Source organism: Equus quagga, chromosome 11 (genome assembly GCF_021613505.1).
Source record: "Equus quagga isolate Etosha38 chromosome 11, UCLA_HA_Equagga_1.0, whole genome shotgun sequence".
Lineage (NCBI taxonomy): Eukaryota > Metazoa > Chordata > Mammalia > Perissodactyla > Equidae > Equus > Equus quagga.
Window position 1 is genome coordinate 4,669,071 of NC_060277.1, and position 72,089 is coordinate 4,741,159.

General features: G+C 38.8%; 1 long non-coding RNA gene across 1 annotated transcript; it reads left to right on the top strand.

Annotated features, from left to right (window-relative positions):
• The first annotated feature begins 5,969 nt into the window (after positions 1-5,969).
• Positions 5,970-11,795, top strand: LOC124247437 (uncharacterized). The gene is made up of 3 exons (XR_006890726.1): positions 5,970-7,182; positions 11,131-11,275; positions 11,561-11,795. It is a non-coding gene; the product is annotated as an uncharacterized LOC124247437 (long non-coding RNA).
• The last annotated feature ends 60,294 nt before the right edge of the window (positions 11,796-72,089 follow it).

Below are 72,089 nucleotides of genomic sequence, written 5' to 3' on the forward strand. Positions count from 1 at the left end.
TCACAAGATTGTAACCTATCATTAACTCACTAAAAAAAAACAAACAAAACTCCTGGGGTCGGCCTGTGGCCGAGCCATTAAGTTCCCGAGCTCTGTTTCAGTGGCCCAGGATTTCCCCAGTTCAGATCCTTGGCATGGACCTAGCACCGCCATGCTGAAGTGGTGTCCCACATAGCACAACCAGAAGGACCCACAACTAAAATATATGACTATGTATTTGGGGACTTTGGGGAGAAGAAGAAGGAAAAAAAAAGGAAGATTGCCAACAGTTGTTAGCTCAGGTGCCAATCTTTAAAAATAAAATTAAAAAGAACTCTCCACTACCCACTCTTGCCAGTTTCTGACAACCACCATTCTACGTTCTGTCTCCGTGAATTTGACTAATCTCAGTATCTCATATGAGTGGAATAAAAAGGTATTTGCTCTTTCGTGACTGGCTTACTTTACTTAGCATAATGTCTTCCAGGTTCATCCACGTTGTAGCATGCGTTAGAATTTCCTTCCTTGGGCTGTACCCCCCGGCCGAGTGGTTGAGTTTGTGCGCTCTGCTTCGGCAGCCCAGGGTTTCACTGGTTCGGATCCTGGGCGCAGACCTAGCACCACTCATCAGGCCATGCTGAGTTGGCGTCCCACACAGCAGAACTAGAAGGACCTACAACTAGAATGTACAACTATGTACTGGGGGCTTTGGGGAGAAGAAGAAAAAGAAAAAGATTGGCAACAGATGTTAGCTCAGGGCCAATCTTTAAAAAAACAAAAAAAAGCTTAAAAAAAAAAAGAATTTCCCTCCTTTTTAAGGCAGAATAATATTTCATTATATGTATAGACCACATTTTGTTTATTCATTCATCCATCAATGGACACTTGGGTTGCTTCCACTTTTTGCCTGTTGGGAATAATACTGCTATGAACATGGGTGTGCAAATATCTGTTCGAGTCCCTGATTTCAATTCTTCTGGGTATATACCCAGAGATGAAATTTCTGGGTTCTTTGCTATATATTTTTAATAAGTTCTCAGATCTACCCATTGGCTTATTTCATATTTTAAAGATGGCTTTTGCCGTTTTGAGGAACACAGTGTCACCATACCCTCCCTTGGAGTTTCCATAGTCAACACATTTCCTCTCCGTGTCCCCCTGCCCTGGAAGGGTTGAAAGATTTCTTACAAAACAATAGAAACAGGCTTCTTAAGAAGGTTTACTGTTTTTGACCTATTTATAAATTCCGAATATTCATTTTGCTTAAAGGGGCTTAAATTTTAGCTTTTGAAGAATCAAAGCTGGAAGAAACTTGGAAAAAAGCCCAAAATGTGCTCATTCCCCAGGCTTCATGTAGAGCCTCAACCTGCTTCAGCGTCACCCTCTTCTACTGCAGATCTCTGGAAGACAAAGTTTCCAAGCCTTCCTCGTCTCTTCCTAGGTTAACAGTCTCTCTCAAGAGCAGCTTCTTCATACCTAAGTGAAATCTAACTTTGCCGTTCTTCCTACTCTGCTCCTTTGCCAGCCCCTCTATCCACTCCTTCTTCCCATCTTGAACTTCATACTGCTCCCCAAATGTATACACTGATTGTTTAAAATTCAGCATTGTGTCATCTCTTGGAAGTCCTTCATGATCTGCCAGGATGACTTCCATTTTCCTTGTCTGAAAAATGGAGAGAAAAATGTCCTTACTCTGTCGGTTTGTTGTGAGAACTCAATGTAAAAAGATATGCTTACATACTATCCGAGGCACACGGTAAGTTCTCAATAAATGTTGGCTGTTGTTACCAATGAAACAAAATTTAACAGGGGATGAAAAATCAGTTGTTTCATATATTTATATTAAAGTTTTCTACATGTAAATATCATTATTATTTTACCATCCAGTTGAACTTTATTTTTGTTTTTTTTCCTAATTAAATCTTACTTTCTTACCTTTCACTCATCCTAATGGCTCTTCCCTAAATCTTCACTAAATTATCATCTACTCAGCTGTATAGCCCTAAGCTGGATATGATTCCCAAGTCCAGGAATGAAAAATGTAAAATACAACTGGACATGGGAAGAGGAGAGATGCTAATTTTATTTTAATTAGCCATCTTCCATCTTTAAGATGCTTATTCCCTGAAAACCTGTTGAAATAGTATCATGTTCTTCTTAGCCTTTTTGAGTCACAGATCCCTTTGCAAATACAATGAAAACTATGGATTGTCTCTCACCTCCCAAAAAATACACACTCACAGTTTTACATTAAAATTCTGGGGGTGTATGGACCCCCCCACAATGTTTCAGAGGAGTCCGTAGATCCCAGATTAACAATGAGTATTGTATAATATAAACATAGTAATTCTCAATTGTTCTATATTTCTATGAAATACACCTCAGATGTTTTATCCCAATATTCATCCCAATCTAGTACTTCCTGTATACACCTCTTTATTGTTTCCTAATGGTTAGACCAAGGCTGACTTAACCAAATGCTCTAGACTCTGCAGAGACCAATGAGAGAACAAGGCAGAGGATTACCTCTGTGTATAGGATAAATTATCTTTTTTTTTCTTACCCTTGTATGACCGGTGTTAGGAAACTCCTCTTTAGGCAAAGATAGCACATTAAAAAAATTTTTAGGAGCTGGCCTGGTGGTATAGTGGTTAAGTTCATGTGCTCTACTTTGGTGGCGTGAGTTCAGATCCCAGGCCAGGATTTACACAATGCTCATTAAGCTATGCTGTGGGGGTGTCCCACATTCAAAATAGAGGAAGATTGGCACAGGTGTTAGCTCAGGGACAGTCTTCCTCCAGCAAAAAGAGGGGAGAGAAATTGGCAACAGATGTTAGCTCAGGGCCAATCTTCTACACCAAATGAAACCAAATCAAAAAAACTTCTAATTCTTTGGAGCATTTGAAAATTCTAAAACATAGAAAGATGAAAGGTTCTGAACTCATGTAATAGCTTAGAAAATATACTTCAATCCAGTCTCCTTCTTAAAAATAGTTTTTACTGGACTATAGAAACCTAACCGGGTAGATTTTGTGAGTTTTTGTGAAATATTAAAATAAATTGGATAACAATCTAACTAAAGTAGATTAAATTTGATTCATCCAAGGGCTTCTACGTCAATGAAGGAGATTTCTTTCTAGTCTATAATATTCATTAACATACAGGTAATCTGCTCCATATGAAAGCAAAAACTAATACTGGTGAGAACAGAGGAAACAGGACCAACTTTCTCTCCATGATGAATAAGGGAATTTAATTCTAAATCAAATACACTGTTTACCAGAAAGTCCTAACAATGTCATCCCAAGATGCTTTAATTTTAACTTTGTTCTATACTACATGCAACTTTAACTTATTTGATTGTAATTGACCTTATCACCTTATACTTGATTGGCTATGCCTGACTCTTCAATACTCAGGAAGTCCTCCAAAGAAGTGCTCACAAATGGTCATCCTTCCCTATTTACCTACTTGTGTAGATCCAGTCATTGTGAGTTCTGCTGTGCTGTGTACCATCAGCAACCAGTCAGAACTCACCAGTACCCCAGAGTAATAAACATTTATAGCTGTTTGGGACTCAAGGTATCATTGAGTAGGAGCTTGACAATGTCAGGAGAATTTAAGGAGATTACTTCCAGTCAAGTTGTGGACTAATTGATGAACAGAAGGGAAGGAAGAAAGAGAGCAATTGAACTGCCAATGCTGAGAGCTTATCTAATTTCAACTGCTTATTCTAGAAATGAAAACATGAAGTAACTGATTACTCTTAGATTAGGACTGGAGACATGGCTTAGGGGGAAAAATTAGTCATTTGAGATTCAAGAAACCTGAATTCTAGACTCAAATTTGCCATTAATGTTGGGTAAGACAGTTTTTCTGCATCTCAGTTGCCACAAATGTTAAATGAGAGGATTGGGTTAGAATTCCATGATGCTAATCTTTAACTAGGCTGTTTTAATTCCCAGGCTATTACTATTTCTTCTGAACATTTACATCTAAATATGAGCATAGTAAATGGTGGTCTTTACCATCAATTTGATATCAGAAAGTTCTGGTTATAGAAATAATTATAATTATTATTCAATTAATATTAACTGTTATGGGACAGATAATAGAATATGTCCTTTAAAATACATTAGCTAAGTTATACTTTTTAAAGTTATTAAGCAAATATTATTCCTTTCATTTTTTTAACCACAGACATAATTATTTATTTTTATAAATATACTAAGCAACACTTCCTGAGTATCACCCACATTTCTTGGTCCTGCAGATACAGCAGTAAATGATGTAAAAAAGGACCCTGTCCTTAAGGATAGAGAATTTAGACTATTTAAACAAAAAAATAAAGATAATCCCAGATGTGATCATTTAAAGAAACGTAACAGTGATTTTTCTAGAGAATATTGGGTGATGTGATTGTGGGGTGGGAAGACGTTGCCTTAGATTGGATGGTGATTTCCAAAAGACAGAACTCTGGGCTAAGGTACACATCAGGAGCGTAAATCAGCTATGCTGAGAGGCACAGAGACAGGAGGTGAAAAAGTCACACAGAAAGGAATGAGCTTGCCCTTCAATGAGGAGAAAGAAGGCCAGGTTGACATGGTGAGTTCTGAGGGACAGGCAAGGGAAGCTTGGAGAAGTTTTGACAGAAACATATGTCTACAACAACTAAGAGCTTTTAAACATTAATACAGACGTATTCAGGGAGAATTTTTGCTTAAAACCCAAACTGACTGTAGATACTTCTGCCTTCTAAGGATGTGAATGTGGGCGGACTTACATGTGTGTGAGTGTGTGGTTTGAGCAGGAATATTTCTTAAGAGTGAGGTGAAGCTTGTTATACTCCTCTCTTCCCCTGGTAGAGATTGGCGAAGGACAAAAATGGGTAATACCTGAAGAAGATGCTTACAGGGACACCTAGGGAGTCCTTGGAAGTATCTTGGAAAGTCAGAGCTGAGTCTGAGGTTGGTTAGGGAAAGAGGAATTATCCTGTAAAGAAGAGGTGTTTAGTCCCTGTGATGTATGGCTGGGGGCCAACATACTTTTAAGTAGAGAAATCGCCAATATTCAAAATAGTGTAATTGCTGTGTAAACTGCTTTAGTCTCATCAAACTTTCAGTAAAGTCAGCTACACGGAAAGATGCTTTTTGTGAGCAGATTTGCTTTTTTTGAGGGAATTAAGGCAAAGGGCTGAGTTAATTCCATGTTCAAATTGATGCAGAGCAGAAAGGATGGAATTGATACAGGAGAAAGACTCAGAAGCTGGTCAAATCTGGAACCGAGGCCAGAAGAGACTATGAAAATATAAGTCCCCCAGGAATGTGCAGAAATCTTAGGAACAACACGGCTTGCACTGGCATGTAAGATATAGATGTATTTATTTATTTGTGCATCCATTTTCAGTATCTCCTCACTAACAGAAAAAAATAATTGGAGGAGAGAGGAAAAGAGAGAGCAAGACCGACTTCCTTCTTAGAAACTACAAGCATTCATGATACCAAAACATCTAATTGGTGAGAAAAAAATGCAAGTTAATGTTTAATATGGAGTAGTCAAAATAACTGGCTGATTGGGTAAGCTTTTCACTTTCCAACCACTTGCTATGGCACAATATAGACACAGCTGTAAACAAACATTTACGAGCAGAACTGAGTTACCTTATTGCAAATTTGGAGAAATTCATAAACATGCTCTCAGTTTTATCAGCAAGAATCCATGTGAATGACTTGTCCCGTTTGCTCAGGGATTCTGGAGTTTTTAAGTGGGCCGGAGTTTTGAAGTGTTGAAAGATATTATAAAGCACTTACAAGCATTCAGCTAGTCAGACTGCTCAATTAGCTGAACATTTATAACCTCGAAATTTTGACAGGGCGTGATTCATGTAGGAACGAGGCCTCGGACAACAGGTGGCTTTGTTGTAGGTATGCTTGAGAGAAAGCACGCAGAGAAAGGCGATGTGAAGGAAATAAAAACTGAACACGGAGAGAAAGCAAAAGTGAATTTAGGAGCACGGATTGTTCTCTTAAAAGAACGAAGTTATTGAAAAATTTAATTGATAAATTTTTAATGATAGCATGTTTTTCAAAATTTTTACTTAAGAATATTCCAGACATTCATTTATGGGACATACCACACACACAAAAAAACAGCCCATAACTAATATCTAATTATTATCTAGGCAACCCATACTAACTCCTATTACAAATCTAAATTGAGTCATATTTACAAAAATAAAAGCAACAGGATTTGAGAAGTAAGAATTGAAATAACTAAAAAACTAAATCTACAGCATTTTAGCTTTTTTTCCCTGTAGCTATAGGCTGCTTATATTCTGGGGAGTATTTTAACTCGCAAGTCATGTTTTAGAATAATACTTTTACCACTAAATATATCAAATTTTAATTGAGGATTTTTTATCAGTTTTCTAAAGGAGAAACAAAAAGTGATTCATCCATCTAAATAAAAATATGCACTTTCAGGTATGTGCAGATTTTTAAAACTTAAGTTAAAGGTACATGGAAATCCACTTGGGAGAAAAAACATCAGATTCTAAAATCTGGTTTATATGAATCCATAGAACAAATGCAAAATTTCCTTCATTTGGAGACTATTATGTACATATTATACTGGTGCAACGCTTTTTCTTCTTTTTTTTTAACTTCCTAGGAGCACAAAGCTACTCATATTACCAGAAAAAAAAACAATTCATGGAACAAGCAGCAAGTAAACAATTTCTCCCAGAGGATCCAGAAAAGAAAAAAACCCACCTCAAATGAAGCAAAAAACGAAAAAAAAAAAAAACCCTTATTATATTATGGCTACTTCTCTCCGAGGAGGAGTTGCAAGCACTCCTAAGGATCATGTCCAACAGCCTCACGCCATCCTGCGAGGTATAAAGAACGGGTACTGGTGCCCTCGCTCCTTGAAATGTTTATATGGGGAGAGTGGCTCTCCCAGGCGGGCTGGAGCACTGCCAGGCAGTAACTTTCCTCTCCTCCTCGAGGAAGTGAATCAGGGCCGCCCTGGCCCGGATCAGTTCGCAGGTGTCCAGCACCCAGTAGGAGACTTGGTCCCTGACCCCCCCAGCGCCCACTCCCTCTGGGCTCCTCGGGGAGGTGTGCCATCAGCGAGGTGAGCTCGCCGCACGACTGAGTCCGGACCGCTTGGAAGAGCGTGCACCTGTGTGGTTCAGGGTCACAGGTGCGTGATTCGGTTCTCCACGGTTCCCGCTCCCATCTTGTAGACCGGCAGCCAGCGTTCCCCCGGAGCAGTCCCAGGGCTACCACCTGCCTCTACCCAGTCAGCAATGGGCGAAAGCAGAACATAGTCCTTTAAGCTCAGCACTCGTTACCTCCTCGTAATGCTGCTTAACATTAAAGGCATAGTAAAGTCATATTGCTGCTTATCAACTTTTCTAAAATAAACATGAAAAAGATTAAGTGAAAAACCAGTAAGGAAGCTTAGACGTTACTCCTCCTTTACTTGCTTAGTCATTTCCCCCCTTAACATTATTAAGCAAGAAGCAATTTTGATAGACTAGAATACTAATCCTTGACTACTTGTTCGTACAAACTCCCAGCGTCCCCTCGACCATTCTTGTGCTTGCTTGGGCCTCAGTACAACCCTGTAGAGTAGATTGTTACTGTGATTATTCCTCATTTTGTGGGTGAACCTGGAGTTCAAAGAAAATAATTTATCAAAAATCAAACTGCTGGGACAAACCACAGTCAATATTTAAATATGGAACTTCCGACTCTAAATTATATTTCATTTTCTTTGCCCCTATAACTCTAACAAATCTAAATAAATAGTTTTCTGAAAAATAATTTATTACAAAACCTGTTATCAACCCAATAGGAACACATACTAAAAGTATAATTTTTGAGTAATTTTCAAAGAGACTTTATAAAAATGTGTCTGTGCTCAGTTCATTGCTTACATGTGCAAAATACTTTTCTCACTGTTCATAAAATCAAAAAAAGATCATACTTCAACATCTTAGGCATTCACTATTAACTCCTTAAAAAACCTTTCCTTTGTGAATTCTTTTTCTTTCACAGTTTGAAGAATGAGAAAATCTATTAGGAAACTTAGCTGTTACAAGTAAAACCGAAAGAAAAGAAGAAAAGAAATCAGGAGCAAGAGAGAGAAATTTAGCAATGATATTTTTTGATTTTTTTTTATCATGGTGATTTAGTCAGGAAAAGAATGAAATACGGTGCTCTGTGGGTGAAAATATCATTTATATGTACAAGAATGAGTTAAATTGGCATTGGCTATAAATGTTGTCCATGAATGAGCTTTTAGATCAAAAACAAAAACAAATGCAACACACATTACTGATAGAAAATATAATTAAAATGCAGAACAATTAATTAGCAAGCATGGAATAGTCCACAAATTACTTACAAGGATAAGTTAAGCCCTGTCAAGGCTCCTGCGGTCTGCTTCTATGTGAGATGTTCATTGTACACGTTGTAAAGATTGTTTTTTCCTTCTGCTAAAAGCTCCATGACTTTCTTGGCAAGACCGAATGTAAGTTGTTCTTACCGAATATCAGAACTGTCATAATTATGATTTTTAGGGTCATCCAAATTAATTACAACTTCAGGCAGTGACATGGACTAAAATAGCAAGAGCTGCCAGTGATCTAAAACTACTCACAGCGTGTCTCAGCGAGTACTTGGCCAGGAGCACATGTCGCTTAAAAAAAGCACATAACCCTTTAGACCCAACGGTCAATTAGCCCTTGGTGGAAATGTCAGCCATAAGTATGAAAAGACCTTTCAATTAGTTACATACTATTTTCCTCTAATTAGTGAGAACTGATTTTAATTTTTCCCCCTTCTTTTCTTAAATGGGACCACATGGGATCAAGTTTAGAGGGCAACTGCTTCATTAAAGAAAGAGAGAGACAAAATGAGAGCAAGATGGAGAGCTAGAGCAAGTGAGAGAGAGAGAGAGGTAGTTTTTCTTGTCAATCAACCCCATGATTCTTCTAGAGATAGGCTAAGTAAATGCCTATCAAAAATGAGAATCTTTAGAGATTTGTGGGGAACTTCGCTGGGGCTGTGCTGCTGAAGTAAAACATTAAGACATTTTCCAAAGTTTCTGGCAAACAAAGTATAAAAATAATCAGAGTCTGTGAGGCCAGTCCAGTGGCATAGTGGTTAGGTTCATACTTTCCACCTTGGCAGCCTGGGGTTCGAGGGTTCAGATCCTGGGCAGGGACCTAGACACTGCTCATCAGCCATGCTGTGGTGGTGTCCCACATACACAATAGAGGAAGATTGGCACAGATGTTAGCTCAGGGCCAATCTTCCTCACCAAAAACAAAACAAAACAAAAACAGTCAATCTTCACCTGACTGTTGTGCTGCTTGCCAAACATATGTAGGACTTTATAAATATAGTGATTTAAATAGACTATAGTTAAAAGAATATCTTAAAATCACTTTTGTGAAGAAGTTTTGAAAGGACTTTTGAAATATTTGAATAGAATCGACTTTGAAATAATTCTAAGTTCTAGCCAATCTCTAATATCTGTCTAAAGTTCAAGTATCATTGGGTTATGGGTTGGAAAACTTTTGCAAAAGTACATGCATTTCATTCTCTATTCCATGGAATGGACAACAACAATATGATAAAATTCCATTTTGCTGAAATTTTAAATTTATTTCTACATTTGAGAATATCAACCTTTGGAGGAAAGAATGTTCTGAGTCTTTACCTCTTTAACCTAACTTTTAAAAGTGCTTTTAGGTCATCAAATTATAAGGAGAGAGTTAGATTCATTTACTCATTTAAAAGTAGAATTAAAAAGCATATTACCTTTCAGCTTGATTTATTTGTCTTTATTCATTTAAAAATGTTAACTTGGAATTTGCACATGGGAATTTCCAAATGAGGTAGCAGGCATATGATATTTCACTAGCAGTTTTTACACTATGCTAATAGTAAGTAAAAAAGATTGACATAAAAAAACATTAAGCATTCACAGTTGTGTTTCCATCTGTCCTGACATTATTTAAGACAAACTACCTAAACTTTTTTAAAATCCAAAATTCGTGGTACAAGAGCTCAACAGTGCCCTCAGTCTTCCATATGCAGCTTTAATTCAAACAAAAAGCAATTTCACAAGCCAGAGATAGGTAACTATCCCAAGAAATCCCTGTGTCATCGTACGAAGAAAGGTCAAGACCGAAAAACAGAAAACCAAAACCAAAACCTCCAGGTAAAGTCAGAACTTAGAAGGAACAGCTTCTGCTCACTAGTAGGATTCCTTCCTGTTCTAATAGGATCGAACAAAGAATTCAGTTTATTCAGTTGTCTGGGCAGGAAGCACGCTCTCAAGAACCTATGAGTGTGTGCAGATTTTGTAGAGAATGTGATGACTTTCTCTTCCTCACTTCTCATGTTTAGATGGAGAGCGTGAAAGCACTGCGGAAGAGCTCAATCCAGAAGTGGGGCAGGGAGGGGCTGGGCTCCCAGAACTTATATCCCAAGGGAGTCCCAATGTTTTTCAATACAACAGGCTCCAATGCCATCCCCCAGCTGGTGTAACCTCAGGAGGGGACACAGTTGCCTGCTGACTTTGTGAAGACCAGGCCTGTTGGCCCAGACATCCTCTTCTCTCAAGCTCCTGGAAGAGTTACCTGCCTCCTCTCCTCTTTCTGCCATGAACCAGTTTTAATTGGGAGATGTTTTCCCCCAGTCCTGAAGCTGTCAACTAACTAATTCTTGACTCCCCATCCCTACCACAGAAGTGACACCAAGGTATCAGAGTGTCATTCAGCACTAAAGATTTGGGTAACTCACGTTTTGTGAAGGGCTGTAAGAATTGCTTTCTTTTAACTAGTCTCCAAGATTTACTCCAGATTCCTTCAATTTAAGTGCATGCTATATGCCAGAAAGACTTTTCTAAAAGGAAACGTTTCCTATTTTTTCAATTTCCTTTCCTATTTTAAATCTTCTGTGGCTCCTCATTACCTGTATTTATAAGACTGCTTCCAAACACAGCAGACGCTCCAAAAACATCATAAAATACCTATCACCTTTGGCATACTAGACAATATTTCAACAGCACCTCCTGAGGAAGGCCCACGGGCAGGGGGAGCTTTCTCTCAAATCACTCCCACCCATTTTGCAGGTAGAGGCGGAGCTAAAACATTGCCAACCAGTATAAAAGGCTGATTCTGGGTGAAGAGCAAAAAAGGTAAAAGAAGGGAAGAACTACGGAAATGAGGAAGAAAGGAGGAGGCAAGATTTCTCGCCAATTCTGAGGAGATGGCCCAGTAGGTGCCCAATGCCAGTGAGGGTAACTGGGGGTGGGGGGGAGGGATAAAGCAGAATGGCCACTTCACAGAGCCGGCTTTCTGGGCATGTCATCTGGGCAGTTGCACGTGGCCCCCCAATCAGATGGGCCACACCCTTGGTTTAATGTTCAGCTGTCACCATCTTGAAATTCTGAATAATTTTATTTTTGAACTTGTGTTTTACAACTGAAATCTAATGAGACAGTTGAGCAGTTGAGAGAGGAGATACGCTCAATATGTGTCCACTGCCCCTTGCCTCCCCAGGAGCACAGAATTCCAGTGGACTCACTGAGTTCATCGAAACTCCGAGTACAAGCTGAGCGTGTTGTGTCTACTGCTGTCAGCCCCAAGAGGCCAGGCTCTTCCCGAGAACCAGAAGATGGTTCCAACGCAGAAGACACACAATGATGTTCTAAAAAACACAGTGACCCAGAGAATCTCTCATATCCTTTCTTTTTTTTTTTTCTTACTTCCCTGAATTAGCCAACCACCTACTCTAAAAATGATGACATAGAGGGAAAGGGAAAAATAGGTCAACCCATTGATTCTTTTCCTGTCAGTCTTTCTCGTCCATCAGGAAGCCAAAGGTAGAGACTGTTGGTAAGAATGTGTGTACCATAAATGAAATAAAAAGAATTGTGTTTTGTGCATGGCTTCTGCTTTTCTTTGTTGTTCGTGCCATGGAGTGGATTCTGACTCCTAGCCACCCTGTGGACAGCATGTCCTTCCCTTGCTAGATCAGACAATATTCCACTGCTATTCACAGGGTTTTCATAGCCAGCTTTTTTGGGAAGTGGATGGCCAGGTCCTTCCTCCTAGTCTGTTCTGCCCTGCAGAAACCTGTCCACCTTGGGTCATCCTGCTGGTATTTGAAACACTGGTGTTACCACTTTCAGCTTTCAGCATCACAGCAACACACAGCCAGCACAGTACGACAATTGATAGACGGGTGGTGTGGTTCCCCGGCCAGGACACAAACTCGGACCACAGCGGTGAGAGTGCCAGACTTAACCACTAGCCCACCAACAGCTACATGTACGAGCTGTGAAATATGAATTGTGTGATTTTGGTGATTTCACATACAACTTAAATGCTCTTATATTTGCGTTTAAAACTGGCACTACACCAGATGAAGCTGAACGGCAAAATTCATGTTAATTAGACATTTTAATTTTTCTTTACTTAGAATGCTAAAAGCAAATTAAAAAACCACCATGTCAAGTTGAGAAAGAGACCACAGAAGAAAGGACAAAGCTTTATATTGTAGAACCTTTAACAACACTTCTTCTTGCCTTTTAAACAATGGGCCCCACATTTTCATTTTGCACTGGGCCCCACAAATTATGTACTTGGCTCTGCTACTTCATTAACTCCAATTCTCATTTTGGGTTCCATAGTTAGATTGAGTTTTTGACTCAAACTCCAAGTAAAAGACTACTTGCTGGATTCTTCTCTACTTTGTGTCTTGACAAATTAGTTCTAGGGCTGGTTGAGATACGGACCAAATGCTCCCTTTCTGCCATGTTTGGACAGTAGTCAGAACTGTGGCGGGGGGGAGCCGAAAGAGTGGTTCAACCCTAAGAAAAATTCTCCTATTTTATCATCTTTTCAACAATTTTTAAAAGTAATACATTTACATGGCAGTTGTTAGGACCATGGGGAGAAGTTGCTTGAGGACCCCCTGTGAAACACTCAATTGAAATATCGCTGTTCAGAATGTGAGATATATGGGTGATGGGCTGGATGCCAGCTCTGCACAGGCAGAGTGCACAGATGCCAGGATCCAACACTGTGGCCAGCATGGAGTAAATTCACTGAGGAACATACGAGACAGAAATCTGAGGCTTCTCTTGGTCCCACAATTTGCTGCAGACATAACTGAAAACACTGCCCCCCACACTTAGCTATCTTCCAATTTTTTTTTTTTTTTGCTGATAGCAAAAATAAAGGAAAAGCAGATGAAACAACAGAGTTATGCAGATATAATAATAAGAGGAAAAGAATTATCCTCTCCTTTTAAATTTGGGACCTTTGCCTTGCTAAGAACCAGGAATGATTGGCAAGCTGGGAGCTTGGGCAGAATTGCCCTGCCTGATTGCAGAGAGGGGAAAAAGGGAGAGAACAGGAGAGGAATGGGGAGGGGAGGAGGCTGCGGGGGGGAGGGAGGGGAGACTGAGCTGCTGCAGAAGGGAAGGGGAAAAGGGGAGAGGAGACTTCCCAGGCAGCTCAGTAGACGGAGATGTTGGAGAAATGTCTGAGGGAATATTTTCAAACAGTGGTTGCTGGTTTTCGGATAAAATTCTCTCCTCACCTCATCTTAAAATGAAATCTGCAGCCTCTTGTTAATGTTTTGATGAAATTGGATTTGCATATGTCAGGAAAGCTGAGGCTAGGGTGAAGACTGAAATGGGGTGGAAGGAAGCTCCAAGAAGAGAATTAGGGAGTAGCTGGCAGGTGTTGGAGTTATACAGATTCTAAAAGATTGTCTTTAGCATTTAAGAGGAGAGGAAAATTAGCCCATTTCCCATTTAATAGTCTCTGTCATCCCGAAAACTTTTGGCTCTTCAAGTTGACTTCTTTCTGGGCACAGAACCAACTTCCCTCATTCCTGGGTCCCTCTCCAGTGGAATGAACTGACGCCAGTGTCTCCAATTTTACCATCTAGCATTTTGTCCAGCAAGTGGACTCATTGGAAAGATGATAAAAGAGGAATGTCAGTAGAGATACGTGGCAAAGGCAGAGAACGTTTTCATTATAAAGGGAAAGCCTGTTTCCTCCAGCTAAGTATAGAACTTGGGGCTCTCACACCTGCCCCTGCCCCTGCCAGCCTGGGAGAGTGAGGTGACTCTAATTAAACTCTACGTGTCAACAACGTGTCTCAGCCATTCTGTCAATAAATTGGCAATTTTTTCTTAAAAAATTTATGCTAATGATACATCATTAATGTAAAATATTTGTGGCTCCTTATAAATTGCTAGGGTTAAGCTGAAATTTCCATCATTTTTAATAAGTGGGGGGAAAAAAGTCTTTCTTGGGCTGCCTCTGTATTTTGAAACTTGGCACAGAGTGTCTCAGTTTCAAGAAACTTATTTTCTGGACTGAACAGCCACTAGTGGTCACTTGCCTCATGGAGATGGATCGCTTTAATTCGAAATGGAAATCAGAGGCAATCACTCATCACGCCTCCCTTCTGTTGATTCATGGTTCAGTGGCCTTCAAGCCCTGGGGCCTCACCTGTCCCTGTGGCCTCAAGAAACCATTTGTGGTTCTGATCATGTGTGATTCTCCTCGCCTCCAGCTTCTCCTTTCTGGTCAATCCATTGCACACAGACGAAGGCAGTTTTCCATAACACAAATTATGCTGTGTTACTCCCTGCCTGGAAACCTTCCCAGACCCCCCACTGATTTCAGGAGAATCCAACCCCCTTAGCAGAGCAGTCAAGGCCCTTCACAATCCGAACTCAATCTTCCTATCTGGTACCTTCTCTCTCTGCCCCTCTCCTCCACTGTCCATCTCTGCCCCTTCTTTAAACATATTTTTATAGACTCCAGGAGTTCTCATGAGCAGTTGCTCGTGAGATCAGCGACCCTCGTTCACTTGTGCATTTGGCATTGGACAGTAAACCTTACTTCTTTAGTCTCATACTGATGTGAGGAGAAGAGGTTGGTTGAAGGATACCCGTTCAGCCAAATTTTGTCTATTCAGTTCTCATTTGGGGCATTTGATAAAAATGCAGATTTTTCAGTACCACCTTAGACCTAAATCAGAGTCTTTGGAAATGGGATGGGAGAATCTGAAGGTTAAGTGAGTTCTTCACGTCTATCTGGTATACCCTAGAGTTTGAGTAGTCCATGTATTTGACATTAAAAGCAACAGCATTTGCCTTATTACTAACACCGTCTCTTTTATCTCAATCATCTCTCTGCCACTCAAACATTAATATCCTGCACAGGGCACACGCTGCCCAGAATAGACATAGTTCTCCAGGTGGAGGCTAATAAAGATACAGGAAACCAATTTCTCTTTACTTTTGGACAAGAAGGAAGAAGAACCATATGATCTCAATTCTGACACAAGGGACCTGTCTTTGGATGGGACCAACACTGTTGTTGGAGGAAAAGAGATGTGGAAAGAACTGGCAGAATCCACCATCCCAATATGCAGCACTATCTCTGGTCTTTTTCTTATATGAACTAATTCTTTTTTTTTTTTTTACTGTTTAAGCTTGAATAGTTTTACTTACAGCAAAATACATCTTAACTGATATCTGTGCAATACAATTTTTACATATCTCGCTTGATCCTCAGCAATGTTGCTCAGGATAAATATTCCTTGCTAATAAAAATAGAGAAGAAAAAACTTAAAAGTGAAGAAAATATCACAAAGTTTTTACCAAAGTCCGAGCACAAGGCTTTGAGGTTTAGAAAAATACAGTATGGAAGCAAGTAACCAGTCAGTGAGCATCTTCTATAGGCTGATTACTCTGTTAAGCATTTCACGGGTTATATAATTCCAATTTTTTTTTTGAGGAAGATTAGCTAACATCTGCTGCCAATCCTCCTCTTTTTGCTGAGGAAGACTGGCACTGAGCTAACATCTGTGCCCGTCTTCCTCTACTTTATATGTGTGATGCCTACCACAGCATGGCTTGCCAAGTGGTGCCATGTCCGCACCCGGGATCTAAACCAGCGAACCCTGTGCCACCAAAGCGGAATGTGCACACTTAACTGCTGCACCACCGGGCCAGCCCCTATAATTCTAATTTTTATAACAGCTCCACGGGTTTATTATTATCCTTATTTTAGAGATGAGTAAACTGAAGCTCAGAGAGTTTAAGGAATTCACCCTGGGTCACAACATGCTCCAAACATGGATTTAAACTCGAATTTTTGGTGAGCATATTCTGTGCTCTTTCCACTTCACCACAAACTACTGCTTGTGAGAAAGTGTTTTCTCTGAGTGAAGTCTCATAGAGGAATAATTGCCAGGGCTTGGCAACGTGAGAATTTAAATAAGAGAACATTAGAAGAAGATGTGTGGGCCTTTGTGACTGGAATGAGAGTGTGGTAATGGGGAAAGCTACGAGACACTGAGAATAAAGTTCTTATAAAGGTAACTAAATGGAAATTTCAAAGACAGAACTCAAGCGAATATTTGGGAGTTCCTAACATATTGCACAGGGATCACAAACTAATCTTTGGGGAAGCCCAGTGAAGGATGTGAGAATAGGAAGAAATAGTAAAACAGGAAATAAGAGGTAAGAGAAATATTAGTTCAACTATAAGCAAAATCATATGCTAGTTGCCTGGAAGAAGAATTTAGGAAGAATATGAAGAAAGCTTGTCAAAATGAAAAATGGACTAATTCATCATTATACTTTAGACTCTCATATTCAAGATGCAGAGTGGTAAAACAGGTTTATCTGCCTGTTTCTTTGAGTAAAGAAGTGCCTGGAAAAATACCCAAAATCTGAGAAGTTAGCAGAAATTAGACCTTCAATTATCTTGCGTTTCCAACACAGTAAGTTTCCTGTTGTTTGGAGGGGAAGAGAATGCGGAAGGGAAGTTATTGGGTGCCTGTGTGGGGGCAGACTCCACTGAGAACTTCACATCCAATTCTTGATCCACCCTGTTGTGGAGATCTCAGAATAAAGCCTCACCATAAAAGCTGCAGAGAAGTGGTGGACATTTAATCCTCACAATGATCGTGTGCTATTATTGTGTTAGTTTCCGTTTTACAATCGACGAAGGGCAGCTCAGAAGGATTATGCCACTTGAGGGGGTGAAATCAGAATTGGAACATAGGTTTGCATGACTCCTAAGCTCTGTATTTGTTCACTTCTTGCAGATCTTTCACCCAAACTTTATTTCAAATAGTCCTTCCATGAGAAAAAAAGATGTAAACTGAAAGATTCAGAGGCAGTAAATAATGCCAGATATTTATACACAAGTGCAAATCCTTTTAGCTCAGTCACTGTGTTTTGTGCAGCACTGTCTAATTGGTGTTCACACGTACAACAGCATAGGTACCTCACAGGCATTTGTAGGGTAACTGAGGTTAAATTTACCCTTCTACCTTAAACAACTAGAAAATTAGACTAAATCTCTAAAACTGTGGTGTTCGGGCATGAGAGACCAGGCAGCGTGGTCAATGATTCCCGAGAGAAGGGAAACAAATGAAGTGAGCTCCAGTCATCCACCAGGAGAGAGGTGCCAGGCCACAGTGTGTGGAGGCTGAGCCCAAACAGAGCTCGTGGTCCTGTTGAGTCGGGGAGACACAGATGGGAGCTTAAGGAAGTTAAGGTGGCTAGAATTTGAGTGGCAGAATCAGAGAAAATGGATCTGGACAGAAAGAGAACTCGAGAGATCTATGGAGAGGCTCCCTTAAATCTCTGGCTGAATACTATGGATACATGAGAAGAAAGTAGCTGAATCCAGAGAAAGAACCACAGGAAAGAAATATCTGGAAGAACCTCCCCAAAGATCATAAAAAACTGGGAATAGATTGTGTTCTCAGCAAGAATGCAAGGACCTAGTACATGGGGCACAGACTCCTTAGAAGCAATTGTATCAGCGGCGAAGATAAATTGGCCATAGACTAAAGACTGCTCTGGATCCATCCTAACAAAGCTTGAGAGCAAATCTTAAAACTGATTCCAAAAAAATTATCTGTATGCTAGAACAAAGACTCAACTTAAATATCAAATTGAATGCAAGAAAAATCTAGCACCCAATCAAAATTTGGCATTCAATCAAAATTTACCAGGCGGGCAAAGAAGCAGGCTAATACAATGCATAGTGAGGAGAAAAGGCAATCAATAGAAATAGACCTGGAAATGACAAAGATGATAGAATTAGTACATAAGGACATTAAAACAGCTGTTCTAAAGTTAAAGGAGCAGAGTATCAACGAATGAGGGACAGCGTCAAGTGGGGTAACATACTTGTAATTGGAGGCCCGCTACAATAATGCAGAACCAAATACATTTTGTGAATCACTAATTGTGTTCAGGATAGTTTCAATGTAAAGAGCAATTCCTATGCAAATATTGATCACTTAGCATACGTCAAATACTACAATAATTCATGTAATAAATGGGGAGTATGTATCTACTGCCCTTGCTCTAAGGATTTCACATCCTCCTCAGGGGCAGAAGGCAAGAAGAAGGTTTGCTATTTGTGTGGTACAAGGCAGAATATACAAATATATGAAGCACCACAAAGAAATATAAAATTTAAGAGCCAGGCTCAGAGAAACGCCTTGTGGAGGAGGGGCCACTTCAGCTGGTATTTGAGAATGAGGAGAAATCTGAGTTAGAATTATGGGGCACAGAAAATGTGTTCTAGATGTAGGGAACGATTGAGAATAAAGGCAAGAATGGCAGAGAATGAGGAGTGCGTTTTAAGAGTAGGGAGTTCTGTAGCGCTGTTCATTAATTTGGGTCGGAGGCTCATCAGTTCAGAATGTCAGCAAGGGAGCAGATGTAGGCGCGATCCTCTTACTCCTTTATTAATTTCCACTGTCTTTACCAATTATTTTAGGGAATTCAGGGAAAAGCATGAGAAATGCAGTCTTTACGTTGTACTGGTGAGTGTGTTAGTTTGCTCTGGCTTCCGTTACAAGGCACCACAAACTAAGTGGCTTAAATAGCAGACGTGTTCCCTCGTGGTTCTGGAGGCTGCAAGTCCAAGATCTGGGTGTTGACAGGGTTGGTTTCTTCTGAATGCTGTGAGGGGGGGTCTGTTCCATGCCAGCTCTGGTGGGTTTCTGGCTTTCCTTGTCTTGTAGATGCATCATCCCCAATCTTTGCCTTCATCTTCACATGATTTTCTCTCTAAGTGGGTCTATGTGTCTAAATTTCCCCTTTTTATAAGGATGTAGTCATATTGGATTAGAGGCCCACACTACTCCAGTATGACCTCATCTTAACTTCACTAATTTTATCTACAATGACCCAATTTCCAAATAAGTTCACATTGAGGTACTGGGGGTTAAGACTTCAACATACAAATTTTGGAGGGTTGCAATTCAACACTTAACAGTGAGGAAATATTGGTGGCTTTGTAATAGGGGAGGGTCTTGACGAGAAATGTCCTTCAGCAAGAGTAACCCAGCAGCTGTGTGTCAATCAGCCTCTGAAGGTCTCTAGCCACATTGTCTCCCCTTTGCCCTATATCCACACACACACAGATACCGTAACCACATGTTCCCAACATCCACCATATACCATTTTCTCCTCTCTGCCCTTGGCTATTCTTTTCCCACTCCTGGGATTTCTCTACCCCACTTACGACTAATTCCTACTCATCCTTCAATGCTTATCGTCTCAAGTGTTTTAATCACATTCATGATATAGGATAATATCTAGCACATTTTAGGAAGTCTTCCCTAAAAATGTTGCTCCTCCTCTGAATGGTGGAGCTCACAGTCCTGCTGTCATGATGCTGCCCTGAAAAAGATTTAACATCCATATGTTATCACACATCACCTGTGTTATCACATGTTATACTTTCTTATAATTTGTGTCCAGACTTCTTTCTCCATGAAACACTAACACACTTCGGGTTGGATACAGTATCTAGTTCATTCCGGATCTCTTGCGACTAGCTCAGGGTGTGGCGTTAAATAAAGAGACCAGAAGTAACAATGCAGTGAATTTCCCTCTATTCCTTAAGGTTTACTATTAGAAAAATTCACGTGGATTATAAAAAGTAGCCTCTGCACTGTGCTTGCTGCATGCCTGGCACTGTTCTGAATGCTTAATACCTATTAACTCATTGAATCTCCACAAAGACCCAGTGAGCTGGGTACTACTGCTATCCCATTTTATAGCTGGTGAGTCAGAGGCAGAGAGGCTCAGGAACTTGCCCGAGATTACATAGCAACTGCGTAGCAGATGCTACAATCTAGCGCTTAACCACTTTGCCAAAATGACTCTCAAAAACATTCGCTCTCTCAGCCAGAGTCCTTTATTTTAGAACCATTTCCAGCCCTGCCACTAACCAGCTACCTGATTTGGGGCAAGTTATTTACCTTCTCCATACTTTTAATTTTTTCAGTTATAAAATGGGAATAAGGATAGTACTATCCGCATGGAATTATTTCATGTACAGTATTTAGAAAAGTGTTCAGCACTGAGTAAGCCCCCTGTACACACAGGCGCACGCACGCACACACACACACACACTCTGAATAACCGAGAATTTATTGTATACTATGTAGCTAATTGAAGCCATACTGCCTCCTGCTGATGATTAATAGTGTCTGGCTGCTGAAGAAGGACAGTATTGGCAGATTTTTTGCTTTTTTATGAAGGATGGGACGGGGCTGTCACTTTCCATGAAAATGAGAAAGAGGAGGTCAGAGGTGTTTTTGATAGCAACACAAAGGACCTTTATATGGCTTTAAAAAGGATTGCAGTGTTAGGAGTCTGAGAAGCTGGGCTTCCATTGGCTTACAGCAGTCATCTTGACTTCCCCTCCCTCCTTGTAAAGGGGCAATGGAAAGGCACCAGGGAAGAAGTAAGAAAATTTTAGAAAACATTTCGGAAAATACGACCTTGAAAGGAAATTAAAAATCAGAATTCTGCACAATAAGAAAATCCTGTTCATTGAGCCTGTTGAACAGTTATCAACAATTCTTTAGAAAATTCTAGCAGTTTACATGTGGAGCCAGTTGCTTTCTAATTGCTACAGCAGGCTACCACTGGGAAGAACAAAGGAAATATTTAGCACATCGTAAATTCTTCTGCAGCCCCGTGGAGTGGCTGGAGTTCAGATTACACATTTATAACTAGCATTTGAGAGCAATTTCTACTTTACTTTGAGAAAGTTGTTGGGGAAGCCGTTCGGTACTGTTTCTCCTACTATTCTTGAGAAATACAGACGAAGGGTTTAAATTCAACAATCCAGCTCGTTTGTGTTGATTCGACCAAGTTTGGAAAGATGTAACAATGAAATGCTTCTTCCTTTCTAGAATTTCCTTTTTAATGGGAAGTATGTTTCTCAGTGGGTAGAAAGCATACCTCAGATATACCGGTGGGGTGCTCTGACATCTCTCCCAACTGGACAGTGGTCTTCTCAAAGGCCAAGACTGAGACAGTCTGAAGAATACGCAGGACCTAAAAATAGATTCAATTCATACCGCCAAGGAGAGAGAGCAAGAGAGAGGCAGTAAACATGTTCCATGTCACGGAGGAAGGGGAGAAACCATCACAGTCCAGTAAGGCCAACAAGAGGCCATTTGGATATGAGAAGTCGAGTCAGCTAAGACGCCTCTTGAAGCTGTTATATTTTAGGTAGTTGGTGAGCGTGTCGGTCTGCAAAGTCTGACTTATCTTTTGCCTTTGGAGAAGATGGTTCAATTCTCGACGAATTTTAATAGGCACATTTTCTTAGTAAACAGAAGAACATTGCGGAATGATTGGCTGATAGTTTATTATTTATGAATGTCTGGCTTTAGGTCTATGTGCTAGGCATAGCCATAAGAACTACCTTGTAATTCTTCACCAGGATGATTGATAAAATATGGGAGGTCATTTCCTCGTACAATAATGTAATGTAAATGAATACAATAATGTAAGTTACAATAACGTAAATGAATGTCTCATATCAGCATATGCTAGAACAGGACAAGGTTCAGGTCTTTCCAATGAAGGAAAAATGAATGCTCTTCTGGACTTGTAGTAGCTAAATTTCCCATGCTTTCCTGAAAGAATTGATAATCTTCTCACTAACTTGCCCAAAAGTTCAGCTGTGTATTGGCTAATATTTGGGGAAATTTCCCAAAGAAAGTAAAAAAAGAAAAAAGTAAAGGCAAATCTAGATGAGCTGCCTACTTACCGAGACTAGTTCCAAGATAAAATTTCTATACATTTGAACTACAGAACAAACCTCGTCTAGCTCTTTCAGAAGAAACATAAACTGTGACCTCACCATCTTCTCTCTGACCAAATCCAGGATTGCAGGGTCTTTGGTTTTAACAGAAAAATATCAGTGAGAAGTGGATGTGGTCTTAATCGCTACTTGAGGTTTTGGTTTTGCTATATAAATAGATAACCATATTAAATTGGATAAAGCAGCCATTTAGTTGTTACATTTGTTAATTTAATATTTACAGTCTCTCTTCCAACATCTTTCATAATTTTCTGCAACCTTGGTTGTTTGACTTGATTGAATTTCGCTGTTATGTCATACGTAATCTGTACCTCAGCAGGGAAGAATTAATCTCTTTGGTTACTCAGCATATATTCTGAACATAATCTGGTTAGGTAGTAAGTTTTGTTGGTTTTTTCTTTTAAATCTGGCATGATAAAAAACTGCTAAAGGCAAATGAGAATTTATTTTAAAGCATTAAAATACTTTATTTGTCTTCAGCATCAATCTGGTGCTCACATGAGCTGCAAGAATTTATACCATGTGCACTCTGTTGCTTGAAAACAAAAACAAGAAAAGCCTAGCCGTTCCTCTGTAAAGAAGTATATGTATTTCAAATACATTTTTAATATTTGAAAAAAACGGCTAGGAAAAGGATGAAATGTATGAAATGAAGAATTAAATGAGAATATTAGCTAAAAGCTTGTCAAGTAATATAATATTTATGAGTGTACACTGTCAATTGATTTTCACAACAAATTAAAATCTTTTTGCAATTGACAGATGTCTAAGCTTCAGCCAGTGACTCACTTATTTCCAGCAACGTTTGATACAAACAAAATCCAATACAACCACTCCCTTGGATTTCATTTTGCCGGGATTTATTCTGTATTCATAGATATGAATATTGGTTTAGAATAATCAATGTCTTTGGAAATTGTATTGCATAATTAACTAATTAATTACTCGCTCTTTTTAACCACAGATTATTACCGACACTTTAGCAACCACGCAAATTCAAGTATTTAAAAAACAAGCATGAAATAGGAAGAAGCCTAATAAGCATAATTCTAGGAAGGAATCTTTTATTCTTGTGAAGCTTATAAAATTGGAGGTGTCATGTTTTAAGAAGATAAAAAAGGAATTCTTTCTCTGCTGCGGAATAAATGGACTATCTCACCCATGAATAATGATTAACGTTCTTTCACGGGGAGCAAAGGCTCGCAGTGGCTCACACCTGCGGCATTCATGAATCACGGGCCCCAGTCCCTTGAAAGAAACTTAATAATCACTATTCACAGGTGAAGTGTGCTTCAGTTGGATAGAAAAAGTCGAGGCGAAACCAGTCAGCTTTGTTTCTAGTGCTGTTATTCTCCCAGCGTTCCGTCCCCCGCAGTCCCTGCAAAAATACTTGAACAGCTTTCAAATTATGCAAAGGTGCTGGTGGAAATACCTTTTCTTCTCAGCTTAGTGCTGTGTTGATCGCAGATTCAGAGGTGGTTTGAAAGGTCAGAAAAACAAGCTGCCTGAAAACTTGGATTCAAACCCAAGTAATAAGGTCGGCATTTTTACAATTCTACTCCTCTCGTGGCCATCCAGGGCTAAACTGACCTTAAGTTTCCTCAGTCTGAGCCCTAACCTGCCAAATCTGACCAGATAAGTAATAAATACAAATATAAACATGTGTGTCCCTTTGAATAAACTAGAAAGGTAAGTATTTTCAGTTTATGTATAAGCTCGCGTATAAGTTTAAATATAACAAAAACATACATATAACTATCTTTTCCCAAATTGGTAGGAAGGTTTTTGATGATTTTCATCACTGTTATAATTCCAGGAGGATGTTCGCGGCATCTTCTTTCTACTCTGAGACCATATTGATGGCCCACATGCCATTTATGGTTCACTCACATATTTTTGTGGCTCACAGGGTGTTTTAGAAAAACATTGAGCCATAATTTAAAAACTAGGATATTTTACGTTAAAAGAAACGATCTAAGTTTCTCAATTACTTGAAGAGTGTCAAGGCCTGGCAACACACTCCAACGCTCCCTGTAGGGAACATGGACAGGAGCAGAGCGCGGGCTGCTGCAGAACTGTTTGCATGTGGCTTAGTTGCGGTTTCCTGTCCGAACCTGGATGGCGCAATCCTAGAATAACCAAGCTGTCATTCCTTCATCAGCCCTCCCTTCTCTTCCTTTGGTTAGCTTTTTCCTAGTCAACCGCCTATAACTGCTTTTGAGCCTGCCCTTGGGAGGATGAGGCCTTGGGGTGGAAAGTGTAGTTTAACTGTGCAGGCTTTAGTCCTTAACTTTTAGGCCAGCATTTTATGCAACATTGGGGATGACAAGATGCTAAGACAGTTCCACCTTCAAGATTACCATTTAGCTGGAAATGAAGAGATACACATTAAATACATTGTGAGTGCAGTAATATGCATATTGGGAGGGGAATCGGGGCATGCAGAGGGGGTGACCTGGCCTAGGCAGGGTGTGGAAGGCCTGGCAGGGTGGAGGGGCGAGGGGGGTGTGTTCAGATCTCAGCAGACAAGGCCTCTCTCCCGGGCCATAGGGATCATAAGGAGTTAGGGCAGTCAAGGGTGGGGGTGGCGACACGGTGGGTGAGCCAGGGTTTAATGTTTCTCTTGCTGTGTCTTGCCTTTATTTATGATAACTTACTCTTTGACTTTCATAGGGTGATACTTTTATTAAAGAAAACAAAAGAGCACTCACCCTACAGTTATATTTCTTTGTTTTAAATTAGCTATTTCACCAAAAGTTTTCTTTCTCCAGCTCTGAATTCAGTGTTACATCTAACATTGCTATGCTTTTGTGAACATTGCTCAAAAACAAACTTCACTACTGTAAGCCATGTATTTTTCAAATCTATTTTCTTCTCCACTTCAGACATAATTCTCAGATTTTCATCTATGAACAAATCTGGGAATGTGTGATAAAACATATGAGAAAAAAACATACTGAGACTGTTTAGTAAGATGAGAAGCTATCTCACACACACACACACAAAGAAACTTTATGTAGCAACATAACCTGTTAGGAGCTAATGTTATTGGCCTCTCTTGAGATTCAGCAAAATTGACCTTAGACACTGAAAAGAAGGGGGACATTTTTTTTCAAGTGTTTGGAAGTTGAGTTTTAATTTTGGTCAGATCCAACATTTTGGTTTCGTAGAGCCAAATGGTTCATTAGCATTTCAAGTCTTTAAAATTCTAATTAATTGCATTTATGATTACAACAAAGAAGAATGCATAACAAATAAAAGTAGTAAAACAGTGTGATTTAACTACAGGGCCTGGAATTGTTTCATAAATAGTTCATTTGTAAAATGCAATTTTGGTTCCTGATTTAAAACCAAAAAAATTTTTTTAAATACGTGGAGTTCTTGTGGCGTTGGCATTGGCATGTAATGAAGGATAGTAATAATTTTCTCAAGCAACAGAAATGTAGTCTGTAAAGAATAAAACATGTTTGGGTATCAGGATTTGTTTTTAGGTAATGCTATCTTTTATTTGAAAAGAATCATAATCAAGTTACGGAGCACAATAAAAGGTCCTTAAGTCTCTTCACACAAATGCTCTTTTTCAGGGCAATCGTGTCAGTCATCGTGAGGCATTTCAAGTGCAATGCATACGATAATAGTTAACCAGATAAGTTCAAGTTGGCAGTTTTCACAGTGTGTTCAGCTTCCAACTGGATTCCAGCTCTCGTTTCTTTGTTGGTGGAAGTAGCAGGCCTGCCAGGTTTTTTCTTTCAAAAGCTTATAAAATTCATAGTTAAGAGGCAGGTCTATGAAAACTTAAAAACAAAGGAGAAGATGAATTCAAAAGCAGCTGCGTATGCAGTTTGATTGCAGTATTTCACTGCGAGCCATGATGTCTTCACAGCAGCTTCAGACTTAAAAGATTCTGAAAGTTGATTGATTGGTCCCAAACTGCTACATAGTTTTATTTGATTAACCACGTATATTTGTGCCAATATGTCTGGCTACCTATTTAAAGCTAGCGCATTGCTGGCAGTATTACAAAAACAGACTTTAAGGATTGGAATCAGATTTGGCAGTCGCGGATTCGGTTCCAAACTCATAGGTGATCTTAAAATTTCGTTTGACATAAAAAGAGAAACCTTTGCTGTCAAAAACAAAAGGCTGGATTTTCATGGAAAAAAGATTCTTGGCTGCCAAATATGTTTATTTTTCCAATGTTTTTGCTCTGTCACTGAGTCCTTTGAAGAAAGATCCTCAAGTGATATTTTAAAATATATAGGCACACACACATTTAATCAAGATCTTTATGTAAATGTGAAGCAAAATCCTACTCCTCTAAAGCAAAAAAAAAAAAGGAAAGACATATTTTCAAAAGTTCATTGCAATAAAAGAATCTTTTGTCCTTCCTCTTGGCATTTTAAGGTTTTAACGAGTTGTTTATATATCTCAATGGCTTGAAAAGACAGATGTATTTTATGTAATCTTCCATGTAAGCTTTTTTCATTTCCCTTATAAATTACTTTTCCATATTTTAAAATGTAGTTATGTTTTCAGGGAAAAATGGCCAAAAAATACGAGCCGTTACTTGTTGGCCACCACGAGCCTTTAGATAAAGTAGGCATAAATCACGGTAAGCAATAAAATCGCATCCTAAAATAAACCACAACTTTACTGAAGAAATATCTATTAAGATTGTGTTTTCTCATTTTCATTTTACCTGAACATTAATGTATGAGTTTCATTTGAAAACTAACAGTTCACAACCCATGTTTCACATTCTAATTAACATAAAAGAGATCTGCTTCAACTAAAGAAAGCAAACTTCCTAAAGATTCAGTGAAGAACTGCTTTTATATTCTGTGAGCGAGGGCAGTAAATTACATGTAACACACTGGGGAAAAAAAACAGTAGAGAATAAAGATGCCAATCCTTGAAATATATAATTGAATAATAATAATTTAAGGACACATGTCAGGTTGTGTGTATCGCAAGTTCAACCCACAGAAGCACAGACCTAACGAAACGCTTTCTTGCTTTTTAATCTCCATAAACCTTTCCTGCTGCCTTTAACTCGTATAGGTTTGAATACAAATCAAACATAGACCTTAACTTCATCTGGAGCTGGAGGCCAGAAGACAAACAGAAGACAAAACAACTTCTGAAATGGCTTAAACAGACTAACAAGCGTGGGCTTTGATGGATGATTAGAAAGCTTTCAAAGCGAAGAGGGCACCGCCGAGTAGACAGCCTGCCTCAATACTGCGGTGGTGGGTAATGAGATTCCTCTGGTTCATAAATACCTGACTAGGTCAAGAATCCACCCAACCTTTGCAATTAACGTGCTGTAAATTCTGTTATTTGTGGGAAACGTAAAAAAAGCAATGTGAGAGCTCCCCCTGTTGACTCTCAGTATTGCACAATGTCCCCTGGAATATCCTTCCAAATATTCATAATCAATATCGAATTTCAGGAGTTTAAGGGATGTTAAAAATAATCTAATTTGAGTTCATAATTTTAGACTTGCAGAAACTGAGGCTTAATGCCATTACCATCATGGATCAAATTAGTGGCAGAGTGGGGACTGGAACCCAAGGCCTTTGTGCCTGAACCCTGTTTTCTCTGCGCTACTGCATGATGTCCCGCAGGTTCCATAATTCAGAAATGGGAAGAACTAGAGAGACCCTTTTGACAGAACCCCAACTTCCTCTGGTCAAGGACACCCCGAGAGGCTAAGGGACCTGCACAGATCACACAGCTTCTTACTAACAGCCGGGAATTATTGGGTTAAATGTGAAATCCAGTTATAGGCTCCTTCTCTCTACCATTTCTACTCTGAAAGTGTGTTCTGTTTTGTTTTGGGCCCAAAATCTTTGTTCTTTTGCAATTTAAAAACATATTTTTCAAAAATATAAGCTTTTGACAGTTTAGAAGACACGAAGACATTCCTGGTCCTTAAATTAACTATTCCTCACTTTTTGGTGATACATATTTTCTGTGAACTAATTAGAACATGTATATTAACAGGGTCTTTATATTTTCTTATATGCCTCCCCTCTTAAAACATGTATAAGATAATGTGTGCAATTGTGCAAAATGGTAAACTACTTTTAAAATAAATCACAAAAAAGCATAAAATATATTTCTCTAATTTGCCTTTTGGTGAAAATATTAATCAATCAGTTAGTATTGATATTATCACCATCGTTCCTGTAATTCATCATGAGCTATTGTTGATTGTTTTTTTGGGATGAGCAGCGTTTTCCCCTCCCCCAACACCTGAAGATATGAGGAGAGAGATTTATAAATTGAACTAGTCTGTGCACTCCTAGAGGGCAAGGGTTGCGTTTCATACATCTATTTTTACATATCTATTTTTTCAGCGAACACAGTTGCAAGAACACAGGGCATTGAGCGAAAGCTTTTGGTTCGCCATTGCTTATTCTGTAGTTTCTATGGAGGTCTGCTCAAAGGTGCTGTTGCTGATGGCTATACTCCCACTGGGCTGCTTTTCAGAATCCCACCCAGTGCCTCGTTCTCCATACGACACTCTCAAAACCTGGAGGTCCTGTAGTTGTTACCCAATTGCCTTCCTTTATCCCGTGTGCTTAGCCTCTGTTATAGTTATGTGTAGCAGTGTGTGGGAAGAGAAATTGAATGAAATATTTCTTGAACAAGATCTTGTGCTTGGTGATGAGAAGAAGATCCATGTTTTCAAATAACCTAGGACGAGAGAACAATCCTGGCTCCTTGAAAAGTTGACCCTAATCCATGTATTCTTCATACTTGTATGATTAAAAACATAAAGGCAACAGAAATGGAGCTATTTGTTATCAAAATGAAATGTGCACATGGCTTTTTTTCTCTGGAGTTGCTCATGTATTTTAAATTGTTCAGCTGTCTGTTACCTTTCTGGACCCTCTCTCCACCCCTCAACCCCTGCCCCCAGCCTCACCCCACAAGACAGAAACAGTCTTCTTAGAAGCTCAATGTAGGCAAAGGAAATGTAGACAAAATATATTATCAAGTTTGAGAATCAGATTATTACATTCCAAGATGATACACTCAAAGCAAAAATCAGATAATTAGGTATCAGTGCCCATGTTTGATTTTGCCTTTCAAGGAAGATTTAACAGTGATGGTTAAAAAGTGTTTTCATTCACTTTCTCATAGATAAACAAATATTTCTTAAAAGGTGCATGGAATGGCTTTCAAACAACGATCACAATAGAGGTAACAAAATATGCCTTTGCCTTCTACAAATCTAACACCGCCTTGATTTTAAGTTCGATATTTAGTTAACTATCTATGCTGTTTCATTTATTTGGAAAAAACTTTTTCAGAATTATTAAGTTTTGTGGACTTTGGGTCAATCAGTTGCTGGCTTCAAGTTCTGGTTTTCCAGAACTCTTCTTGGAATTTCGAATTGGAAGATGAAAATATGTCATCTTAAGGTAACTTTGATGACGGAACTTTTAGAATTGGAAAAAACAACAACTAATGGGTATGAAGACTTGCTGGTGTTAGTACCTCCTCCATTATGACGAGAATGAACAATCTCATACACCATCAGGAGAGGCTGAGTCTGGCAGCAGATAGAGATCAAACAGAAGCAAGGAAAAAAGGCAGGTGGTGTAAAGGATTTAAGACATAAAGAGGGAAATGGGCTCAATCAGGTGTTTACGTAGTTCTCTAGTCTCCACGGGGAAAATCAATTGGCTTCATTTGTGTCTTCCCAGGTGGTGTGGATTTTTGTGTGAGCATCTGTAGGGGAGGGGGCGTTGAGGAAGGGCACTCGGCACAGCCAGGTTGGTAAGAAGGTTGGCCATTGGCAAGGAAGAACTGTGGAGCTCGGAACCACATTAGTTGCCCCGGAAGTCTTTGAAATCAATATTAACATCCGCTGACCTCATTCTATGCTCAGCGGTCAGTGCTGTGAGGTGAGCCCAGATTTGGGCAGCAGACATTTCTGGTCACCAGCTGTTAGACACAAAGCAAATCCTTTACTTTCATTGGACCTCATTTCCTAATTCTCAGACGTTAGGCTAATTGTATTGAACTAGCAGGCTGCCTGTGACAATTAGAGGAGATAAGGCATGTAAAATACCAGGAAAGCAGTCATTGTAACTATCATTTTCAGAAAAATTCAAACTATGAATTAGGAGAAGAGAAGTTAAAGGGAGTGACTATGTAGGGCCCCCAATGAGGTTACTCTGAGAACACGTGATGGTTTAAATTTAGATATCTGTTCCTAAAATACTTCAGAGTCGTGAGTCAAAAGGGTAAGACTACATGATAGTTTTGATAAATGCTGAAAAGATCATCTGATAACATTTTACATTCATTTTGGACTAAAAAGGTACTTTAATGCAATTAAAATGTCTATACTTATTGGTGAAACAAAGTGTTGCCATTAATTCAGGAAGATGGCAAGAAGATTGCTGTCTTTCATGTTTTTTCCAGCTTTATTGAGATATAATTGACGTGTAACAATAGGTAAGTTTAAGGTGTACAATGTGATGATTTGATACATATATATGTTACAAAATGATTACCACTGTAGGGTTAGCTGACGCGTCCATCACCTCACGTAATTACAATTTTTTTCCTGATATTATTTAATATTGGTCTTGAGGAGTTATCAATCCAGTTGGACACGAGGAGGAAATATTAAGAATTAAGAAAAAAAAAATATATGTATATGCACAAAGAGGATATGGTACAAATCTGAAAAATCCAAGATAATCAACTGAAATATTAGTAATGATTTTAAAAAAATACACTGCCTTTAAAAAAATAAAATAATCTTATTTTCAGAATACCTTCTTAATCTAAACATTATATTAGAGACTGAATATATGGCTATCAGAGGAAAAGTGTACTTTTAGCTACCTGAAAAGACTGTGCCTAAGTGGAAAATAGACACCAAAAAGGATACAAATTAACCACAAATGTCAACACATCTGTAATAATTCTTTAAAAAAATAACACATACAGAAGATAAGAAAACACACAGTAAACATTCCCCTCCCAATACTATTCACAGCTAATCCTATGCGGCCCTTTAAGGAACAAATTTCAAAAATCATGTTTTTCTATATTTTCACAGAAGATTAAAAAGTTACAAGGATAATATGTTACTAACTACAAATTTAAAACTTAATTCCTTAAGTAAGTATCCAGATTGTGAGAAGTCTCTACCTAGAAGGTCCAGCCAAAATCATAAAAATCAAATGTCCCAGTACATTTATTTCCTTTCGGGGGAGGTTAAAATGTATTTATAACTAGCATTTAATTAGCTTTTTGATGAAATAACATGATCTAGTAAAGATCATCCTAAGTTAGTAGGTAAAAGTAACTGCAAAGTGTACTTGATTACTTCAGATCAGTTCAACTGGCAGAACGGTTTTGTTATAAACGGGAGGAAAAAAAAAACTCAGATGAAAAAAGGCATTCTCTACTACCTTACCCTTTCAGCTGTTGCCCTATTCTTGGTCCTAAACTTTGGGAAGTATTTAATTTTCGTTTCAGTAATCGTCATCATTTTTGGCTAAAGACAGTTCTTGGTTCTTTCTAAAGGAGCACAGTCAATTCTGATTCGCTGTGTAGTGAATTGGCCCACTGGATAGAGTTGGGCTAATACATGTGTAGTTTCAGGTTGGAAATTCCTCCAAAAGAGAATTATCAGGTAGAGTTGCAATGGAAATTATAATTTATACAGAAAAACAGTGAATGTTTTATTCCTACTCAAAAGTTTGGAGATAATGGGCGCCGGACCGGTGGCACAGCAGTTAAGTGTGCACATTCCGCTTTGGTGGCCCCGAGTTCCCTGCTTCAGATCCTGGGTGTGGACATGGCATCACTTGTCAAGCCATGCTGTGGCAGGCGTCCCACATACGAAGTAAAGGAAGATGGGCATGGATGTTGGCTCAGGGCCAGTCTTCCTCAGCAAAAAGAGGAGGATTGGCAGCAGATGTTGGCTCAGGGCTAATCTTCCTCAAAAAAAAAATAGTTTAGAGATAATGTTCTTAGAATGTTTCAGAACCTATGGCTTTGAACGAGTGTTGGTTAGTAGCTACTGCAGTCACCCCAGCGCCAGCACCCTTCTACCAAAGTGTAGGCTGAGAGGTGAAAATCCTCAGGAATGGATGGAAAACTGAGTTGGTTTTAAGATGGTACATTCTTATAACATAGTTATGTGGGAATCAGAACACGTAATAGGTTTCATTTTGAGTTCTGGATACACTTCTGAAAAAGCAAAATTCATAGTGGAACATAAGCAAAGATATTTACAGTAAAACAAACTTTAGACGTGGAAACAGCGAGTCTCCACATCTATGCCTGAAGCAGTATAGCTCAAGGGAAAACTGGACTTAGCGAACTCTTTCTTGTTTCTTGAAATTACAGTGCAAAAATGCCTTTAGATATTTTTAAGAAGAAATAAAACCTTATGAACTTATTTGCATGGATAGTTTCTGGACTTTTCATTGCTGACAATATGCGGATTAGATATCCTTAAAAGAAAAAAAGCCTCTTGTACAAAAATCCTAAAAATGCTGGATAAACTTTGTAAAAAAAAAAAAACCCATCTTTTTAAATGCTTGACTATTCTGGCAAGAAATAAAGGAGGCAGATTCTTAGAGGCCAAAAAGAACAAGCAAGCATAACCCCAGAGATCTGTTACAGCACTGAATTGGACGGCTGCCCAGGGGGACATCTGCCAGGCCCTGGTGGCCCAGAGTTTTCTTGCAACAGACCAAGTGAGTGGGCTATAGGTGACAGAGCCTGTGGACTAATCAAGATGGGAAGTTTAATTATAAACGTCCTCGTGAAGTTTAATTATAAACGTCCTCGTGATGCCAGAACCTTCAAAAGGCAACATCTTTAGTAAAGAATGAACTAGAAAACGTACCACACCAAAGGGAAAAACTAAAAAATTTGGCTGTGGATGGAAGGAGAAAAAAAGCCTTTCCTGTGAAATTGTAACCACAAGCAAGGCATTACTCAGGTTCTGGGCCAGAACTCATTCTATTTGTGTGGTCTAAAAACCTCAAGATGAAAATTTAGTTAAAATTGATCCTGGGTTGCCAGTGCCTCTAGCCACCTGGCAGAAGCAAACATTTATCTTCTGTGGGGGAAAACATGTTAAATCAGGGCCACAAAAGATACTCCTATAAAATGTTACAAATATGAGGTCTCAATGCAAAAATTAGAAAGTACACTAAGACTACAGATTTACTTCTTATAAAATATGTATGCTCAATGCATTTGGGGAGAAAAAGGTAGAAAGAGTGTGAAAACGAAATAACAGACTTTCCCAAATGTTCAGGAATATTTGGCGGAAAATACTCAACTAATAGCACCTCTATAAATGAAAAATAAAATAATTATTATGAAAATTCAATGGATAGGCTAAATTAAAGATTTGACACAGCTGAAGAGAGATGTATTAGATTGGAAGATTCATAAGAAATTATCCAGTTTGTAAAACAGAGAGACACAGAGATAGGAAAGATTAACAATAGGTTAAGAAACATATACAGTGGGCTTAGAAGGTGAAATATATAACTATTTGGAATTCTAGAATGAGAGAGTAGAGACAATGTGGAAAACACAATATGTAAAGAAGTAATGTCCAAGATCTTTCCATATTTGATGAAAAAAGTTCAGATTAAAAAATTTAATGAGTCCCAAGCAGGATATATAAACAGAAGTCCACACTTGAACTAATTGTAGTAAAAGAATGGAACTTCAAAACAAAACACTGAGAAGAAAGAAAGAGCTCACGAAAGAATGAAAGCTAGGCTGGTCTCTCAGTAGGAAGAAAAATATCTAGAAGACAGCATGAGAGAGCTTTAAAGTCCTGAGTGAATTATCTGCAAACCTAGAATTATGTGAAAGGGTCTAATAAAAACACTTTACACTGAAACTAAAGAAGTTGCAACTTCTATCAACTGACCCTCTTTAAAGGAACATCTAAAGAACAAACTTGAAGAAGAACAAAAATGTTCCCCAAAGGAAAGTCTGAAGTGCAAATAGGAATGGGGAGCAAAGAAAATACTAAGTGTGAAGGTGATTTGTACAGAATTTGGTTATATAAAATGACAATTGTCTAAGCTATTAGGTTAGAAACAGAACTAAAACAATGCATAAGATAACATAAATTGGGGAAAAGGGTGTTTAGAATGCATTCTAAATTTCTAAAATTGCTTGAGAGGAGTAAATAGATTGATTAAATGTGGACTTTATTAAGGTAATTACTAATTTTAAAATTTCTTGAGTAAACACTAATAGAATAGAAATGGAGTGTGGAACTTCTAAACTACTAGACAGAAGATGCGTACATGCATGCGCGAGTGAATGCATAAATATATAAACGGCAGAAGACACAAGCAAAATTGGGAACCATAAAAGGATTTAACTTGCAGCACAGATTTTTATAATGACCATTATGCTAATTAGTTAAAAAACTTGGATGAATTGAAATTACAAGGAAACTATAACTAGCTAAAATAGACTACAAAAAAAGAAAATCTGCAGAGTCCTAGTATACTAGAAAATTAATCAGTCATTTAAAGTTTTCCCACAAAAACAACAGAACTGAGTGATTTTAATCATGAATTCTATAAAATATTCAAGGGAGAGAGAATTCCTATTTCCACCAAATCTCCAGAAACCAAACAAATGAGAGAACACTCCCTAACTTATTTTGTAAGGCATTACCTTGATTCAAAAATTCAGAATAGGAAATATATGAGGAAACTATATGACAGTCTCACTCATGAACCCAGAGGGAAAAATAAAAACAAAATATTAGCGTATGAAATTAGGAATATATAAAAAGATTCTATGTTATGACCAATTGGGTTTATCTCAGGAAAGCAATATTAATATGTTAGAAAACAATTTAACATAATTCACCACTTTAACAGATTAAACAAAAAATGTATGCTTCATTTACATTTAGAAAAAGCATTCAATAAAATTCAATATTCATTCTTAGTTAAAAAAAGACAAAATCTCTTGGCAAATTTTCTCAAACTGATAAATATAATATCTAGAAATTTCCTGTAGTAAGCATCATTAATGGTGAAGTGTCAAACATTCTCCTTAAAGTCAGGAACAAAACAAGAATGCTTGCTATAATCACTTTTATTCAACATTGAATTGTAAGACTTCACCAAAATAATAACGTGAGAAAAATAAATAAGATACAAAAGATTGTAAAATAAATAATAAACTGTCATTATTCTCATAAAATATGATCATCTACATAGAAATCCTAAATAATTTACAGCTGTATTGGCAGAAGTAAATAACTTTTTGGTTTTTTTGAGGAAGATTAGTCCTGAGCTAACTACTGCCAATTCTCCTCTTTTTGCTGAGGAAGGCTGGCCCTGAGCTAACATCCATGCCCATCTTCCTCTACTTTATATGTGGGATGCCTACCACAGCATGGCGTGCCAAGCAGCGTCATCTCTGCACCCAGGATCCGAACTGGCAAACCCCGGGCCACCAAAGTGGAACATGCGCACTTAACCACTGTGCTACCGGGCTGGCCCCAGATGTAATAATTTTTTAAAGTTTTTTGCTGATATAAGATCAGTAATAAAATTCAATTTCATTTCTATACACTAGCAATGAAATACAGAATAAAATTTTAAAGTATTATTTTACAATAATATATAATGTACCTAGAAATAAATCTAACAAAAGACAGATAAGACCATTATGGACAAAATTATAAGCTTTAATATAAGACATTAAAGAAAGATTTAATAGAGAAACATACCTTATTTATGCATAGGAAGTCTCAATGTTTGGAAAACATCGATTCTCCCCCAATAATCAAGAAGTATAACTTAACTCTAATGAAAATCTCAAGCAAATTTTTAAATATATATGGAAGAGCAAAAGGCAAGTACAGTTAAGATTGTCCACAAGAAGAGCTAAAGGTATCATGACTCATGAGAAAGTAACTACAATTTGATTAGTGTGACATGGTGCAAACATAAGTCCACCGCTCAGTGCCATAGAGCAGAGACCTCAGTGGACTCGTGCACTCTTGAGAACTTCATAAATGACAGAGAAGGGTGACATATCACTGGGGAATAGCTTCAACAAAATGAAAGGAGTCCAGTTGGGTATCCACATGTTAACAAAAACTAAATAAAATCCCTAACTTATGCCATAAATAAGAACAAATTCCAGATGGATTATGAACATATGTGAACGACAAAGATTTTAAGACTTTTAGGAGACAATATGAGTGAATATCTTTGTAACCTTGACACAGGTAAGAATTCCTTAAATAAGCCATGAACAAAAATGAAAAGATCTATAAATTCAACAATATCAAAACTGAGAATTCTATTGTCAAAAGAATTCTATTTATCAAAAGACATCATACAGAAAGTGGAAAGACAAACCTCAAACAGGTAGAAAATATTTGCAATTTCTTTAGTTACCCAAGGATTAGCACCCAATATATAAAGCATTCCTACAAATTGATTTTTGCAAAGGCAAATAACCAAGTAGAGAAAAGGGGAAAAGCTTGAATAGACATTTCATAGGAAAAGAAACTCAGAAGACTGATAAACAGGAAGAGACCCCTCACTAGTACTCAGGAAATCCACCTGAGATATAAATTTACACCCAACAGAATGGGAAAAATTTTAAAATGTCTGACGATATCAAGGGTTAGTGAGGCAGTGACAACTCATAAACTGCTGCTGGGAGAATAAATGCAACAGCTTTAGGAACAGCTGGGCATTTTCTAAGAGTTTAAAAGGTGCACACTTTGGGAGCATTTCCACTCCCAGATAAATACTTTAACATGCACACACGAATCCTCTACTCAAAATTCTTATCAATATCATTTATAGTTATAAAATACTGAGAATCACTCAAATTCTAGGAAAAGAAAAATGAGATAAATATATAAAACACTCGGCAAGATTCTTTCGGAGGATACATAATATGTGGTAAAACCGTAAAGGAACACAGTGATAATTTTAAAATTCAGGAGACTAGCACTGAAATCTTTCAGGGGTATGCACGGAACTTCAAAGTCTTGGTAATATTCTCCTTCAGAAGGGTGGCAGATTTTTTTTCCCCCTGAGGAAGACTAGCCCTGAGCTGACATCTATGCCAATCTTCCTCCACTTTATATGTGGGTCACCTCCTCAGCATGGCTGATGAGTGGTGTAGGTCTGTGCCTGGGATCCGAACCCCTGAACCCACAAACTGGGACTGCTGAAGCACAGCGTGCTGAACTTACTCACTATACCACGAGGCAGCCCCAAGGGTGGCAGATTTTAACAAGCACAAAACTTCATGTAATTTTCTTACGTAAGAATTTTATAATTAATATATTTTTTGAAAAAGGTTTCTGAGCATTTGTTGGGTTTCACGAAATACAGCAATAGATTCTTTCCAAAAGCAATTGTGATTTTGGTGCTAACTTAGTGAAGTGTGGGAGGATGGCTAAATAAATACCTCCCTAAAATAGCATATCAGACGTTGTAGAGTCGAGTCAATCCTATTTTATGCATGTATGTAATTCTAAAAGATTTATACTCATCATTTCTTTGTAAAAGTATTAGTGGGTAGAATATATTTCTCTGTTCTTTAAAAAAAGTCAAATAAAACCACAAATTTTATTGTGTATGTACCATAGAGATTTGGAGGAGGTCCCTGCACCATTCTAATGATGCCGAACCACACAGCACGGGTATTGTCTGATCGTTAGTATGGAGTCTTTATCAGGCAGTGCGTCCCGCCTCTGGAGACAGATGTTTGGATTGTCCCATTCATATGCTATTTTAAGCGTTGATTTTGTATTTCTACAGGTATTTCTCTTACTGAGATTCTATACATAGGATGTGGAAACTGCATTTTTATAATGAAATGTTTCTACCACTGTTATTCTGAAATTCTGGAGAAGTTTTTTTCTTCGAACTGAAAGAATAATGTCATGAAGTAATTTGTTTCCATTTACACACAAAGGGATGCAAGTACAACTTTTTTTGTTTAATCAAATAGGTGGAAAGCTGATAGTTCTTATTCAGGCTTAAATGGGGACTCTCAGTCAATACACTGAGCTAGTTTTGCTGTTTACCTGGGAAACAAAGGGTGAGGATCTGGCTGGTGCCTAAGACCTCGAACAAACTAAAACACACCCAGCAAAACACGTCTCCATTCCAGGATTGTAAAACTCTTGGTAGATGTTGAGGTAGGACCAGACTCCTTACACCGGCATTCTGTTAGTGTTTTGAAAAACAAAATACCTGTGATAAGTAATCAGATCCATCATTATACACCTGTTAGAACAAAAAGTACTGTATGCTGACTGTCATACAGAGTAGGAAGTAGGGACTGGATGCTTCAAGAGATTGAGTAATAATGAAGAAAAAGGCATCCTTTCAACTCAGAGGACAGTAGCTGATTTTATTCTAGACAATGCTGGGAGTTGCTGGAACTGGAACTCATTCACAGCTGGCGACTAACAAGGGACTTATGCGGGCCATCAGATCGTATCCGGATCGGTTTAGAATCTGATGGAAAGCTGTCCACACAAAGTTGGTATGAAGTATCATGATACCTTGTAAACAACCTCAGCTCAGAATTTTTTGTTCATCTCCAAAACCAGAAATTAAGACAGATCTTAACTTTGTTCCAACAGAAAGAAAAACACATTACGGATCTTCTCTTTCCCTAGGTAGGGTTGCCAGATCTACCAAATAAAAATATAGGAAGCCCAGTTAAATCTGAGTTTCAGATAAACAACGAATATGTTTTTAGTATAAGTACGTCCCACGAAATATTGGGGACACACTTATACTAAAAAATTATTTGTTTATTTTTATTTTGGCTGGTAACACTTTCTCCACATTCTCCCCAAAGTTCCAAGGTTTTTGCTACAGTTTGTCTTTGGCGAATTTTTAAAAGCAATATAGAGCGATGACTCTGCATTTAGCTTGGACACAAGAGAGTAATTCTAAACATCCAGAAGAGTTAGGTCACATAGGTTATTTGTTATAGATCTGGGCTGTTCATGCCAAGAGAAAATAATGTCTCTAGCCAACATGGTGGCGAGTCTTTGGATCTTTGCCTGGTGGTGCTTCCCTGATTCTTCTTGGCTTGATTTGCACAGGAATAAAGGATTCAGACAGAATGGTGAAAGGCAATAGCCTTTGCGAGATACTTAGATTCTGTTTTACATAGTGTGACTAAAAGCATCTGGTCTTCCTGAAAAAGACACTCTTTTCAGAGAAAGGCAACATCAAGAGGTAAATGCCAATTGTTTAAGCTATAGATTGGAAAACCATGTCCCCTTAGAACTTGTGTGCCATTTCAAATCATCCTCAACAAATAATATAATTTAAATAAACGTTGTTTAAATTGTCCTTGTATCTCAGAAAGGCAATAAACAATACTTGCCACAATCATTCTACCCATAAGGCTTGACACGTGTTAAAAATCTTAAAGCGAGAGAAGTAAATGTGTAACACATTGTGCTGGCCCCTTCTGTGCACATTACAGCAATGTTATAAAAGAGTTACAATAATTTGATAGAAGAGGCATGGTGGAGCTATTCAAAGACACTGGGGATAGTCAGAGGTGGTATAATGCAGTGGAAGGATCGTAAACTTTATAATTAGAACATTACACCACACTGACTTTGAATTCCCTCTGGAGAGGGCCTTGCTCTTTCATACAGCTGTATTTTCCTCTTAACCTCCTAGGCATGCAACAAGAAGCCTTGAAATATTTCTCTCCACTTACATCACTCCGTGTGTGGGATGGAATCCAGGCACTCCACGGAGATTCTTCCATGGTATGAGCTCTCTGCCCACTTTGGGCACTCCCAGAAAGTTTCTCAGACTTTACTCCAGCACACATCAACTCTCCCAATGTCTTCTTCAGCGACTTCTCTTCCAAGCAGCGTTTGGCCAGTAGAACTCATGGCAGCTATGCTAGGAAGTAGAGCTTCACAGCTGAGATGAAGTTGTGTGTCTGCAAGCGTCTTTGCTCCAGAAAAGACAATGCTAACTGGGAGCAAGGAAACCCAACAAGCACACACCCTTTTATCTCCTCTCCAGTCAAGACCAAAGCATGAAACTAAGGACCATTTGGAGATTACAGCTGTAGAACAAGAAGTCACACCAGAACCAGGGCGAAGAGGTCCACCTATAAATGCTTCAACCTTAACAAAATGATTTTCTAGACTTAATTCTAGCTGGTTGCCACTTTCCAATGACTTAACAATTTTGCCTAAGACAGGTCCTTCTCAAAAGGGTACTCTCTGAAGTCCAGCGGTGCTCACAAGAAACTCATAATATAATTCAACCTTATGAATGAAGAAAGCCACGTTACTTCTTTTGGGCAATTTTCTGGGTTCAAAGCAAACTTTCTGTGTCTCATTAACAATACCACGGGTGGACTCCTCCTCCTTTCTCTCTCTCTCTCTTTTTTTTTTTTTTTTTTTTTTTTAGGAAGATTAGTCCTGAGCTAACTGCTGCCAATCCTCCTCTTTTTGCTCAGGAAAACTGGCCCTGAGCTAACATCTGTGCCCACCTTCCTGCACTTTATATATGGGACACCTACCACAGCATGGCTTGCCAAGGGGTGCCGAGTCTGCACCTGGGATCTGAGCTGGCGAACCCGGGGCCACCGAAGCGGACATGCAAACTTAACCGCTGTGCCACCGTGACAGCCCTTTTTAAAAATTTTTTATTTATTTTTATTTACTTATTTTTTTTTTTAGCTTTTGGATGTACATCATAATATATTTTGAATTCTGTGTAGGTTACATCATGTTCACCACCCAAAAACTAATTATAGTGCATCTCCTCACACGTGAGCCCAATCACCCCTTTTGCCCTCACCCCTTCCTCCATGGTAACCACCAATCCATTCTCCGTTGCTGTGTGTTTGTTTGTCGTTGTTTTTATCTTCTACTTATGACTGAGATCATACAGTATTTGACTTCCTCCCTCTGACTAATTTCACTCAGCATAATACCCTCAAGGTCCCTCCATGTTGTCACAAATGGCCAGATTTCATAATTTCTTATGGCTGAGTAGTATTCCATTGTGTATAAATACCACATCTTCTTTATCCATTCGTCCCTTGATGGGCACCTAGGTTGCTTCCCAGTCTTGGCTATTGTGTATAATGCTGCAATGAACATAGGGGTGCAGGTATCTTTATGCTTTTGCGTTATCAAGTTCTTTGGATAAATACCCAGCAGTGGGATAGCTGGATCATATGGTAGATCTATTCTTAATTTTCTGAGGATACTCCATACTGCTTTCCATAATGGCTGCACAAGTTTGCACTCCCACCAGCAGTGTACAAGGGTTCCCTTCTCTCCACACCCTCTCCAACATTTGTTGTTTCCTGTCTTGTTAATTACAGCCATTCTGACGGGAGTGAGGTGATACCTCATTGTAGTTTTGATTTGCATTTCCTTGATAGCTAATATTGTTGAGCATCTTTTCATGTGCCTGTTGGCCATCCGTATATCTTCTTTGGAGAAATCTCTGTTCAGATCTTTTGCCCATTTTTTAATTGGGTTGTTGGTTTTATTTTTGTTGTTGAGCTATGTGAGCTCTTTGTATATTTTGGATATTAACCCCTTATGTCATATATGGTTTGCAAATATCTTCTCCCAATTGTTAGGTTGTCTTTTCATTTTGTTGATGGTTTCCTTTGCTGTGCAGAATCTTTTTAGTTTGATGTAGTCCCATTTGTTCATTTTTTCTTTTGTTTCCCTTGCCCGGTCAGACATGGTACTTGAAAATATGCTGCTAAGACTGATGTCAAAGAGCATACTGCCTATGTTTTCTTCTAGAAGTTTCATGGTTTCGGGTCTTACATTCAAGTCTTTAATCCATTTTGAGTTGATTTTTGTGCATGGTGTAAGGGAATGGTCTACTTTCATTCTTTTGCATGTGGCCGTCCAGTTTTCCCAACACCATTTATTGAAGAGATTCTAGTTTCTCCATCATATGCTCTTTGCTCCCTTGTCGAATATTGGCTGTCCATAAATGTGCCGGCCCTTTTTAATTCATCTTTAGCTGGCAATGTTAAATAGATTCCCTCCCCACCACCAAAAGATAGCTGCTGAATTTTCTTGTAAGAAACTCAATCCGGTCATTGTTTCTTAGCATTTATTTGCTAAAACACATGGCATGCATCCTCATACATTTGATTGTCATGTTGGCACTTCTAGAATAGAGGCTGATTTTTAAGGAAGGAAAAACCAGATTCTTTTTAGGATGAAGGCACACGATAGAACCTGAGTAATTAAATAGCCAGGAATATCAATGCTGTTGATTCATTTTATATGACCTCTTGTAATATTGATGTAAATCTTACCTAACATCAACTCTTTCTTATGAAGTCTTAAACTTAGTTGAAAGGAGACTCTCTTGTGACCTTGTAGCACTTGCCCACTTCCAGAGAACCTCCACATTTTTCTATTCCACTAAGATCCGTTAAGAGTGATGCTCTAAGCATGGCCACTGCCTTCTCTTTACATCTCATCATAGCCTTGACATTGATCTGTGCCACTCTTTACAACTTACTGCTCCTTCAATCTATTATGCCCACTATGGGCTATACCAGTAATCAAAACCTCTAATGTTAGCCCCCAGGAATCTATGAAAAGCCCCCCTTCCCACCCAGGGGATTCTGACGCAGCTACTCCATTGACTAGTATTTGTGGACTTTATAAGATTAACCTGGGCTAGCCCCCTTCTTAAATTCTTCCTCAACTTTATTTTCAGATACTCCAATACTACCAAAATTCTTATCTTGAGTTTTCATGGTTCCGGTACCTAACTTCCTGCTGTCTGCTTTTCCAAATCTAGTTCCAGGCCTCAGGATATTGGGGAAATATGAATGATGAGGAGATATGGTTTTCCACAAATGAATGATGTTCAGCTTCAAAGTGGGCTTTGCTAAATCCCAACAATCATTTCATTCCTCATTGACTGATTTTCCTGCGGTGCTAACGGGAGCCCTTCTAGACCTCATCTCTCCCCATGTTCCAACAGCCTCTTGGCTCTACCACCACGCTGGCAGATGCCCTTGGACCTTCTTCAAATGGGGAGTTTAGAAATGCCAGATTTTAGCTTCTGAATGGCCTGTTACCTAATGTCTTAAGCTTTGCTCCCACTTTGTAAAGCCACATGTGTCCTGGAAACCCTTCCTTCCTGATTCCCAAGCTCCTATTATGATCCCTTTCCCATTAAAATTGTCCATGCCTCCCTTTTCTCTGGCTGTTACCCATTGAAACTCAGTATGCCTGTGACAGGATGTCAAGGTCTTACCAAGGCAAGCCCCATACTATGGACAGGGTAGTACCCCCTCCACTTGTCATTGTGCATCCTCTGCTCTAAGAGCTTGCAGGCTTCTTGAGGGCAGGGGTGGGGTCCCATGCACCTCTGAATCCTCGCACAGTAAGTGTATTCAAGGGACAATTGAATGAATGACTTCATCCGCTCTCCTTATTTGGCATTCCCCACCTCCCATGCTCACTGGTCTACTGGATCCATCCTTTAAGGCACAGCTAATGTCTCATTCCTTATCACTTCAACAGTAACTGACTGTGCTAGTCTTTAAACTCTTTCAAGCTTAAACTACATTAAACAATTTAATATTTATTTATTCACCACCAAGTGTCATCTCTTATTTTATGTAAATCCTATTTATACATCTAGATTTTAAGTCCTTTATGGAAAATAAGTGCATTTAATATTTTGTGGAGGGGCCTGCCCAGTGGCGAATCAGTTAAGTGCGCATGTTCTGATTTGGTGGCCCGGGTTCGCCGGTTCAGATCCCGGGTGCGGACATGGCACTGCTTGGCACGTCATGCTGTGGTAGACGTCCCACATATAAAGTAGAGGAAGATGGGCATGGACGTTAGCTCAGGGCCAGTCTTCCTCAGCAAAAAGAGGAGGATTGGCAGCAGTTAGTTCAGGGCTAATCGTCCTCAAAAAAAAAAAATTTGTGGAATTGTATCACAAATGGAGTGTTCCATACTATCTTGAAGATTAATTATTGAAGATAACTGAAAGAAACTCTGCAGCGTGGAATTTTGTGAGAACTGGGCTAGGAGCTGTCAAATCTGAGTTCTAGTCCTACCTCTGCCATAAAGCAGATGTGGAGTCCTGGAGAAATCGTTGACCTTGCTGTAGCCTTAGTTTCTTTATCAGTGAAAAAAGAGGTTGAGAAAATATGATTTCTAATGGCTCAGCCAACCCTGAAGTCCACCATCTTGGGACATTTCAGCTGCCCCAGGAAACTTCTGGAGCAGAATATTTGTTCCACCTGTCCCTCTGCCTGGCCACTGCTCTTCCAGATGTCCACTTGTTGATTCACTCACTTCCCTTAATTCTTCACTCACTTTTCACCTAGTCAACAAGGCTCACCCGGCCCACCCTACTGAAGACTCCCATCCCTCCTTCTTCACGCTCTCCACGACCACAGCAAACCCAGCACCCTTTACCTTGTTGAGCATTTTTATTTTTTTCATAGCCCTTATCACCTCCTGACATATATGGAATTTAATTTTTAATTTTTTATTGGGATATAATTGACATATTGCATTATAATAGTTCAGGTGTACAACAGAATGGTTTGATGCAATTTTATTATTTATTATGTTGTGTTGTCTGTCTCTGCCCACTAGAATGTAATTCTCAGAGGCCACAGAGCTTAGTCTGCTGGGTTCACGGATGTATCATGAGCACGTAGAAGAGTACCTGGCAGCTGATGCTCAACCAATATTTGCTGAGTGAATGGACCCATTTATAATGGGAACAATCTTTTATAAATTAGATTTTTGGAGTCAAAACTCCCTGTAACCTAAAACCATAAACATCATCATTTTGACTTTGCCTATTAAAATTGACTGAAAAATAAAAGCTCTAAGGCAGGAATAGGGGTGTAATTCTGATAATAATATAGATCACATTGATAAATTATTTCTTAAAAATTGGTCAGAACAGACTCAGAACAGAACATGTCCTAGACAAGATACACAAATAGTAAAACTCTTCATTTGGAAATGAAACATTCTGGTTATAGATTTCAATCTTTGTTCTTGAAATATTCATAAAATATGATACTACATATTTATAAACACTACAATCCTGAATATTAATGATTTTTCTTTGCTGAATACATATTTTATAATAATCAGTATACTGAACAGCAAAATAATTCTCTAGCTATGACTATAAAAGAAGGTAGAGGAAATATAGAAATTTAGAATAAATCTATGTTGTCCAAGTACATACCGTGAAAGTCATATTTGGGAGCATTCTAAAATTCTTGTGATTTGTCTGTTTCCCCTAAAAGAAGCCTAAAGAAAATGAATTAGATTAATTGAGGATTGAAATTTAAATCAAGGTTTAGTCGAGACCTTATTGTGGAATAAATTTTTTTCTATCACTCTTTATATTAAAACTTTGTCTTTCCTTTGATCTCTGTTCAATTTTTTGTTTTTAGCATAATGGCATCTTGACACCCTTCATGCTCGCAAGACTAAGAAAAGCAAAGACAAAACAATGTAGACATTGGTGCTCTTGCATTTCAGAGGAAGATTGAAGAAACAGAGCCAAAAGTGGGCATACACAGGACCAGTGTGCCTGAGGCCACAGTGATGGCAGAAAGAGGGAGCAACAATGGCCTGCCACCTTGGTAAATCAGAACATAAGTCAAGTCCTGTGGAGGTTATAGGGGAGTGGGATCACCTCCCAGTTCTCCTGGAAATATAGTTTATCCTGTGATCCTCCAGAGGAACCCACTCTCCCCCACTGTTGACTAAGAGGGACAAATCCCATTACAATGCAGTTAATAAAGGTTCCACCCCAAGAACCTTCCAGAGCCTTGTGCCCATCTCGGCATCTTGGTGTAGGCCACGTACGTACATGTGTCAGAACTTATCTTACTGTATGTCACTATCTATCTTTCACTTCTATTAGACCTGAGCTCCATAAGGGTACATGATTTAATTATTTTTCTACCCACAATGTGCTTGGACTATGGTAGAAATTTAATATATATTTGTTAAGTGAGTGAGGGTCTTAATAGGCTAACTTTAAACACAGTTTACTTTGGTATAAAATGCCTTGTAACTTAATTTCTAGTTTACTTGTGCTTTAAAATTATACCTGAAAAGCAAGAATCTCTTCACCATTGTCAAGCATAGTGTAGTATTAGAATGCATATAAAATTAATATAAGGTATTTAAAAATGAGAAAAAAACCCAAGGACATTGGAAAACAGCTTTTTGTAGAAAACTTCTTAGTTGTATTCATGATCTAAATTTCTTATAACTCAAACTCAAACTAAGTAAATGCAAATACAACATGCACTTGGAAGTTTGCTGTATATAAAATGCAAAGTGTCATTTGAACCTGGTGTATAACATGTAGTATATAATATACAATTGTTCTAAATCTATGAAAAATTATATTAACCGGGTTAGATATTTAATATAGCTGGCAGTTAAACTGTGTTTGACACACTCACTAAAATCTTACACACTCCGTATGGATGCTAGATATCTTTGCCAGGACAGTTTCCCAAGTGAGACAGTTTCTTATGATTGAAGACAATGGCCATTATAAGGGAAGATTAACTGGCAAGGTTATATATTGTAGTTCTGATTAGTCTTCAATTTCTCAGGCCAATAGTTTAATAAAAGCTTCTACCTTAATGATAACTGAGCCAATGAAACTGTATGAGAGTCTGTATTTCTTAGATTTGTTGGATTTTTTTGCAAGCATACATTTTATTTATTCTCATAAATCACATTCTCAATTTCTTAAACCCTATTCTATATCCTTTCTTATTCATAGAAACTCACATAAATATATAAAACTCCTTCTAAAGCACGGAGCCTGCAACATCAAAGTTTCTTCTTCTTCTTATTATTGCAAGCTAAAGATTTTGAGTCTCTAATGCACCAAAGGGCATGTTTCCAGTTATTGGATATCAGACATTTCCAAAATGCCTCAGTGAGATTCTAAAGTTTAATAATTTGTTCTGGTAGATTTTTTGTCAATATTAACAGAAAAAACTTACCTTCATGTTTCATAATTTTAATATAACATCTATTCTAAACCTATGAAAAAAGTGGCATAGATTATAAATTTGTCCTTTCTATATTCATTTTGGTATCATATACATAGCTTATGAGTTAAAATTTAATTACTACACCAACAGGCTAGAACCACCCAAAAATCCTAGTGTGTGTGTGTGTGTGTGTGAGAGAGAGAGAGTGTGTGTGTATTCTTTAAATTATTATTGTGAAGAATGTTACCAATGAATCTGTCCGAAATATGAATTGAACTCCAAAATTTTTTGGATTGATGTAAATGGACAGAGGCTTACACAGCTTTTTTAGTAATGGTACCAAACTGTCAGTGATGGATGAGGTGCAAAGTCCATGACTGATGCCTTCAGGTGCCCACACAGAGTGTGGTCTGCTCCCTGCCCCCATCGTGGAGACACACAGCATCCTGCACAGAGGCTTATCCAGAAAGAGTATTTCCCATGTCTCTCCTTTGGAAGGCTGTCTAAGGGCCTCCTGAAATACTGATGAGGTTTTTTTTTGCACAAGCTGGTTTATTCTCTAGATTAGTGGGTCCCCAGCTGTGGCCACAAAATCCGGTGGGCCAGAAAGCTATTGCAAGGAGAGTCCACAAAGGCATTTTCCAATAAAGTCGAGTGTTGGCTATTGAATGAATGAGCAATATATTTTGCACATTTATGCGATATCAGTTTCACATATAATGAATTTCTGTTGTAATTAACAGAATACTAACAACTGAAAACACCAGTGAGTTCGTTCATGTCGTTCCCCTTATATAAGTTTCGAATCAAGGGATAGTAAGAGTTTCACAGATTACGTTACTTGGAAATTTATGGAAATTTTGACATATAAGATCTCCTACAACAAAGGTTTGGGACTCTAGGCTTTAAATCATTTTTTTCTTTTAACTTGCACATTTAACACATTAATAAGAACAATGTTTCACATTGTGACGTTAATGTGAAATCTATAACTTTTAACTACAAATCGATTTTTCATTGGGAAGCTTTTTAAATAAGATCTCTTTCAAAAATAATACTTGTTGCTACTTATGCATACCCCTCCGGGAGCAGGTGAATGTCAGCACCACATAATGGATTTCACTTGACAAAATCACAGCTTCATAAAAATCAGCTGCTAATTTAACTCAACATGGGACAGTAAAATCACTTGCCTAGTATTCCCTGCCAAAACTATCTGGATTCTTAGACGTGACACACGGTAAGAGGCTCGCAGACAACTGCGGGGCAAAACTGACTTGCCTGTGTTCCACTGCTGTCCCCCAGGCTCTCTCCCTGGCAGATCCAGCCCTGAACAGAAAATACCATTTAAGAGAACTCGCCGAGCTTCTTGCAGTCACCTGCTGCCCATAGAGCACCTGTGACTTCCTGGTTCTTCTCCCGAGAGCTAATCTCTCAGGTGGTGAAGGCTTAGAACTAAAATCAACAGTATGTGTAAACAAACTGTTTATCAGAAACCCTTGCCCATTTTCTGTAATCAACGTCATTAATCAAAACAAATACTTAGTGGGCACATCCTACCTGACTTATGATTTCTGATGAATTGACAACAGCCGAAAGGGTTGTCACGGGGAACACTTCGTGACAGCTTCTTCCTCTCCTAGCTGTTCCTGTGTGTTTGCTTTGCTGCACCAGGGCATGAAGAGAAAGACCCTTCCTAGGTCATGTGTTTCAGAAAGAGAAGGATCAGATCCATTTGAACCAGCAGGTGAGTAACCTAGCTGCTCTTTGCTGAGTTAACCTGCACATTATTTTGATCTTTTGGAGACTCACTTATTAATTCAGCCTATTTATTAAGAGCTGTAACATTCATGACATATAGATTGAACTGGAGATAAAAAGAACTCAAGATGGGGGATGAATGGGAGGAGCACAGAAGATTTTGAGGACAGTGAACATACTCTCTATGATACTATGGTGATGGATGCATGTCATTGTCCATCTGTCCAAACTCATCGAATGGACCGCGCCAAGAGTGAACCCTAATGTAAACCATGGACTCCGGGTGACGATGATGTGTCAGAGTAGGTTCATAAAATGTTGATAATGAGGGAGATGTTGATAATGGGGGAGGCTATGCATGTGTGGCGGTACGAAGTATATGGGAAATCTCTGTACCCATCTCTCGATTTTGCTGTGAACCTAAAGCTGCTCTAAAAAAAAAAAAAGTCTTTTAAAAATAAAAGACTCAAAAGACAGAGGGAGCATATTGATGAACTCTGATCACTTTCACGCCATGAAAATGCGCTTTGCTATGGCTGGTGTGTAGAAAAACAGAGAATCAGAATGTTAGAGCTGGACCATGAGCACTTCCCCCGAGTACAAATAGACTATTTGTTCTCCTTTTCTGGCATTTGAAAGTAAGACCCGATGTAAGAAGTACCAGGATAGCTTCCGCTATTCTGCAGGGCTGTTTTGCACAGATTCGTCAGCAGTGGGAACAGCCAAGGTCCTCCAGAGAGAAACGGGGAGTCAGGCTCATTGTGCCCTGTTGGGGAAAAGAGGAAAATCCATGTCTGAATCAGCCTGAAGGTTAATAGAGAAGAGAATCACATAAATGCATTCCTTTTACCCAAGGCTAGGATACTGTCAGCAGAAGATGATTGAGGTAGCAAAGGCATTTCCTCTGTTTTTTCCAAAATTTTCAGCATCGTGAATTCCAACCATGCATGCTGCCCGCACTCCTCACCTCCCCATACACATACTTGAAAAAGAGCATCTCTGTCTGTCAACTATGTCAACCTCCCTGGCTAACTGTGCCAGAGTTCTCATCACAAACACATAGCATGATGGCGAAATAGCTGAAATTGGTTTAAATAGTTTAAAATCTCCATTCCATTGTACTGGTGAGGAAGGAAAGTGAGAAATGTAAACAGACCAAGTCATTATGCTCTGTTTGTGTCTATAAAAAACGTGCTGACAACTTAGGCAGACTTTAGTTTTTATTGTTCCACTTTCATATTCTCAAAACAATTGCTCTATATTGCTTACAGCTATGATCAATGCAAAGGGGCCTCAGAAGAAAGCATCCTTCTGAAGGAGTGACGCAGGATATATGTCAAACGTTTGACTCTTGTTCATTGGCCCAAGAATTTATATACAATATAGATACTACAGATTTATTACTTTTCAAGACTGAATGATCATGCCATCATATATTTAAAAACTTTTAGTCTTATTTCTGTAACAGATTTTAGAAAAAAATGACTATTTTTGTGTGGATGACTTTGTAACAAAGATCCAACTATTCTATATTCCTTTCTTTTTTTCTACTGTTCCATTTAAAAACATCCTACTAATTTTCTACCTTCTATCATTGGCCTGAACAGTGTTAGCACTTATATTCACATCCTTAATGTTTTATCTCATTATTACTTTTTGCCTCATTACTAATACTCACAAATAGGATTTTAACACGTGCAAAAACCATCTGGTATGCTCCAGACCATGAGATCCAGGAGACCCGTGCTACCTGAAAAGGACTTGATTCATTTAGCATTGCTCATTTAAAATATTTTCTTTGGTTGGTCTAGTGCTTGTTTTAAATACTTGGGTGCTTCAGTTTAAGATTTATGATGCCCATTAGTATTGCTTTGTTGAAACTGTAGTATGCATTCTAACAAGTATCTACAATTTATGATGGTAAGTTCAAAGTTGTATAATTATTGTAGTAATTTCCAACTCATTCACTTGTCATTTTTTATTTCCAGACCTTCCCACAAAAATTTCTAAAATTAAAGGGACTCTTGTCCAACTTGGTCTTTGTTCAAAAGCTAGTATTTTTAGCTTTTGGTGGAGGAAAAGTCTGCCATTTTTTTCCTGCTTAGCATATCTCACCAAACCTCAGAAAAACTGGAAAAATTACTGAAACACTCAAATGGCTGATTGCTGGAGGTCATTTTTCCAGAACGTAATCTTTTGGACTGATGTTTTAGATTCAATGTATGAAAGTGTAGTAAGCTTTCTTCCAAGATGTTTTTGAAATCCCAGTTAGGAAGACTTTGCCAGATGACACAGAGGAACAAAGCTTAGTCCTTCTGCCTCTCTGATTGACCCTCTCATGTAGAGAAAGCTACTGCAACTGAGAGGTGTCATCTGAGCAGCGCCGCCATCCACGGCATCTGCATTGGAGCCATTGCCCAAGATGCCACTCCAGCCCTTGACCTTTCACAGCCTGTACTGTGACTTCGCAGAGGTGCCCACGTGCTGGTCTTTGGGTCCAGCAGAACACTTTGTCTTAGTGTTTCAAAGATGGGTCTCTTCCCAAGTAATGAAATGATCTCTTGTTGAATAAAACAAAAAAGCTGTAATCAACTGACAATTAGAATATGGAATAGATATTTTCAAGATATTATTTGATTCTTGCCATAGCAAATTCTTTGGTTTCAAAAAAGAAAAACATTTTTTCCTAAAACAGTCGTATTGTCCTTTGAAAACTTTCATGAAGGTGGTTTGCCTTAAGCTACTTCTCATAACTATTTTTCAAACTTTGCTTAGTAGTAGAGACCTTCCTCAAAATAAAATATTGTTATATATCCCAATATATAAAGACAAAGTTTCTGATTAAGGTGGAAGTTTCGAGTCTCATCAGCTCAGCCCATTTTCTGCTGTTCAAGATGGTTTCTGAGACAACGCCAAGGAGTCTGAGACTCTGAAAAGCAAAGCTTGGAAACAAGTTTCAAACTTTTTATTTTAGTCTTTAGCTGTAGATGTTAACAGTTAGTGGGCATGAAGCAGATACTCTTTTATGCTAATCAACATCAAGAAGAGGAGGTAACATCTGCATTTTTCACTCTAGACCTAACCCAGTGGACATATCTAAATCCACATCTCAAACAAGTTGCATCACCTTTTAAAGCTTCGGTTACCTTCTCTGAAAATCAGGATTAATCACCTACCTTGCCCCAATGTCGCTGAGATTAATGTAATAACATACAAAGACCCTCAGCAAATGTTAGTTCCCTTCCCGTGTAGCCACCATTTCTTTCTTTCCTTTGACAATGAGGTTTTTCAAACAACTCTGTTGCAGATCATCTATAAAACTGTTGTTATGTATACTCAACACACTGCTTCCTACCTCACCACGATTTCTCACCAGAATCAGAGAGCTATTGGTCTAGTACAGCTTTTACGGAGGAACACTGGCTTCTTTTCACTCGAATGTCTAGGACAATGTTTAGGGTCAAGTTAAGTGTCTTGTTGACCCATTTTCATCTTCTGCAGGTCTTAGGTATCTGACCTCGCTGTCCTCCTTCACAGCTACCACAATCTCGTTTCCATCTGGTGTTCTTACCCTATGAAGCAGGATAGTCTCTTTGCTATTGTCTCTACAACAACCACTCAGATCCCTTTAACTAATAGAAACAAAAATCATCAGAGATTATCTAAATTCAACAAATAGGAAAGTTAACTTAGATTTTATAAATTTGTTAGAGGGCATTTCCTAAGGATATGTAAAATCACTCATGGCTGCCATCGCGGTCTCCAAAATATTTTGTGAATTCTGTTGTACCTTTATGGAATCTCAGTTATGCAGGCACACGAAAATCAAAAAGTCATCTCCAAGGTGCTGAGAAACCAGCAACAATGCCCCTCTAGTTGAATTCACATTATCGTTCGCTTTGTTTAAGACATTAAAGAGACTAGTATGATGAGAGGCCAACAGAGAAGTACCCTGATACAAAAAGTCTTAAACACCAAACCACAAAATCACTTATACGCTCCCCTGAAGCATCTTACAGAGAGATTTGAAGTGACCAAGTCCCTGTTTGGTGACTTTTAGCAGAAGATAGACCTGGAAGAGAGGCTATCTGGGCTTAGTTATCACACCTGAGAGTAAAACAGCATAGGATTTTAAGACTCATACTCAGTGTTGAGTACTGGTCTTCATGTCCACTCTGTCAGCCCAGCAGAAGTTTTTAGAAGTATTAATAATATTTATTTCAGCTCATTAACCTGCAGAGGACTCCCTTATTTACTTTGGTTCCAATTCGGGAGTAAGATACATTCAGCTTTATTTTGGTTGAATGCTAGACAAAAGTACACAGTCTTTAGCAATAGATAGATTGGGGGAAAACTGGACTTTCAAATTTGGGGGATTTTCAGAAACTCATTTCTAAAACTTTTTTTCGGGTCCTGGCCCTAAGATTGATCCCTCTGGCCGTTCAGCTGGGCTTCCTCAATTGTGTGGTTCTTCTAGTTTTCTCGGGTCCTACCAGCTGTCCTTGCTTTCCTAGATGAGATAAGAACTTCCTTCTATGACCCCCCCCCCCCCAAAGATTCCTTCCCAGGCTCTGGAATGTCTTGATAATCTTTTTCTTCATTCTTTTTGGGTGACTCTAATGTTCTAGCTTCTTCCTCTCATTTTTTTCTGAGTCAATTTTCTTTTCCTGAAGTCATAACTTCTAAATTTAGGGGGTGCAGATCAGTTTATATTCTAAGCTAGTGTCTGGATTCACCCTGGGCACTGTCATCCCAAATCCTGCTGCCGTGTACAACTGTTTCTTTCTCTGACCACACCTCACTGCTACCTACTTTTGTTACTCTTGCTGGACAGTCCAGTATGTTCTTATTTCTACTCCAAAAGTCATCTAGATGACACATCTATATCACATCATGGAATATACCATAATTCAATAAATATTCACCCTTCAAGTTCTCAGATTCATCAACTTACCCCGATCCTTCCTAGGAATCAATTCAACTGCCATCGAGGAGGATGGTCTTCTGAAATCTATAGCAATAATTTTATAGTACTAAAATATCTGAAGCAGACAATGAAGAAATTTCACTATAATTTCTTACAAAGGAAAAGGAGAGCTAGTCCATTAAAGCCTCATTATAGGCTAGCATTTCTGAAAATGTTTGATTCTGGATAAAAAATTTGGATCTTGACATTCTGGAAAGCAATAAAGTCACAACCTGGTTTATTACACTTTTTGTTCAGTTTGGTAATGCTGGACATACAGGCCACACCTATATGAGTTTTGTGTGTGTGTTGTGTATATTCCAGTATAATAATACTGTTTATTGATCCAGAATTTGTTTTTATACGGGCTGCCAAAATATATAAAACACCACACAGGTGTCAAATATTGTTATTACTAAAACAATATGACCAAACACTTCTTTCATGGAGCATAGCAGAAAAGAAAAGTATTCTGAAGTCAAATATAGCTTGCCACAGATTGACTTTCCTACGTTAATTAGTGATTTCATATATCTGAGCTTAATAAACTCAGAGCATACACAGGTACCTAGGTTTACATAGTATATTTATTCAGAGATTAACTCTAATTACAAACAATTTCCTTGAGTGAGTTTTTCATTTGCATTTCCATATCTGTTATTAGTTGTGGTCACTAACCAGAAAAAGAAAACAAAACAATAATTAAACCAATATGGTCATTCTGCCAGGGCTGAGTCTTTTGTGTTATGGGAGGAAGAGGTGAGGAACAGAGGATGGAAGAGAAAAAGTAGAGTTATTTTCTTCAAGGGAGAATTAAATTCAAATTAATGACTTCTGGCACTTTTGGACTCTTCTCTAATCTGTGTCTCTCATCATCTAACTTGAATCTCGTGTGCACCATCACCAAAAATTAGGGCATCCACCTGTAACTTCTGAATAGCGTTCCTCCTGTGGGAGACTGTGTCTTTCCTCCTCGTAAGACTGATTGTAGATATTTGCAGGGAAGTGTTTGTGAAAAGGAAGAGGAGTTATGTGTTGAATGTAAATACAGGAGTTAAAGTATTTTTACTGTAATAGAAATCTATGAGTTATTTGGTTACTTTTACAGGGGATCTGAAAGTTTCAGCTTCATATCTAATAAGATAGAATAAGTAGCAAAGACAGACAAGAGTTGGAATCCTGACTAGAAGCTTGGTGCGCTTGGAAAAAGCTCTGTGGTCAATGGTATGCCGTAAGATGACTTACTATCAGCTCTGTCTCTCCTGGCAGGAAAGCTTTTGGTGGCTGTTGTAGGATTATTTAAACTACACTTTTCATACCACAAAATATTTTAGAGGCAGCTTTTCTTCTTTTTTTTTTTCTGCTTTATCTCCCCAAACCCCCGCGTACATAGTTGTATCTCTTACTTGCAGGTCCTTCTAGTTGTGGGATGTGGGACACTGCCTCAACGTGGCCTGACGAAGGTGCCATGTCCCCGTCCGGGATCCGAACCCTGGGCCGCCGCAGCGGAGTGCGCGAACTTAACCGCTCGGCCACGGAGCCAGCCCCTAGAGGCAGCTTTTCAAATGCATATTGTCCATACCATGGATGCAGAAATATACATCCAACGGATTCAGCAGAGCATTGAAATATGTGCTCCAGAAAGTGCTTAGACACCACCACCCCTTGGCTCTGTTGACAGAAAATCCAGTCAGTGCACTGATTGCTGAGTCACGTCCCGACAGGACAGATTTTACAAGAGGAAGAAGAACCAGCTGTACAGAATAGTGTCCATAAACTCTGAGACTGAAACCCAGGGGCTCTCCAGCAACTCCTAATATCTGGCAACAGGTAGTTATGATTATTCACTTGGCAATAATGTCCAGAAATTTATGATAGTCAGATGTTTCAAGGATATATTGAACTGCTACAATATTTACATAATAAATTTAAATCGGAAATCACCAAACACTTATTAGGCCCTTACTGCTTGTAAAACGCTGAGTGGGTGGTTAGGAATGCAAAATTAAATATATGAGCATCCATTTCCAAAAGATACCATATTTTGATTAAGGAATCAATGGAAAAGATTTCACAAAGTCTTTGATGGTTTCCATAAAACAAGAATTAGAGTGAAAAAAAAAAATTGGGAAAACAGGGACTTCTGGTGTCTTCATTGCATTTCCTTCTCCACGCCGGTGCCTGAGCCATCTCTTTTGATTCTGTCTCTGATTTGTGGTCTTGCCCACAACCCAGTCTCTGCTAAGTTTTGATTCTTTGCCTTTTGTGCCCATCTCCTCTTCAGAAGTGGAGCTTTGGACAGCTGCAGTTTGGGATGCTCCTCAGCCAGTCACCATTCCAGCCCAACCCTCCACCCACCTCTAGATTCTTAATGCAGACAAGACCAGTATTCTCAGCATCCCTGTTCACATGGGAAGTTAATTGGGACAACTGGTTTCATGTCACACACTAACAGTGTCCAATAATCGGTTATTGAATAAGGGGATGAATGTGATAATATCTAAATATTAAGGTATTCCTACTCCAGATTTAACTCTGTGTCTCCCTGAGTTTCCTGAATTTCTAGAACGGGTTATTTTGTCTTTTGCGTTTTATTTTTGTTTAAGAATTCACACACTGTAAAATAACTTCTCACCTCATGGAAAAAGATGATTATCCATATAAGGTGGATGCTAAGAAGTTTTTGACAGTATGGAAGCTTACCTAAGTCTAGAGTACGTGTTGGCCCTGAAGTCCAATAGTTTATAATGGAGACCATTTTCTTCCAGACTTTGACTGAAATACCGCTGCCCTGACCCTTTGCTGTAGCAGACCCCGGGTTTCCTTGTGCCGCTCATAGTCGATGTTCTGTGGGTGCCTACTCTCGAGCTAACATTGTGCTGTGACTTACCACGTTGGATCTCGGCTTAGTTCATGTCGAATGCGGCGTGGAGGGCAGAGGTAGTGATCTGTATGCTTATAACCAGGCATTGTCTGCTGTATGAATGAGACTATATACAGAAAAATTAAAAGAGCTGATTTTTGTTGACTTGTTACGTAACTCTATCCTTTTTTTCATGCCTTTGTATGTTTTAAATTTATCTAAAGCTTATAGCACATGGCAACAACTAACAGTGGTTTTCCTGAAGCCTCACTTACGGTAATCATTTAGCTTCTTCAGTATATCAGCCAGAACAGAGAGCTGCCTCTTTCTTCCCAGAAACTGAACAGCAACAAATCATTCCCCATACATATAAAACTGGATTTTACTCAGTTTTCCCCATATTCCACAGATGTGGAGGACTTTTCATTTTTTATGTTAATTCAGAGTACTCTGGGTAAGATCACACTTTCTTAAATTCATGAGGTTGAAAGTCAACCCATTTCTATGCTTATCTTTTAACAAATTTACTTGAATCCAACCTCGTAATTTCCCCTTAAAATTTCCAGTCTATTTTTTAATGCACAAATAAGGTATATTTCAGGGACTTGTTGCTCTGACAGAATTTTATGGTGAATAACATTGGCCACGTACTGTTGAAATGAATATTTTTCCCATTGGTACGTTATGTAATAAGCTGTAGGCTCAGAGTGAACATCTGTACTGTGGAAACACCATGTGCAGAATTTTGGGGTCAAGTTATGTTAAATCTGTGTTCTCCAAAGTCGTAGTCTCTTTCATAATAAATGACATACAAACGTCAACTTTATTATGTACCTAACAGCTACACATCTATTATTATTTTGACCCTACAATAAAATTTCCTTATGACGATGCCATTATTTTAAGTGTATAATATATCCAGTATGCCGAGGGTCAAAGAGCAGGCTGCCTCCTTTGTTCTCTCTTTTTCAGGGTTTTGTGAACAATCATTTCCTTCCTCCTGCTAGCTTTGGGTTCGGTTTGCTCTTCTTTTCCTAGTTCCTTACAGTGTAAAGTTAAATGACTGATTTGGGGTCTTTCTTATTGTTTAATATGGGCATTGGCTGTTATCAGTTTCCCTCTCATCACTGCCTTTGCTGCGTCACGTAGGTTTTGGTATGTTATGTTTTTGTTTCATTCATCTCAAAGCATTTTCTAATTTCCTTGTGATTTCTTCTTGGACCCATTTGTTGTTTAAGAGTGTGTTGTTTAATTTCCACATATTTGTGAATTTTCCAGATTTCCTTCTGTTATTGATTTCTAGTTTCATTCCATTGTGGTTGGAGAAGACACTTTGTATGGTTTAAATCTTTATAAATTTATTGAGACTTGTTTTGTGGCCTAACAGATAGTCTATCATGAAGAATGGTCCATGTGCAATTGAGAAGAACATGTATTAGAGATCTGTTAGGTTGGGATATTTATTTTTGACAAAGGTACAAAAGCTACTCAGTAGGGAAGGGAAAATATTTTCATATAGTGCTGGATCAATTGGATATCCGTATGCAAAAAACCTACCTTCTATCCATACCTGGCACAACATACAAAAATTAACTCAAAATGGATCATGCATATATTATAAATTATAACATTCTAGAAAATTATAAACCTCTAGGAAAAAAGTAAGAGAAAATCTTTGTGATCTTGATTTAGACAAAGATTTATTAGAAATGAAACTCACAGCTTGATTCACTAAAGAACAAACATAAATTGGACTTCACGAAAATTAAAAACATCTAGTCTTCACAAAACAAGCCACATCTCTGGAGAAAACATTTGCAACTCATATATCTGATAAAGGACTTGTATCCAGATTATCTAAGAAGCTCTAAAAATGTAATAATAAGGAAATTAAAAAATAGTCAAAAGATTTGAATGGACACTTCACCAAAGATATACAGGTAGCAAATCAGCACATAGAAAGTTAGTCACTGTCAATTGTCATTAGGGAAATGCATATTTTAATCACAAGAAATAACACTACACACCTATTAAAATTGCTAAAATTTAGAAGTCTGACCACACCAACTGTTGGCGAGGATGTGGACGGAGTAGACCCGTCATACACTATTGATGCGAATATAAAATGCTACAATCGCTTTGGAAAACTATTTGAAAGTCTTTAAAAAAGTTAAACACCAGCTATCTTGTGATATAGCCATTCCACTTCTAGGTGTTTACCCAAGACAATGAAAGCATATGTCCTTACAAAGACCTGTGCATGAATGTCCACAACAGCTTTATTTGCAGTAGGCCAAAACTGGAAGCAATCCATACGTTCATCAATAAGTAAATGGATAAATAAATTGTGCTATGTCCATATACAAATATCGATATGTACAACATTAACGAATCTCAAGATAATTATGCTGAATTAAAGAAACCAGACAAAATGAGTACACGCTATCTGATTCCATTCATATAAATTCTAGAAAATGTTAATCTATAGTGACAGAAAGAAGATCAGTGGTTCAGTGTCTTCCTGGGTTTGGTTGTGGAAGAGGGGAGAGAGAGAGGGATGACGAAAGGGCCCAAGGAAACTTTTGGAAGTGATAGATATGTTCATTGCCTTGATAGTGGCTATAGATATATATAATTCCATGCAAAAATAGTTTATTTCATAGCAATAAAACCTCAATAAAGCAGTTTATAAAACAATAGAACAAATAGGATCATATCCCTGGTTAAACGTCTTCAGAGGTTCCGTAGCCTGAGACAGAAGCCAGCCCCCTGGCTGACCACGCTTTTGATGACACCGTCTTCTGCAATTCCTCCACGCACATCTTGTGTTCCTACCACAAGTCCCAAGTTGAGAACAACCTGGAGTTCCCCCAAGGAACCGTAGTTTTTTGAACCCCCTCACTGTGCAAACATTGTTTTTTCCTTAGTTTGAAGCCTCCACTTCTCTTACATGTCAGATAGATGCCTGCTTATCCCTTGGAGAAAAATTCAAATCACTTTTGTCAAGTTTTCTCCCCAATTCACCAAGGAGCTGGGCTCTGCCTCTCCTGTAGTCCCATAGCGCGCCGTTCAAGCTACTATGGTTACACTCTTGATGGGCTGAAATGATTTGTTTATCTTATAATCTCTTTTCCGTTTGATTGTGAGCTTTTCATGGCAGAGACTGTTTTAAATGACTTTCTCCCCAGCAGATAGCAAAGCTCAATATATTTTTGTTAAGTAAATGTACGATCTGAAGTCCAAAAGGTAAAAGTATAAATTGCTTTTATAAAATCATAGTACACAAGAGCCAGCTATTATTACCGTTCTAAATATGTCCTGGAAGTAAGAATTATTCCAGGAATCATCCAAGCATCTCTCCTAGAAAGGAGACACAGGTTTACATCATACTTTCCATCGATAAATTACTCCACAGACTCCATCATCTAGATTTGTATCTCTCTCTGAGCCCAGTGACATCTTGATGTCCATACAGCTCACATATCCTACTTCTCCCATTATTGAAGTTAAAACAAAGTTATTTGATTATAATATTGGCAGTGTTTTTAAGTAAAAAAAAAAATCTATAAAATTGTTAATAAGAGAATAAAACTGACTTAATACTACCTTTTTACTCTAGCAGTAATAGTGTAATTACATTTTCATTCATTTCACTGTATTTTCTTAGGTAATCTTAAAACAACACAATGCTTTCAAAATATTTCCTGCTTCCTGGTTTTCCACTTTGATTTTGTATAATGGCTGTTCTTTCTTAACTGAAAAGGCTGCTGAGGATAAAGGGTGGTAATACAATCAGGCAAACCTTTTTCAAATTTCCTTCTTTATTGCTTTCCACCTTAATGAAAACATTCTCACACTAAGCCGTGGTGATATAAAGAACAACATTGCACTGCATTTAGAATTACAGTGTCAATCAAAGAAAACAATTTTGTTGCTCTCTGAGGAATCTGAAAGCAAGATAAGACTATAATTTTTCACCTTTGGATTTGGCACAGAAATACCATTCTTACAATTAAACTTGCTGTTAATTGCATTATGATTATTTTCACCTATTGAATCATGTGCGTAATTCACCTTCTCTTCAACTGAGCTTGCAAGGCCAAATGACTGGTCACTGGGAAAACTCAGAAGGGACAAAGTTACAAAGCTCCCTTCAGAAGAGATGCTCCTAATCCAATTGATTATGCCTCAGAGAGTCTGTGAGCTCCTTTTCCGTAGCTGAGCAATTCTTGTCTGCTCAGCTTTAAATAACTATGAAATCCAGACTGGTGGAACTCTTCCAATCTGTGGACAGTGTGATTAATTCAGAGAGCTTTGGCATGGTAACAAAGTCAAGTGTTTCTCACTGTGAGAAATTCTCAACTTATTTCATGGATATGATTGAGCAGATTTGGAAGTACACTGCTTCCATGGGAATAGCATCAGGAAGTGACACATGGGAAGGGAGGAGCTGGAAAAGCAGTACCTTTGCTGTTGGTTTCTCAGAGCACTTCACCAAGAGCTTTGAGATCTGAGGAACTGTAGCCAACCAGAGGTGGATGAAGCCTCGAAGTCCCTCATACCGAGGAGAGATGACTCATTAATCAAGCACCAATGTTGACCCAGTGACTCAGTATACAGTGAGCATCTATGGTATGTGGCGTGCTTCTAGACATACAGAGTGGAGAGAGAATGACACAGATTTCTGGGCTGAGAGAACGCTTCTCAAGGAGTGATTCTAGCATCACCTACAGCAGAGCTGCCTTCACGTGTGACAATAACCTGGGCACCATCCAGGTTAATGAAGAAGAATTTTGTATGATTTGGCCTGGAAATATGTAGTTTAATCTTCTTCCCAGCAATTTTTATGTATCCTAAAGCATGAGGACCACTGATCTCCAGCTTCCATTCAATGAAAAAATAAAACGAACTAACAAGCTACTCTGATATACAGCATAATTTGATTTCTGTAATGGGAGAGATAGAAACGGCTACTGAGATTTTAAAAAGGGAGAAATTATGCCTGGTAAGAAGCATCTGAAGATAGCTGAGCAAGAAGGAGTGTTCGAGATAGAGTTCCTGGGAAAATACGTGGTATTTCTACGGTTGGCATCTGGAGTAGTCATGCTCTAGATGAAGGGATAACATGAGGAAAAGCAAAGTATGTTCATGAAATGCTGAATTTTGATTAGTAATATGTCTCCACCTTTATGTTATAACACCTGGAGAGCTTTCAAAAATGCTGATGCCCAGGCTCCGCCCTCAAAATTCTTCTTTCATTTGTCTCTTCTAGGGCTTTGACATCAGTTTTTAAAAAATTATTAAATTGTATTATTATCATTTAAAATATTTTTTTGAAAAGGAAAATTAAGAATAGGAGCTGTTCAGCAAGCAGAAAGAGACGGATTTGGTGAGCAAAGAAAGGCTACATGTTAATTGGAGAGGTCGTTAGAATATTCAGGTGTCTAGTTCCAGCAGGTTATAGGAAACGCAAGTTGGAGTTCTGGAAAGAAGATGGAGGAGGAGATGCTCCTTTTGAGAGGATTTTAAAGCTTTGAGGGTGGATGAGGAGAGAGTGGCAATTGAGATTTAGGGAGTTAGGAGAAGCAAGAGACATGGAAGTGCTTAGAATTATAGCAGAAGTAGCTGCACAGTCACCACGGTGAAGGGAGGGAAGAGTTCCTGAAGCTTTCAGGTGATCGTCGTCAGGACCAGCTATCACAGTCATTCTCAACGCAAGCTTCCCCTTAGAATTGGCTGGGGCGTGGTCATGTCTGAGGACCATCAACTAAGAGAAGTTGAGAAGGATGGAGATAAAGGAAAGACTTTGGAATCTGGTGATTAGGAGATGACTGGTGATTTTTGAGAGAACAGTTTCAGTTTAATATTTAGAGTGGAAAGCCAAATAGCAAAGGAGTTAAAGAATGAGAGGTAGTGAAGAAGGAACTCTGGCTAGACCACACTGCTTTAGAAAAACATTTTGAAACCAAACCAAGCCAACTTTTATACTTCCTTAAAACCACTTTTAGAGAAAATAGCTATATTCAGAAGACAGCATTAAAAAAATCAAACCAGTTTGTGACCCACTAGGTTTCTGTGACTCAAATTGTCACAGGGGGCAGGGCATGGAGGCAGCAAGAAATTTGAGATGATAAGTCAAATTTTGGGAATGCCTTTGGATGGAAGTGGTTCCAAAGTGTCCTCCATGGCGATTCCCCCTTTCTTCCTTCTGTGTAAAGTCTTCTTTCCTTTCCATTTTCTCACTTTATTGCTTTGTGGCTCTCTTACATAGTAAAGTGAAGTGATGGGGTAAGCTGGAGAATCTAAGACTGAGAAATAATTTGATTTGAAATATTTCCTACCACTAATTTTGTCCTTGAGGGAGTCAGATCTTTTTTATATCAAGGAAATTTTCATTTTAACAGGAAAAACAGATTGATGTTGAAATTTGTCTTTACATTCTGGCAAACATCTGCATAAAATGTATATTTGAGGTTTGGTGGTCACGTGTATTTTGATGAAGTAGGGTCATATCTACACGTTTTCTTCTTTTGTCTTGTCCTTTTATGCTTACATTTAGCACCCAAATAAGTCAGAAAATAATGATTCTTGAATTTAAGTGACAGCATCATTGATGTTATCTATGGAAGCTTCATGGCTAATGATGTTTCTAGTAGCTAATAACCACAAATTCTGAATTTACTTCAGACTACTTCATCTCTCCTGGTTTTCTCAAATAGCTTTTCTTTTCTTTTCTTCTTCTTTGTTAACTTTTTGCCTTATCCCACGCAAACACCACACTTATATCTTTCTCAATATCAACTGTTGCTTCTGTTTTGGCATTCAATGATGAGTATTTCAGGTAGAGAGATTAATGAGACATAGAAAAATGCAGCTATCTTTTTTTGAGGAACCTCCATTCCATTTTCCATAGTGGCTGTGCCATTTTACATTTCTACCAACAGTGCACCACGGTTCCAATTTCTCCACACCCTCTCCAACACTCATTACTATTATTTTTTTTAAATAGCCATCCTAACAGACATGAGGTAATATCTCATTGTGATTTTGATTTCCATTTCACTGATGATTAGTGATGTTGGTCATCTTTTCATGTACCTGTTGGCCACTTGTGTATGTTCTTTGGAGAAATGCCTATTTAAGTATTTTGCCCATTTTGATCAGGTTGTCAAAAAAGTTAAAAACAGAACTACCATATGATCCCAGCAATCTCACTTCTGGGAATGTATCCAAAAGAATTGAAATTGAGATCTTGAAGAGACATCTGTACTCCCATACTCATTGCGATGTTATTCACAGTAGCCAAGACACAGAAAGACCCTAAATGTCCATCGATGGATGAATGGATAAAGAAAACATGGTATATATTTACAATGAACTATTATTCAGCCTTACAAAAGAGCAAATCCTACCATATGTGACAACATGGATGGACCTGAAGGACATTATGCTAAGTGAAGTAAGCCAGTGACAGAAGGGTGAATGCTGCATGATTCCATTGAATGAGGTATCTAAACTAAAATAGTCAAATTTATAGAAACAGAGAGTAAAATGGTTGCCAGGAGCTGGGGAGAGGGAGAAATAAGGAGCTGGTGTTCAACAGGCATAAGGTTTCAGTTATACAAGATAAGTAAGTTCGAGAGATGTACCGTAAAACATGTGCCTAGAATTACTAATACTGTGTTGTGCACTTAAAAATTTAAAAGGGTAGATCTCACGTTAAGTGTTCTTACCACAATAACAACAACAACAAATAACATCAACAGAAAGTAGTGAAGAAATATCAATATAATTGTATTCAAAAGTATATTTTTAACTTATAATTTCAAATTCATTAGAAATTTGTTATATCAAATACCTCTTTCCCAATCTTTCTAGCCTTTACGGCCACCCAGTAGAGCCAGGGATGGATGGGCATATAATCCAATTTGATTTTCTCTCTTTATCACTCCCTCGCCTCTCTCCAATGTGGGTGAGGAAGCATTTATTCTTGGAATTATGGGGAGCCCACCAAAGTATGAAGTGGGCATATGGAAGATAAAACAAATAGATCAAATAACCACATTTCCTCTAGAATTGCTTCAGTCCCATGAGCTAACAAATACCCTTTATTTTTTAGGCCAGTCTGAGTTTAAATTTACATTATTTACAACCAAAACATTCTTCTAGAATAAAAGAAAAATTAAGGGATTAGGAGTTCAGGGACCAAGTGCAGGGTGTTATCACATAGTGGATGCTCAGGAAATAGTAGTTGAATGCATAGGTTTTCAAATTTTTCATCATCTCCCTGTGGAAACTTGGGCAAATCACATCGTTTTAATGTCTCTGATTATAAAATAAAAAGTTAAGGAACATTTTCCAAGATTACTTCCCACTAAAAATAACTATGTATTTTCTATGAAGGCAACACTAAATATTACTATTAACATCAATCTCATATTTGAAAGATGATTTCTTTGCATGTTTCTATTTTTCAATTCTCTTTTTTCTCATCGTTTCATTCAGCATCACATTTTCTAGCAAATTATCCACGACAAAAGTAATAAGCATTATATTCGCCAGGAAATATATTCACTATAACATATTTTTAATACATCAATTTATGTCCTTAAAAACGTAAGATATTTATTATAAGATAGCTAAACAAGAAGACGTTTAATATTCGATCACAACAGAAATCTTACCATTTTGCTGTGTACTGAAAACTACAGTCGTTGTTTTCCGCAAAGGTTTCAAATATGTGCAGGGTGTGACTATTACGTGAGTTCGAGGACCATCTACTGCTTACCAGGAGCATTCGACTTCTAGTCTTGTCAAAACAATTTGAATATTTTCTACTGTTTTGTACTTTATTTCTCTTCTTTTGCTTATAGAACAGAATAATTTTACACTGAAATGCTAAAATTAGATGTAATTGTTGTATTATTATCTAACCAAGGTTAAAACCAAAAATTCTACTTCAAAGCTTTGGTATGGAAGGTTAATAATTACCTTATTCAGTTACTTAGGGAAACCAGTTAACAGTTTATGTAGAGAAAAGAGAATGACGACTTGAATGAGAAGATTGAGAAATGGTTCGTAAAGCGGCAGCCATATTGGGATTTCGATGAATGTCAGAAACAAGTTTGCGTTGGATGATGTGGAGAATGTGTGACGATTCAATGGAGTTTGTAGTAGTTGCTCTCAGGTTGAAGTTGGAAATTGGTTAAACTCCCTAATGTGGTTGAAGGGCCATTACTTAAAGGAGCCGGCAAACCCTACTTATTGCTTTAAACATTTCAGGACCCTCTCTATAAGAATGTGATATCAAATCCTAATTTCTGCTCCAATTTTATTTGAACTTGGTCATCACTTTATTCATTCAAAATGGTGACTCTGATCCAGTTCTTAAATACTGTAGTTTGTGTCATTCAAAGACTGTGAGTCAACCTGAGCCAACTCTGAGCTTTTTCCTTTTGTGTTACAAGCAGCTTCCAAAATAAGATTATATTCAGAGTCAAAACACTAATAACATTTGTTAGGGAAGTAAAGAACCATAATAAAGAGGCAACCATCATCCCTCTGTGGTCAAATTCTGTTCGATGGAAGTTGATTCCATGTGGAATATAAACATTAAATGGATGCTTAAAAATCATCAGCTATCTCCTGATATTTAAAATTTTAGTATAAAACATCCCTTCATATCTCCCTAAAAATTATGAGCAGAGAGATTCAACAACTATAATGAATGTAGAATATAGCTTTGAAAAGACACGAATAGTTCTTTACTTCTTGGCAAAAATAAATCATCAGAGAGAAGCCATGGCTTTAAATGAAGGCCATGGCCATATGATGTGTTCTTTTCATGGCTTGTTCGTGAAGAACCTGTTTTCAATTGCTCTAAGTAAAAATTTTCAGTTATAACATAATGATGTATTCCACTCAGTGATCTTCTTTCTGTTTTATGGTCTAATTCCCTAAAGGGAAGGAGAGAGCATTTAAAAGGCATCCTAGGGTCCAGATCTCTTAAGGTTTTATTCTTATCTTAAAAAAAAAAAACACTGTTAGACTTGCCAAGGAATCCAATGCAATTAACATAACAGCTTCATGAGCTATTATCCAGTTGAGAAAAAATATTAAAACTTTAACAATATTATACATTCTTTAAAAAATTTATAAAAAGCACTATGACAAAATTGCAATTTGAAGGGAGGAAAAATCACTTAAAGTTTTTTCATTTTACTAGCTTACATAGATTTTATTTTACCAGCATTTGCCTAATTATTTTTAAAGACAGGTTCACACCAGGCCTCTGAAATAGACGAGAGATCAACTTTGGTGTAGTATGTACTTAAAAGAGGTCTCATCAGGACTCCAGCGACAGCAGACTCCCTGTGCCACCTGCAGCACTAACTGAACAGGGTTTGAAGGATGAAGGGGAGGAAATTAATCTCTGGGGGTGGAAGTCAGAGGAGGGCTGACTTTTGGCTGAGGGCAAGGTCTGGGATGGAGCCTGAGGGGGGCTGATGGGCCCAGGTGATTTTACATAACTTGATCTTCGTATAAGCGACATAGGTGTGTTCACTTTGTGAAAGTTAATGGAACAGTTCCCTTAAGACCTGTGTACTTCACTGTATGTTATATTTCAGTAACACAGTTTACCAAAAATATGAAGAGACACTCTAAAAGACAGTTGACCTGGATTCTTTTTTTTTTTTTTTTCAAGATTGGCACCTGAGCTAACAACTGTTGCCAATCTTCTTTTTTTTTTTCCCTGCTTTTTCTCCCCAAGTTCCCCCACTACATAGTTGTACATTTTAGTTGTGGGTCCTTCTAGTTGTGGCATGTGGGAGGCCACCTCAGCATGGCCTGACAAGTGGTGCCATGTCCACACCCAGGATCCGAATCAGCGAAACCCTGGGCCACCACATTGGAGCATGCGAACCTGACCACTCAGCCACGGGGCCAGCCCCTGACCTGGATTCTTAACCGAGTCATCATAAAGAAAAACAAAACAAAAAAACAACCAGATGCAATATGTGAATCTTGACCGGATCTTGGATTAAGGGGAAAATAGCTATAAAAGTATTTGGGGGTCAATTAGGGATGTGTGAACATGGAATGGACAGTGGAAGATATTATGAAATTATTCTTAATTTTCTTAGGTGTGACAAGGTATTGTTGTTATATGGTTCTTAGCAAATGCTCACTAATGTACTTAGAGATAAAGTGTCAGGATGGCTGCAACTTCGTTTCAAATGGTCCAGAAAAAATTGCATGAGTGTGTGTGTGTGATTTTGCATGTGTGTGTGTGTTTGTGTGTGAGTGTGTGTGACAGTGTATGAATGTGTGTGCGTATAACAGTGTGAGCAAATTACAGTAAATGAGATGAAATCTTAACAATTGCTAAATCCCAGTGTCGAGTATAATTTTCTTTGAACATTTTTGTATTTAAAATGTTTTTCCAAGTAAAAAGGGTATTTTAAAAAACGGTAAGGGATAAAATGATCCACTGACCCAAATCTTCAGTCCTGGACTTCCTGCTGACCTGTTCTGAGGCCCAAAATGAAGCTGTGGGTGCTTTACGAGAATGTGAAATAATGACCCCGAGACTCTGGGTGAGTCATATCCTTACATACAAAGCTCCTGAACACTTACTGTCCTAAATTTTATTTTTATATGGCACACATTTAGAAAATTTAGGAGTGTCCTGGAAAGTTGTAACAGCTGGTCCCCAAGGGTTCGGCCCGGGGCGGGCTGGGTGACGGTCTGAGGGAGGCCGAGTTTCAGAGGAAGGCCCCAGGCTGCCCGGGAGCCCACAGTGTGAGAAACAAGCCACGGGACGGGCCCTGACAGATGTTATGAAGGGGTGGTGTTAAGTGCCTTTTTCAGGATATTAAACCAGCATCCTAACTGGCAAAAAAATGAATTGTCACTGACATTGTGTCAGCCCATTGGAGACCCTCTCTGCTGCTTTCCGCGATCTGGGAACCATTATAACGGGAGATCGATATGCTCCTGGGCAAGGATTTAAATAACGATTTCTAATAAAACCTATTTTAGACTATTTGGGCCAGAAGATAGAGACAACTCACAAAACGTAATGTATTTAAAGCTGCTCTCCCTCCCTTTCTCTCTTTTTTAAAGACCTGAATAATGGAGGAGAGATTTGACGATAAGGCACAAAAAGGCCTTTCGGGCCAGGCTGAGCTGCTCAGCTAATGGCTGTAAACTGACACCCCTAATGAAATAAAAATGTCTCAGTTCAAGTGCATAGCTGCACAATTGTTAACAACCCTGAGCCCCGGCTGCCATCCTGGTGATGGGTGCCCAGCAGCGCGCTGACCGTTTCCCAGGACTTCCTTCCTCTCAGCCCCTGCTCATTGAAAAGCAAATGAAAGAACCTGCACAAAATTACAGGACAGGAGCATCCGGGCTGGAGGCCAGGGAAGCAGTGGCGTTTATCGTTTTTCTCTCTTTCTCTGCTGGTGAAAGTGGACTGTTTCTTTTTCCTGTGAGTCCTGAAGCCTGTGATGGGTGATTGACAGGCAGTGTTCTGTGGGCCGTGGGCTTTTTAAAAAGGTACAGGTGAGATGGAGACACAGAGGGGTGTGTAGCCTGGAGGCCACAGAGCCAGGCTCTGCCCTGGGCCTGGGGCTGCCGGCTGCCCTGAGCTCCCGGCCCACTCGGCCGGGCTGGCTGTGGTTGGAACGGCTTCCCCGCTCCGCCTCACAGCTTGCAGTTGTCTGATTTCCATCAGCGGCAGCTCCCTCCACATGTCCAGCCATCAATCTTCCACCGCCCCTGGATGAGTGTGTCACAGCACGGGGCATGTTCCAGTTAAAAAATAGCCTTCGCCGCAGCTTTCCCTCCTCAGCCACCGATAAGTATGCCTTTGATATTTTTATTAAAAAAGAAAGAAAACACATTGGGAAATATGTTTCATTTCTTACGGCACAGACCAAAGCCCCTGAGGTTGAGAAGGACTGAGGTCTGGTGAGAGGAAAAACAGGGAGGGGCTGGGTTCTGCCTCCGAAGTCCCCGGAGCTGGGCCAGGTGGTAAGGCCACTCCTGCGCAATCACAGCAGCGTCGCTACAGTCTCTGCGGGGGCTCCGGGCCGGGATGCGCCTCGGTACTTTTCCCAAGCCACAAGCCAACATCCCAAGCCTCCAGCAAAGAGGACCACGCAGTTTAGGGGGAAACATGGTTTTGAAAGAATTTGCAGATAAGTTGTGGTCTCCCCCTTTAGCTTTCGCCATTCCCACTGATGGTCTTCGGAGAACCTGGAGAGAGCAGCTGTACCTCCTGCTTCCTTGCACAGCCGGCGGCAGGAAGGCAGCAGCGCGTGGGAGACGGGGAAGGCTCCCCTGGCCGGCCTCCGGGAGATGCCTGCCCACTTAGTCACCTCCAGGAGACGACGCAGTAAACATTGTGTAGCCAGGGTCCCGGCGCCTATTTTAAAATAGGCTGTCCCAATCTATTTATCGTCAGGGGTCCACCTACCTTCCTGGCAGGGTCACCAGAGAATCTGCTGGAGGTGCAGTGCTGTAGCCACCCCATCCGGGCCTCTCCACCCCTCCAGCCTTCTGTCCATCTGTAAGGCTGAGGAGAGGCCACCCTGGCTGAGGTTTATTCCAATCGGTTTTTCAAACGAGGTCAGTCATCCATTGCTAGGAGGGACTTCCAAGTTGTCAAACCTTATACCTGACAACATAAGCTCAGAATTTAAGGTAAAAGAAGACCTCTTTGTAGCCCACTCTCTCGTGCCTAATATCCTTTGGGGGTTGCAAAATCATCTGGCATCTTTCTGGTGTATAGGCTTTCTAGTAGCCACTCCAGAGCCCAAGACCGAGGTAGGAACATGGCGGACATGGAGGGAGGGTTTCTAAATGGCCTGGTGTGGGAAGTTGAGCTGCACAAATCTGTAGGCCCTGGAGCAACTCTATTTTGGAAAAATCTTAGAAATATCAACAAAAAGGCTGGGACTTGAGGAAGCTTCCAGAACTTGTTCTAGGCATCTGGTACTGAGTATGCTTGGAATAATCGTTCAAGGACGTGGCAAGTGGCGAGCCTTCTGTCCTCTGTGGGACCACAGACAATGTTTGCCGAAAGTAGTATCTATATTGTAAAGAACTGATTCATATTAGAAAGGGGAAGGTGAGCCATAATGGTTCCAAAAGGACATGAAGGAAGCAATCTCTTCATTAAGTACTGCTCAAATCTTTTGTCCATCTGGTTAAGCCTTGCATCATTGACTGACTGAATCTGGTGACTTCCCCTACTTGCTGGCTTGCCATAGCCCATAAAATTTTACTAGCTCTGAAATTTTAAACTGTTGAGTGAACGAATAAAATTGCTGTTTGTGATAATAGTGATAATTATGATGTTTATGGTTCAGGACATAAAGACTAAAATAAATAAGTGTATTTATTTATTTTAAAAGAATAAAAAAATTATCCATGAACTCAACATATATTTTTGGGGAACCTGCCATGTGTTAGGCACTGTTTTTGAGGTGGAGATACAACAGAGAAGAAGATAAAATACTTCATGGAGTGTACATACTAGAGGAGAAGATATACAATAAATAATTAAAAGGAAAAATAAAAGATATAATATCAGATACTGATTAATGCTACTAATAATAATACAGGTGGTTAGAGGTGGCCTTTCTGCAAAGACTTGTTTGGCTAGAGCACTGGATGATGAGAAGCAGTGAGCCCTGGAAGCATCTGGGAAAAGAAGGCTCCATGCAGGGAAACCAGCCTACACGTGTGAGAAAAAGAAAGCAAGCTCGTAGTAGGGGGACCATCCATCCAAGTTTGCCCAGAACTGGGGGCTTCTCAGGACACAGGACTTCCAGGGCTAAAACAAGGAAAGTCCTGGGCAAACTGGGAAGAGTTGGTCATCCTATATGTTCCTGGACACACCAAATGAGAGGCTGTGATACAGGATGAGTTTGGAGAGGTAGATAAGGATGAGGTCACGTGGGCTCCTGGAGGCCATGGTTTTGAGTTGTTTTATTCTGAGTTTGATGAGAGGATTTTGTAAGATATCTGTGGGTCTCAGGCTTTTATTCTAGAAAAGGTTCCTATTGCATAATGGTGTGGAAACTTGAATGATTTATATTTTGGTTTGATTTATATCCATTCAATTGTATTGACTGGTATTGAATAGATATTAGGTTAGACTAGTAATGTTCTTATGGGTGCTGTCAACCCTGTGGAATTTTGGAAAAGTGAAAAATATAACA